Source organism: Panicum virgatum, chromosome 1N (genome assembly GCF_016808335.1).
Source record: "Panicum virgatum strain AP13 chromosome 1N, P.virgatum_v5, whole genome shotgun sequence".
Taxonomy (NCBI): Eukaryota; Viridiplantae; Streptophyta; class Magnoliopsida; order Poales; family Poaceae; genus Panicum; species Panicum virgatum.
The window spans coordinates 60,064,403-60,132,615 of record NC_053145.1 but is presented as its reverse complement, the minus strand read 5'-3'; the positions used below and the strand labels follow the sequence as shown (position 1 = coordinate 60,132,615).

At 46.9% G+C, this 68,213-nt stretch overlaps 6 protein-coding genes and 2 long non-coding RNA genes across 14 annotated transcripts in view; 5 read left to right on the top strand and 3 right to left on the bottom strand.

The window, feature by feature from the left end:
• The window catches only part of LOC120657177, a 6,562-nt gene extending 94 nt beyond the window's left edge, over positions 1–6,468 (top strand). Inside the window, exons 1-6 of one of the 2 annotated variants that reach the window (XR_005668097.1) lie at positions 1–70; positions 172–293; positions 967–1,175; positions 5,287–5,388; positions 5,655–5,712; positions 6,005–6,468. The exon at positions 1–70 is cut by the window's left edge and continues 94 nt beyond it. This is a non-coding gene — a long non-coding RNA (uncharacterized LOC120657177). The other variant, XR_005668096.1, reaches the window with a different exon arrangement.
• Positions 6,469–16,241: 9,773 nt separating this feature from the next.
• On the top strand, positions 16,242–17,507 carry LOC120657175. Its single transcript, XM_039935442.1, has one exon. The coding sequence runs from the start codon at positions 16,363–16,365 to the stop codon at positions 16,696–16,698; it is 336 nt and encodes a 111-aa protein (XP_039791376.1). The 5' UTR covers positions 16,242–16,362; the 3' UTR covers positions 16,699–17,507.
• Positions 17,508–17,526: 19 nt separating this feature from the next.
• On the bottom strand, positions 17,527–23,778 carry LOC120657174 (ATP-dependent RNA helicase DEAH13-like). Its single transcript, XM_039935441.1, has 12 exons — positions 23,451–23,778; positions 22,979–23,119; positions 22,826–22,898; positions 22,646–22,717; positions 22,509–22,558; positions 22,349–22,409; positions 21,899–22,267; positions 21,557–21,775; positions 21,232–21,462; positions 20,746–20,859; positions 19,445–20,653; positions 17,527–19,364 (listed from the first exon to the last, which is right to left on the bottom strand). Exons 3-12 carry the CDS (start codon positions 22,889–22,891, stop codon positions 17,883–17,885), a joined length of 3,873 nt encoding a protein of 1,290 aa, XP_039791375.1. The 5' UTR covers positions 22,892–22,898; positions 22,979–23,119; positions 23,451–23,778; the 3' UTR covers positions 17,527–17,882.
• Positions 23,779–33,173: 9,395 nt separating this feature from the next.
• On the bottom strand, positions 33,174–34,415 carry LOC120657173. The gene is made up of 2 exons (XR_005668095.1): positions 34,285–34,415; positions 33,174–33,550 (listed from the first exon to the last, which is right to left on the bottom strand). It is a non-coding gene; the product is annotated as an uncharacterized LOC120657173 (long non-coding RNA).
• Positions 34,416–37,730: 3,315 nt separating this feature from the next.
• LOC120657172 (nicastrin-like) lies at positions 37,731–43,619 on the top strand. 3 transcript variants are annotated; one of them, XM_039935439.1, is made up of 16 exons: positions 37,731–37,975; positions 38,553–38,666; positions 38,806–38,923; positions 39,179–39,258; positions 39,344–39,420; positions 39,537–39,614; positions 39,726–39,797; positions 39,926–39,999; positions 40,152–40,284; positions 40,363–40,434; positions 40,707–40,826; positions 41,106–41,177; positions 41,782–41,922; positions 42,051–42,135; positions 42,256–42,697; positions 42,929–43,619. In XM_039935439.1, exons 1-16 carry the CDS (start codon positions 37,897–37,899, stop codon positions 43,191–43,193), a joined length of 2,022 nt encoding a protein of 673 aa, XP_039791373.1. In that variant the 5' UTR covers positions 37,731–37,896; the 3' UTR covers positions 43,194–43,619. The 3 variants fall into 3 exon arrangements, with proteins under 3 accessions (XP_039791373.1, XP_039791372.1, XP_039791374.1); XM_039935438.1 differs by having other exon boundaries at positions 37,734–37,975; positions 39,723–39,797; XM_039935440.1 differs by lacking the exon at positions 39,726–39,797 and having other exon boundaries at positions 37,757–37,975.
• A 1,217-nt stretch (positions 43,620–44,836) lies between these two features.
• Positions 44,837–49,036, top strand: LOC120657171 (dihydropyrimidine dehydrogenase (NADP(+)), chloroplastic-like). Its single transcript, XM_039935437.1, has 7 exons — positions 44,837–45,164; positions 46,019–46,282; positions 46,364–46,534; positions 47,238–47,350; positions 47,431–47,614; positions 47,816–47,925; positions 48,664–49,036. The coding sequence occupies exons 1-7, from the start codon at positions 44,916–44,918 to the stop codon at positions 48,818–48,820; spliced, it is 1,248 nt and encodes a 415-aa protein (XP_039791371.1). The 5' UTR covers positions 44,837–44,915; the 3' UTR covers positions 48,821–49,036.
• A 615-nt stretch (positions 49,037–49,651) lies between these two features.
• Positions 49,652–54,806, top strand: LOC120657170 (MACPF domain-containing protein At1g14780-like). Its single transcript, XM_039935436.1, has 8 exons — positions 49,652–50,248; positions 51,265–51,506; positions 52,623–52,821; positions 52,935–53,021; positions 53,099–53,282; positions 53,428–53,597; positions 53,719–53,783; positions 53,926–54,806. The coding sequence occupies exons 1-8, from the start codon at positions 50,009–50,011 to the stop codon at positions 54,593–54,595; spliced, it is 1,857 nt and encodes a 618-aa protein (XP_039791370.1). The 5' UTR covers positions 49,652–50,008; the 3' UTR covers positions 54,596–54,806.
• A 1,129-nt stretch (positions 54,807–55,935) lies between these two features.
• On the bottom strand, positions 55,936–67,750 carry LOC120657169 (probable RNA-dependent RNA polymerase 1). 4 transcript variants are annotated; one of them, XM_039935433.1, is made up of 5 exons: positions 67,600–67,718; positions 66,138–66,688; positions 63,697–65,543; positions 63,237–63,387; positions 55,936–57,124 (listed from the first exon to the last, which is right to left on the bottom strand). In XM_039935433.1, the coding sequence occupies exons 2-5, from the start codon at positions 66,666–66,668 to the stop codon at positions 56,291–56,293; spliced, it is 3,363 nt and encodes a 1,120-aa protein (XP_039791367.1). In that variant the 5' UTR covers positions 66,669–66,688; positions 67,600–67,718; the 3' UTR covers positions 55,936–56,290. The 4 variants fall into 4 exon arrangements, with proteins under 4 accessions (XP_039791367.1, XP_039791366.1, XP_039791368.1 ...); XM_039935432.1 differs by having other exon boundaries at positions 66,138–66,682; positions 67,501–67,703; XM_039935434.1 differs by lacking the exon at positions 67,600–67,718 and adding an exon at positions 66,785–66,888 and having other exon boundaries at positions 66,138–66,682.
• Between the last annotated feature and the right edge of the window lie 463 nt (positions 67,751–68,213).

Sequence of the window (68,213 nt, the reverse complement as noted above, 5' to 3'; positions counted from 1 at the left end):
CCGCAAGAGTCGAGATCGATCCGTCCTCCCGTCGTCGTCGATCCTCCTCCGGCCTGCCTTCCGATATCAGGTGAATCCCCCGCCGGCTTAAGATCCCCTTCCATTTTGTCATCTTTTGCTGGTCGCCGCCGTCATCACGCTCGTATTCATGATCCTCTCCTTGACACCCAGGAGGCACTGCATCGCCATCTACCCGTGCTGCAGAAGGAGCGAAGGGAAGGCAACGCAAAGCAACCTCTCTGTGTGGCTTGGAGGAAGAGCTCCCGAGGCCTCAAGGGGCACGCAGGGAGAAGGTTCGTGCGCGGGGCAGAGCTGGCCAGGCATCGATCGGTTCCTGATTTTCTTTTCAACTTCTCGAATAATTTCTTCTACCTAATTGTGATGCTAGCTCCTTCATCCTACCATAGCTCTGTAGCCTGAATTGATGTTATAGCTTTGGGAGAAATGGTAGACACTGTCTGAAACTATCATTTGCACTATTGTTGATATGCTATCATGCCCTCTTCTACCCCTCTTCGTTGTTTCTTGAGGTTTAGAACAGTTAGAATGCAATTAGGAAGTAGAGAGCTTCAGAGATCTTCTCTACTTGTTAGGTGGTTCTTCAGTGAATCTGGATGAACTAGTGGCCTCCACGAGGAAACCAGTAAAGAACACAAGTTTAGAAAATACTCAAAGATTTTGCCAAAGATCTTTCAGGCAGATATATGAAAAGTTGATCAACACTCGTAAAAAGACCGTTAGCTAGTTGATTTCGTGCTCATCACCCAGACCAGATATTGTCATTGTCAATGTTAGAGGAAGGATCCTGATGCTTTTATGTGATTCATGATTCTCTTTATTTCCTCCTTTTTAATGGTTGAAATTTGTAGTGACATCTCTATGTCGCAGGAGGATTTTGTTTATCTTCATTGGATCGATTTGATCTCCCTTCAATTGCACTTGTGAAAATTTTCTCCTTTTTTCCAGCTCAAGACCTTCTTGTAGTTACTGATGAGCTGGACAGTTGGGTCGCCGGCGACGAGCGCCTACTAGATGTCCTTGTGCACTGCTGCAGTTATGTTGCGGGTGTGTGCTTCGCCAACACATGGAGCCCTGGACTCGCTGCTAGCTACATGATTTCTTTGCGTCCTCACCACTTCAGCCGGATTTGTGCTCTGCTGCTTCATCGTTCCATTGTACTTCTCTGTGCTTTTTGTTTGTTGCTCTGCTAGCATTGTCTGAATGTGCTTGTGTGCTGCAGGATTGATACTGCTTATTTATTTATAGCGGATGCACTCAGTAGTCAGTATGCACACGTACATGGTTGAGCTAAATTAGGTGTTATGTGACTTTGTTTTATTGTTGCTTAGCTCAGTGTTATATTCTCGATCAATTCCATGGCGCTGCTGGGAGATGGGGCACCAGCATAAGATAAAAGCAAGCTGTGATGGATTCTAACATGAAAATGCGTTATTTTTTTTGTTGATGTGTGCCATAGTTGATCTGTCTGATACCTTGTTTTTCATGTCGTGGTGATGGAAACAAATGTTTGATCCTTGCTGCATTATGGATTGAGATTGTGTCCTTTTAGTTCTTTATCATAAACAGCTTTCGCACTAGCTGAAACTTCGATGTTAGGGGCGTTTATTTTCGCAAAATATTATTTCAATTTTAGATATAGTAAATAATGTGTAGGATTAATTGATAATTGCTTTCATGTTTGGTAATCATAGATCATTTTTTAGTTAACAAAAATACTGCAACTTGGCGCCTGAAATCTGATTTTTCTGTGAATATGTATGTCAGGGTTGATCTCTCGCCGGAGGAAGTAGCCGTGCGATGTAGGTGGTCGGGGCTTCGGCTCCCGGCGGCGACGAGGCTGGAGCGCCGTCCTGACGGCCGGCGTCCTGCGGAGACGGACGAACACGGAAGCGAGGGTTGCGAGAGGCACAAGGGCGCCGAGAGATCAGAATGATCTCTAGCGTAACTCCTCATTAGATCTAGTACAATACATATAGGTCCATTACATTAACTGACTACGATTACAAATTTGAAATAAAAGGATAACTGACTGGAGCGTCGCTTGCTCCACGTCTTGATCACTGATGTTGGCTTGGGCTTCAGTCACGGTCACGGCTTCTTCTCCGAGATACTTGGTCGACCATAACATTTCTCCCTCCCTCGGGACACAGCTCGTCCTCGAGCTGGTATGTTGGATGAGCTGTGCGGAATGGATCCGGCGCCCATGCCGTTTCCGCTTCCGGAAGTCCTGTCAGTTGATTGGAACATACCAAACGCCATATTGAAGTTGGGAGCGGAGCACGCGTTCAGGAGCTTGGAGGAGACGACCATGCTGCAGAGGAGGTAAAGGAGGGGTGCTCGGTTTTGTTGCACTGGCGGGTGGTGCAAACTGTAGAACTATCTGAAGTGTGGACGAGGTGGCCGGGATGTAAACACGATTGCCGCACTTGATGAGGCCCTCAGGAAGGTTGAGTTGATTATCACTCTGAAGTTCCTGTTGAAGGTCAGCAAACAACTGAAAGGAAGGTGCTCGGAGGGTACGAGCAGAGACTGGTTGAGGCCACTTGGATACTGCTGAAACCTGTTCTGCATCCATGGCTACTCCATTGGCTGTAGGGTCGGACAGCAACAGGTGCAGGTCATCAAGAAGCGGCTGATCTTCCTTTTGGATGGTGTGGAGACGAAGACGACTGGTCAATGGAATATCCCAGCCTGAAGAACCAATGCCTTTCCAGAGAACACGTTTGCCGTGGTGCCCGAATGCCATGCAAAGATCATCAAAGTCCCATAAAATTGGTCCTAAAGTGCGAAGGAAGGATACCCCAAGCACCATATCATAGCAGTCCAAAGGGAAAGTATAACAATCCACTGAGAAAAATTCGTCGCCAATACGGATTGCAACGTCCTGTGCGAGACCAGTGCAAGCAACATGTTCACCATTGGCCACAATGACATTGACACCTCGATTGGCTGTGCAACTGAGACCAACATGTCGAGCAGCAGCACTACTGATGAAATTATGGGTAGACCCAGAATCTAGCAGAGCAGTAAACTGATGGTTGCCAATACCTACTTTCACTTGCATGCAATCAGCAGAACCAATGCCTTTGACGGCATGGAGAGAAATGAGTGGTGGCCGCTCATCTGATGTGGCGTCACCTGTATGAACTTGCTGGTCTGGTTCCTCAAAATCAGATACTTCCAAGAAAAAGAGCCGTTGGCATTTGTGACCATGGATGTATGGTTCATCACAATTATAACACAGACCTTGGCGCTGGCGTTCAGCCATCTCTGTGGGAGTAAGGTGACGAAGCTGGCGCGGCGGTACTGCAAGAGCCGCTGTGGAGGATGCAGGCGAGGTCGCAGCGGCCGAAGTAGTTGCAGAGACCAGCGGCGTTGTTGGTGATGAACGAGGTGGACGACCTTGTGGCGCTGGAGCAGTCGTCGCACGACGTTCATACGCCCGTGCCAGGGCCATGGCGCGTTGGAGATCAGGAGGCGCTTGGAGTTCGACATCAGTGCGGAGTGGATCAGGGAGTCCACCAGTGAATAACTGAACTTGTTGAGCGGGAGCAAGATACCCGGCATGCGCCATGCGGGCCTGGAACGCTTCCTGATAGTCAGCAACTGAGTCCCGGAATGGAAGACGAGCTAGCTCAGCCAAATGATTAGTGCCGAGTGGAGGTCCAAAGCGTTGGTGACAAAGAGATCTGAACATGGGCCAATTGATGGCGGCGATATCGCCGGCGTCACGTTCAAGCATATAGAACCAATGTTGTGCCACACTGATTAGATGGAAGGAAGCAAGCCAAACTTTATCACATTCACGAGTATGTTGAGCACGAAAGAAATGCTCACATCGGTTCAACCAGCCAAGGGGATCTTCCTTTCCATCAAACGTAGGAAAAGAAAGTTTGTGATATCTGGGAACTGCCATGGCATTATCAGGATCATCATCATTGTGGAATAGCGAAGCAGGGTTAGGCATTTGTGGAATGGGCGATGGTGAATGTGGGAAAGGAATTTGTGTAATGGGAATTGGTTGGGTGGAACGGGCAGAATGGACGACAACGGAAGTCGCAGGCGGGGACGGAATCCCGCCGAAACTGGGCATGCCATATGGTGTGCTGAATGGCGGCGGCGTGGGCAAGGAGAAACTGAGACCAGAGGACCAAGATGGCGATGGATCCCGGGGAATCGATGAGCGGCCTTCAATTTCAGAGAGACGAGATGCAAACTGACCCATTTGTCTCTGCAGCCCGTAGATCGCCGATGTTAATGTGTCGATTGACCCAGGGGCGGCGGTTGGAGCGGCGTTGCTGGGTCCAATCGAAGGCAGAATCGAGGCGGGGGGGGGGGGGGGGTTGACGGCATGTGGCGGCGCGGTTATTGCAGCGGCGATTTGTGGCGGAGCAGTGGACGCGGTTGTGGTTGACGGCGGCGCGTTGGACGCGGGCGGAGGGACGGAGGCGGAGGCGGACTGGTTCCCAGCCATCGGAAAGGACGCTGATACCAGATTGTCAGGGTTGATCTCTCGCCGGAGGAAGTAGCCGTGCGATGTAGGTGGTCGGGGCTTCGGCTCCCGGCGGCGACGAGGCTGGAGCGCCGTCCTGACGGCCGGCGTCCTGCGGAGACGGACGAACACGGAAGCGAGGGTTGCGAGAGGCACAAGGGCGCCGAGAGATCAGAATGATCTCTAGCGTAACTCCTCATTAGATCTAGTACAATACATATAGGTCCATTTCATTAACTGACTACGATTACAAATTTGAAATAAAAGGATAACTGACTGGAGCGTCGCTTGCTCCACGTCTTGATCACTGATGTTGGCTTGGGCTTCAGTCACGGTCACGGCTTCTTCTCCGAGATACTTGGTCGACCATAACAATGTATTATGTACATCTATGCTGATTAGCATTTCCACAATTTTCAATATATGTTGCCACCATGTACCATTGCATAATGTATCATGTGAATTTTTTCAATATATGTTGCCACCATGTACCATATCCACAATTTTCAATATATGTTCACATCTCTTTTTGTTCACAGACTACCTTTGTTGGCCGTGGGTACCATTGCATAATGTATCATGTGAATTTTTTGGTGTCTATGGTTGGGTTGAGTATTATTTACCACCTGAATTAAAGAATGCTTTTTAGTAGTTGCAATTTCACCATATAGACTCTTAAAGGAATTCTGGTCGAAGTAACTTTGTATTTCACTCTTAGCACCATTGAACTATCTTTGCATTGACAGTATTGCCATTTTCTTTTCATGTCACAGACACTCGAATGTACCACCAGCCGGTATGCCAATGATCAGCTCACACTGGGCATCATCTTCCATAACCTGAATGAATGCCTCACTGATGCCTCCGGTGCTGAGGTGCTACCTGTCATCTCCCTTGCTTTTATATATCCTCATGAATGTAATAGAAGTAGGCACCATAAGCAATATTTAACAGTCTTCGATGCTACCAAATGATGTTTCAGCTTAATTCACTTTTACAGTATAATCAGTGCTCATTTTCAGAAATATGATTGCTCAAAACTGACTCAATCTTAGCCAATTATTGACAGGATACATAGCATGGGATTAGTTTAAGTGAATTATCTCTGCTGTCATGCTGATATCTGGGATGCTCATTTCAGATGCCATAGGCTGTTTCCCCTCTCCCTCGATCCTGCAACCTGGACTCCTACATGAAAGGTAAGCCTTGGAATTTGATTTGTGCATCGAGTTGTCGATTGAGGGAGGAAGGTAGTAAATTCCTGATCCTTTTGAGTGAGGGAGGGAGCTACCTTGTCATCGACTTGTTGGCGGAGGGATATGTGATGTTTTTTTTATCCAAGATATGCACATGTTCAGATATGTGCAAAAATAGTGTACTCTGTTTTGTATCATTCATCTCATGGACTAGATAACTATCTGGCAATGGCAACCATGAGCGTGGAATTGTAAGCTCTATGGCTCAAAATTAATGTTGACGGTTCAATTTCAGTGGCATCTGGGGAAGCAGAAATCGGAATTGTCATCCGTGACCTTCTGGTCAGTGTCAAGCTAACAGCATGGCAGACAATGTTCGACGCTTCGAATGCCGAGGAGATGGAAGCTTTGGTATGTAAAGAGGGCATTGGCCTGGCTGCTGAATGGTTCCAGGAGCCAGTTATGGAACCAGACTGCACGATTGCCATCCAATATTTGAAGGAGGTGAAGGTCTTGAAGCCTGTGTGTCTCTCCATCATTCAGGAGGCTTCTCATGTGGCTAGTAGATTGCCAGGTTTTGAGTTGAATCATGTAAAGAGATAGGAATTCAGTAGCCGATGATCTTGCACAAATGGCGAAGTGTCTGAACCACAGTGCTATGTGGTGAGGCTGTTATCATGCCTGTACTAAGCAGCTGATTGCTCTTGTTTGTAACACTTCCATGAGTAATCAATAAAATCTCGAGTATGTTTTATGGTTCCCCATGTTTTATCATTCTGCTACTATAAATTAATAATTCCATGTCCTGATGTATGCTTAACCATACCGGTCAAGGTGACATCGTGGTTGTCAGGTTCAGCTCTATGTGATGCTCCACCAAATTCAGCAACCAATTCAGATTGTTGCACTGCATCACAATGATGGCCTGGAAATGCACTCACTATCATAGCAGTGAAGTACCTTGTGGCACTTTACACCAATGTTAGTTGCATAGGTGGCGTGGGGCGTGCCTTCTCCCATTCAAATACCTGATTTTTTGTTCTTAATCCTGGAATAGTGATTAAACCATATTTTGTAATGAGCAGCATGCTCCTAGTTTCTCATCACAATTTACTCGATACTGGCACTCAGGTCACTTGGTAATTACTATTCTCGAATGACAACCAATTCAAACAGTGGAGTTTTTCATCAATTTTCCAAACACAAACTACAAATTTAATTCAGTTAAGAGGTCAAGCCAATTCATAGCATCCAACAACAACCCTCCACCATCGACATACACAGCTAATTCTGGCTGATTCATCGTTTATTCCAATCCCATGCTACTAGTTGGCATACAGAATATAATTCATAGCACTTTACTACTGCCACCGGCCTCGTTCATAGTGCGGCTTCCCTGTCTCCGGGGGAGGGCATTGCAGGTCTCCGGCGAGTGACAGCAGACTCCGGCGAGGGACATGAAGACAGAAGACCAAACCTTGATGGTACTCGACCGGGCTGGATGTCTCTTTCAATTTTCCACCAGCGATTATATTAGAAACAATGAAGCAATGAGAAGGATACGTGCACATTAATTGTAGCTCCATGCATCAGGCAACCTGATGTTTTACCGCTAGCACGTCGTCGGGTTGTTCGGCAACGGAATCCAGGGACGGCCTCGAGATCGCGAGGTCTCGAGCGGCCCAGCTTCGACAAGATCGCAGGCTCCGGGCAAGTTCTCGCTAGCGGCCTTGACGGGGATCAGGGATGGCCTCGCGAATCGTCGTGCGGTGCGGCGGCAGACTCCGGCGAACAATTTCCACCAGCGATACGTGCGTGCAGACTCCAGGGACGGCCTCGCCAGCGGCCTCGATGGGGATCACCGGATCGGGGATTTTAATCATGTTTAACCATTTTTTTAACTATGTTCAACATTTGTCGTTCAAAATGTTGAAACTAAATAGACAAAATGTTGAAATTGTGAACATCAAATGTTGAAACTATAAATTTAAAATGTTGAACCATGTATCTGGGACCTTCTTCTCCGCCTCCGGCGACTTTGCGTCGTGCGGCGGCGCCAGGGGCAGCGGCAGCCGGGGGCGGGGCGGGGCGCAGCGGCGCCAGGGGCAGCAGCAGCTGGGGGCGCGGCGGCCCGGCCTCGACGGACGACGGCAGCCGGGGGCGCGGCAGCGCTCGAGGGCAGCGGCGCAGGGGGGCCGGCCATGGGCGGCGGCAGCGCGCAGGGGGCCCGGCCACGGGCGGCGGCGCGGGGCAAGGGGCGCGCGGTGGCCCGGCCACGAGCGGCGGCGCCGGGTGGCGGAGCAGCGGGGCTGCCGCGCGGCGGGGCAGCCGTGGCGGGCGCGCCAAGGGAGGGCCGCACGGTGGCGGCGCAGCCCCACGTAGGTGTGGCGGCGGGCGCACGGGAGTGAGAGAGGGTGTGAGGATTAGGGTTCTAGTGTGTTGATCCAACGGTGGTAGATGATTGCACGAATCTCAAACACTGGAAGGTGGATAAGAAAAAAAAACTTCCGGAAGATATATAGGATCCACGCGCGCGGAGGGGCTCTCGGCTCGCGCTCAAGTGCGGCTCGGGTATGAAATAACTATTCCATATCCAGGATAGAGATTAGCCTTGTCTATTTTTATAATAAATATATTTGAAAATATAAATGTTAGTAATTTTTTAATAAATTGATCAAATTTGAAATTGTTTGACTTTTTGAGAAGCGAGAGTTGCATTATTTTTTTAAATGGAAGGTGTACTAGATTAGTTTAGGCCATAGATGAGCAGAATGAATGGTGCGTGGACCGGGTTGATGCTGAAACTCTGATTTGGCGTGTGATGTCGTGACGCATTCCATGCTCTCGTCATTAGTCAAAGAGAGATGCGGTCATGCTAGTACGCGACCAGCAATCAAGAAGCATTACCGGTAGCAGCTCAAATTAGCACCTACAATTTTTTTCTTCCCAAGACGTTATCACAGGAAATGAAATCACGAGCTGTTCTGTGAAAAGTTCATCATCTCCGTGGCAGACAATTCGGTTCTGTTCACAGAGGGCAGAGGCCACGCCCGGATCGGCAGCGCGCCGAGCTGCCCCTGCCCTGCACGCCACCGACGAGGCATCGAGGCCGCGGTTACCGAGTCGCCGCGCTGGGGGCGAGTGGGGCGAGCGTTGATCAACTGAAACCTCTGCAGAATTCCCCCCTAGTACCTTCTTCTTCTTCCAAACGCGGCCTCGTTTAACGACTTGGGCAATCGAAATCAAATCCGCCCTCGCCCTCGCCCTCGCTCTCGCCTCGCCTCCACCACCACGCCCGCCACGGGCCCGGATGCGTCTCCCTCCTCGCCACGGGCGGGCGGGTCGCGGCCAACACAGCCCGGTCCGCCGATGCCGAGGCGCCCGCGACCAACCAACCAACCGGGCCGCGGCTAGCGGAGTACGGCGCGGACCGAGTCGCCCCTCCGCGCCCGGCTTAAATACAGCTCAATGCCCTTCCGCCGAGCACGCAGATCGCAACCAGCTCAGCAAGCAAGCAAACCATCCATCCCAAGATCACACTAGCGCACGCGCACGCAGGCAGCCGAGCACGCTCGGAACACTGAGCTCTTCGCGGCGTCGGGCGAGACCGCGAGAGGCCGGCGGGCAGCGGCGGCGCAGCTCTTCGCGGTTCAGCCGGTGAATCTGCCCGTGTCCGGTCGGTCTCCAAGGAGAGGAGAGGAGGCTCGGGAGCTGGCGGGAATGCCGGGCTGCGCCGGCGGGGAGGCGGGCGGCGCGGCGGCGCGCGGCGTGCACCCGCGGTACGTGCCGGAGCGGGGGCAGGTGCTCAGGGGCGTGCTGGGAGCGCTGTTCGGCTGCTTCCGCCCCGCCAAGACCCGCCCTCTGCCGCAGTGAGGGTGGCGCGCGGCGCGGCGGTGCTTCGACCGAATCGACCGCGCGACGCGCGGAGGCCATGAACACCTCGTCCCGGAGGACCGCGAGGGGCAAGAAACTGAAGCCATGACGCTGACATTTTTCCTGTCTCCATCCATTAGGATCAATGTACTGAACTGCCTATACTAATGTAGCTTGACTAGAACATGTCTGTCTGATCGAGATCTTCTTCTTTCGTGCTTGAGCCCAAATCTGCGATTGTCTATAAATAAACCAGGATTGTTACTTTGCCCCATCTGTTCTGGCTTCTGAATTGTACCGTGACCCTCTTTCTTTCAGTACCTGTTTTCTTGCACTCCTGCTGAATGCTTTGACGCATTTCTGGAGTCTGTTTGAGGCGTTCAATTCGACTGATAACAAACGAAATGGTCCGTGTTACCAGTTGCGTGCCTGCAGAACCTGGTAACAAAAAACAAACCGCTAAAAAGAAGAACAGAGAGGGGAGAAACGGTCAGCGGGGGTTATCGTCTGAGACTTGCTGACAGCGAAAGAACTGCAGAGGAGAGGACAGGACAAAGCAAAAAATGATGAGAAAAGTCCTGAAGTCAAAGTCAGCTTTTAGACCTGGCCTTTTGGACTTGTTTTTAGCCCTTTTTCGCTGCTGCAATGGTGGGGTTTGGTGGCGGGATCGATCTGCAGAGATCATACCTGCAGTGGGTGGTCACTGGTCAGATAGGTTCGATGAATTAAGGATTTTCGTACACCTATTAGCTTGCGCTGGGCATTGCTTAAGAAGCCAGCACGATTGCATCTGAAGTCTGAACCCGACAGCTGCGTTGACCACTTGACCCAAAAGTCCAAGCAAGGCTTGTTGTCAGTTGTCACCTAGTAACCTGGTCAGCAGTGAGCTCATCTGGCACCCTGTCGTTACACTGGAGTCCAGTACTATTGGAAGAGAGAAAGTCCTCGCGACCTAATATTCCGTTTACACATCAGCTGGGCATCTGGCCGGCGGGAGAGTGACGGCACACCGATCCTCCTTGTCCACTGTGTTTTTCTGAACCAGCACGCACCTGCCAGTGCCCGGTGTGAAGCGAGAAGCCCACGATGACCGGACCATCCATCCATCCATGCACGACCCGTGATCCCGTGCGAGAGGCAGTCGACGCGACGCGCTGGACATGCGGCACAGTGGCACGGACGGCAAGTAAAGTTTCAGTCCGCGTAACCCCTAACGCATTGCCTGCTCCGATCGGGGTTCAGCGCACGAACCTGTCGTGTTCTGATCTTACGGCGACGCGGGCTGCAAGAATTCCCTGCGCCTTTGCTGCTGCTGACAGCGGCACGCGATCACAACGCGGCCTCGGCTGGCCAGGTGGCACGCACCGAAAAGCTTCGCAAAAACTACGGTTTGGGAGTTCAGTAGCAGAGATGCGATGGTGACACAAACGAATCCTTGGCGCTTTTGCTCACATCAGGCTGAAAAGGACGGTGAGCGGAAGGGGAAAGCCGCGCTCGGGTGGAGGACAGATGGGCGCGCGGCAGGCACGCACCTTTCGCCGCAATCCGGAGGGCCCCCGTGCGGTGCAGGGCGGCGAGCTTTTCCACGGCGCTCGGGGCCAGGTCACCTGCCCGGCAGCCCGCCGCTCGTTTGCCCCTCCTCGGCCCGTCCCACAACTCCCGAGAACTGACGAGGCATCGCCGCATCGGCACACCTACGACACGAAGCTTCCACTCCCCCTCCGGCGCTCCCTTCCGTTCCACTAGCCTCAGGTGATCCCGTAGCCGCGGGTCCGTCGCCATCGCGTCGCGCGCCACTTCCGCTGCAGTTCCTATTATATTATATTGTGATCCAAATTCTGATGGGAGAGTGTTGGAATTTGGGCTTGGCCCATTAAAGCCCATGTGGTGCAAACTTTTAATCCCACATTGCTAGTAGAAGTTGAGGAGACCACGTGACTCTCCTATATATCTAACCCATAGACTTCACCGGAGAATATCAATCCTATTATTCCTCTTGTAAGCCGCCGCTAGGCGTTGTACACAAACACCCGATATAGTGAAGTTCTTGCTGGCTGGCGCCCGTGGTTTTTACCCTTCGCATTGGAGGGGTTTTCCACGTTAAATCTTCGTGTCTTTCTGCGGTTTGATCTTTCTATTTTTCATCGTTTTGTTCGCCGTCGCTTCTAACAAGTGGTACCAGAGCCGTGGTTTCAAGTTTGAGTTTCGTGATGGCGTCGATGAAGTATGATCTACCGATGTTGGACTACAAGACAAGGTTCTCGCTGTGGCAAGTCAAGATGAGAGCTATTCTGGCGCAAACCAATGATCTTGATGAGGCGCTGGAAAAATTCGGGAAGAAAAAGAAGGATGAGTGGACCGATGAGGAGAAGCGCAAGGACCGTAAGGCTCTTTCTCTTATTCAGCTTCATCTATCTAATGATATTCTACAAGAAGTGCTGCAGGAAAAGACTGCTGCAGAATTGTGGCTAAAACTGGAATCGATCTGCATGTCGAAGGATCTTACCAGTAAATTGCATATGAAGTTGAAGCTGTACACGCTTAAGATGCAGGAGGGTGATTCGGTGATGGGTCACCTATCTGTCTTCAAGGAGATCGTTGCTGACCTAGGGTCGATGGAGGTTAAGTATGAAGATGAGGACTTAGGTCTTCTTTTATTATGCTCTTTGCCAAGTTCTTATGCAAGTTTCCGTGACACCATACTATTAAGCTGTGATGAACTAACCCTTGCGGAAGTTTGTGAGACACTCCAGTCTAAGGAGAAGATGAAAGGCATGGTGCAGACAGATGGCTCGTCCTCTAGGGGCGACGCTTTGCATGTCAGAGGCAGATCAGAGCAAAGATCCTCAAGTGATAACAACGATCGTGGCAAGAGCAATGACGGTAGAGGCCGCTCCCAGTCCAAAGGTCCCAAGAAGAAATTCTGTAAGTATTGCAAGAAGAAATCTCATATGATTGAGGATTGCTGGAAATTGCATAATAAGGAGAAGAAGAAAAATAAATCTGATGGTAAGGCTAGTGTTGCTTCTGCTGGTGAAAACTCTGAGTTAGATTGTTTGGTTGTCTTTGCTGGTTGTGTTGCTGGTCATGATGAGTGGATTCTTGATTCTGCATGTTCTTTTCATATCTGCACTAATAGAGATTGGTTCAGTTCCTATGAGTCTTTGCAGAACGGTGATTTTGTGCGCATGGGAGATGATAACCCGTGTGAGATTATTGGCATTGGCTCTGTTCAGATCAAGACCCATGATGGCATGATTCGCATACTGAAGAATGTAAGGCACATACCAGAGATGAAAAGAAATCTGATCTCGTTGAGCACACTTGATAAAGAAAGGACTCAAATACACCGGTTCAGGTGGAGTTGTGAAGGTATCTAAAGGTTCTCTTGTATGTTTGCTGGGTGATCTCAATCCTTCAAATTTATATGTTCTCAGAGGTTGTACTTTGCATGGTTCTGTTTCTGCTGCTAATGTTGCTAATGCTGAACCTAGTAAGACTGACCTTTGGCATATGCGTCTTGGACACATGAGTGAACTCGGTATGGCAGAATTGATGAAGAGAAACCTGCTGGATGGCTGCATTCTGAGTGGCAAGAAGTTCTGTGAGCATTGTGTATTTGGTAAGCATAAGAGGGTCAAATTCAATACCTCTGTTCATACCACAAAAGGTACACTTGATTATGTTCATGCTGATTTGTGGGGTCCTTCACGTAAGCCTTCATATGGTGGTGCTCGTTATATGTTTACCATTATTGATGATTACTCTAGAAGAGTCTGGCCTTATTTTCTGAAAAGCAAAGATGATACTTTTGCTGCTTTTATAGAATGGAAAGTTATGATAGAAAGGCAAACTGAGAAGAAGGTCAAGGTGCTTCGAACTGATAATGGTGGAGAGTTCTGTTCGGATGCTTTTGATGATTATTGCAGAAAAGAAGGCATTGTTAGGCATCACACCATACCATACACTCCTCAGCAGAATGGTGTGGCCGAGCGTATGAACAGGACTATCATCTCGAAGGCTCGTTGCATGCTGTCCAATGCCCATATGAACAAGCGTTTTTGGGCTGAGGCTGCTAATACAGCATGTTATTTGATCAACAGATCGCCTTCTATTCCACTCAACAAGAAGACTCCTATTGAGGTATGGTCTGGTACACCTGCAGATTATTCACACTTGAGAGTTTTTGGCTGCACTGCTTATGCTCATGTTGATAATGGAAAATTAGAGCCTAGAGCTATTAAATGTCTGTTTCTTGGTTATGGTTCGGGAGTCAAAGGATATAAATTGTGGAATCCTGAAACTAGAAAGATTTTTATGAGCAGAAGTGTTGTTTTCAATGAATCTGTGATGTTTACTGACAGTTTGTCCACAGATGATGCTTTAGTTGAGAAATTGCAGTCACAAGTTAGTGTGCAGGTGGAGCTTATGGATGACCAGGAAAATGAAGTTGTTGGTAATGATGTTTCAGATAGTGTTCCTGATACTGTTCAGCACTCACCTCCAGTTTCACAGTCTGATTTGCAGCATGAGGAGGATGTAGATTTACCTATTGCTCTTCGCAGATCAAAGAGGAGTTGTGGACCTCCAAACCGTTTAATTGAGGAGTGTAATCTGACTTATTATGCTTTGAGTTGTGCTGAACAGGTGGAGGATGCTAGTGAGCCAGCAACATATTCTGAAGCCATTGATTCAGTTGATAAGGAGAAGTGGATCTCAGCTATGCATGAGGAGATGTAGTCTCTTGGCACATGGGAGATTGTAAGCTTGCCTGAGAAAAAGAAGACTGTTCGCTGCAAATGGGTCTTCAAGAGAAAGGAGGGTTTGTCTTCTAGTGAGCCTCCAAGATTTAAGGCAAGGTTAGTTGCAAAAGGTTTCAGTCAGATTCCTGGTGTTGACTATAATGATGTGTTCTCTCCAGTTGTGAAGCATAGCTCAATTTGGACTTTCTTTAGTATTGTTGCTATGCATGATCTTGAGCTTGAGCAGTTAGATGTGAAGACTGCATTTTTACATGGAGAGCTTGAGGAGGAAATTTACATGGATCAGCCAGAAGGATTCATAGTGCCAAGCAAAGAGAATTATGTTTGCAAATTAAAGAAATCATTGTATGGTTTGAAACAGTCTCCTCGTCAGTGGTATAAGAGGTTTGATTCATTTATGTTGTTACATGGTTTTAAAAGATCTGAATATGATAGCTGTGTTTACATTAAGATTGTTGAGGAATCACCTATATACTTGCTGTTATATGTTGATGACATGCTTATTGCTGCCAAGAGCAGAAAAGAAATCACTACAGTAAAGAAATTGTTGAGTAGTGAATTTGATATGAAGGATCTTGGTGTTGCTAAGAAAATTCTAGGTATGGAGATTACTAGAGACAGAAAATCTGGTTTATTATTTCTTAGTCAGCATAATTACATTAACAAGGTTCTTCAGCGTTTCAATATGCATGATTCAAAGCCAGTTAGTACTCCTATTGCACCTCACTTTAAATTGTCAGCTGCTCAGTGCCCTAGTTCTGAGGAGGATGTTGAATACATGTCAAAAGTCACATATTCTAGTGCTGTTGGTTCTTTGATGTATGCCATGGTTTGCTCTCGCCCAGATTTATCATATGCTATGAGTTTGGTTAGCAGATACATGTCTAATCCTGGTAAAGAACACTGGAAGGCAGTTCAGTGGATTTTCAGGTACCTCAGAGGAACAGCAGATTCTTATTTGAAGTTTGGGAGAACTGATCAGAGACTCATTGGTTATGTGGATTCAGATTATGCTGCTGATTTGGATAGGCGCAGGTCACTCACAGGTTATGTGTTCACTGTTAGCAGTTGTGCTGTGAGTTGGAAGGCTACTTTGCAGCCTGTTGTTGCTATGTCTACCACAGAAGCAGAATATATGGCTATTGCTGAAGCGTGCAAGGAGACAGTTTGGCTGAAAGGTTTGTTTACTGAGCTGTGTGGAGTTGGTTCTTGTATTGATCTATTCTGTGACAGTCAAAGTGCTATTTGCCTCACTAAAGATCAGATGTTTCATGAAAGGACAAAGCATATTGATGTCAAGTACCATTATGTTCGTGATGTTATTTCACAAGGTAAATTGAAGGTAATGCAAGATCAGTACTCATGATAATCCAGCTGATATGATGACTAAACCAGTTCCTGTAGCTAAGTTTGCTCAAACTTAGTTGGTTTGACAGTTTAGCCCAAGAGGCTATTTGGCGCCAGAAGTTCTGTTCTTTGTTGTGTTCAGGTGATGATTTTGATATGCTATAAGAAGGAATTTGTCTCAAGGTGGAGTATGTTATATTGTGATCCAAATTCTGATGGGAGAGTGTTGGAATTTGGGCTTGGCCCATTAAGGCCCATGTGGTGCAAACTTTTAATCCCACATTGCTAGTAGAAGTTGAGGAGACCACATGACTCTCCTATATATCTAACCCATAGGCTTCACCGGAGAATATCAATCCTATTATTCCTCTTGTAAGCCGCCGCTAGGCGTTGTACACAAACACCCGATATAGTGAAGTTCTTGCTGGTTGGCGCCCGTGGTTTTTACTCTTCGCATTGGAGGAGTTTTCCACGTTAAATCTTCGTGTCTTTCTACGGTTTGATCTTTCTATTTTTCATCGTTTTGTTCGCCGTCGCTTCTAACAGTTCCCACCCTTTTCCCCCCTGCTTTCGTTGCCGGCCCGGCTCGACGCGCATCCTCGGCACGCACGCCACCACCCGCGGGCGGGAGAGTGAGGAGCAGCAGGCCAGGAGCAGCGCAGTGCTATAAATGGGCAGGCATGGCTCCAGCAGCGGCGACGCTTTCCCAGTTTGCTCGCGCTCCCCACCTGAGCTCAGCGATAGCCCGCCGCTCTCCAAGCCAGGCACCGCCATGAGTCCGGGAGGAGGGCGTCGCGTGGGCGGCAATAGCAACCCGCCGTCGCAGGGAGTGCACCCGCGCTACTACGTCCCCAAGAGAGGGGCGGTGCTCAAGGGGATCGTCCGCGGCGTGCTCCGCTGCTTCCTCCTCGCTTTCAGCGCGTCGGCGGACTCCGGCGGCCGCCGCGTGCGCCCGGCGCCGGCCGAGGCAGGAGCAGGAGATGGTGGCGCGGAGCAGGGGAAGTAGGCGTGGGTAACATGTGCATCCGCGGTGCCGATCGGCTTTGCCACGGCCTGACCTTTTATCTGGGCCGTCCGTTCATGTTCGTTTAGTACGCCGTGCTGCTTTGTGTTGTGCTGCTGTCGTGTCGTTGCAATCTGTGCTCTCGTATCTCTATGCTATGCAGTCCCCAACTACGGTTTGTTTGTTTGTGCTGCTCTCTTGTGTTTCTGCAGATGATCTTAAGCGATCCATCATGAGGTGAGGGTTCAAAAGCTCTTGATCGAAAAGCTATTTCTCTCATCGGGGTATGCCAGTAATAATCTCTCGTTTTAAGTTCTTGATTCAAAAGCTACTTACCTTCGTTTAATTAATTAGTCATTTAGTCCTCTCTGCTTCTCAAATCTGCTCTCGACTCCGCTTGATTCAGAGGGTTACTCCGTTTGTACATTGTACTAACATTACAAGAAAGAGGGCGAACTCTGCAGGGAGAATATGCAGACAGAGACGAGCAGCAAGTGCAAGCTTTCTACTAAACGAGCAACGACAGATGCACGGGAGAGGATCTTCACTTCTTCAGGTGGATGACATGGGAAATGATCAGGGTTCTAAATGTTTTGTTTTGTCAATAATCTCATAGGAACAGGTCGTGGGTTCACTGGAATATTTTTTATTCTCAAAGTTTCTTCAAGATCGCGTAATTTCTAAATTTTACATGACGAGAAGTCATTTATGTATATGGAACGACTGATTGCAACAATTGGCAGTCATGCAGTAGCATGTAAAAGTTAGATCAGTCACATATCATATTGCGCTGGAATGCAATTTTAAATGCAGACAGATGACTATCTCTTGTTGACATGCTGAGGGGTAAAAATTCACTCTCCCGCTGTTCTGTAATTCAATGTTACAACTGATATTTCAAAAGAGATGCTGCATATGGTAAAACCTAAAATAAACTTGTATTTCTATTGCAAACTGATCACTGTCGAATATTTAGAAAAGAAAATCCAGTATGTAACTGGCCAGCCGACAATTATCCTTACATTGTGTGATGAGCGATCTCAACCATGTTACCATGACGCATGTTTCTTTGTATCTATTCCGCTACAAGTACAGGGATATGTTAGATGAGACTGCAAAGGGCATCTCCAGAAAAAAAAATGTCACCACGACAAAAAGGTTTCTGTCAGTCAACAAACTACACCTGACTAGCCTTTAACTTTCTTGGACCTCTTTGGGAAAAGCTCATGACCCTCAAGAAGAACCTCTTGGTGCATCTGCTCCCATTTTACATCAAAGTGGCTATGGAACCTATCCTGGTACCACGCCTTTATCTCAGGATAGAGAAAATTTGGATCAACCTTCCATGCATCTCTTAGTGCTGCTGGACTGTCAATTAATTTTCGACTAATATATTGACCAATCTTCAATTTTTTATCAGTACGCATCCTGGCAAGAAGATCTCCAACTCTTCTTTGGCTAGCAGGCCCGAAGACAAAAGATGGTGATAGTGCCAGAAAATCCTTAACATTTCTTAGACATGGCAAGACATCCCCTTTAAGCAAAGCACACGCAAATACCTTCAGGCGACTGGTGCTGTCTTGGATAGGTAAACTATGCAAGGGAAGCTGCCAATTATGTCGAGAAAAAATCGGACTAACATAACAATAGACTTGGTCATTCAGGGGGTCATAGTAGGGTTTCGAATCTTCCAATGGAGCAGAGAAAGTGCAAAGAGAGCTCGCATACTTTAAAAGCCACCCTGGCTTTATACTGGTTACACCATGCATGTATAGCCTCTTTGTATTAAGTAGCTCTGAGTAAACTACAAGCTCTGGGGCAACCTGGGCAACAGACGATGACCGGTGCAGATATATGGTATCGTTAAGCGCGCAAGATTGATAACGAACAGCTCGAACCTTTTGATCATCTCGTGATGACCTGGAATAGATGTGATTCCTCCTTGCAACTCTATCAACCCATCCCGCACAGATTCCTTGCCCCAGAATTTCTTCTTCATTAATTTGCAATGGTCTTTTACTAGACTCACTCCTCCACGCCTGCTCAACATCATCAGAGTCTCCAGAATTCCAAGCAAATTCCTTGCAAAATTTGCTGTGGTGAAATGTTAAACGGAGAAGTTGCTTTCTCAATTTTGACATCTCTTCCATTGTTTTGAAATGAAGTGAATTAATTCTACAGAATTCCACCGGGCTTTCTGATAACTCAAAAAACTGTAGGGCACGAGCAATGGTTAAAGCATCACTGCTAGGGTTACAAAAATTTTCCTGAGCCTCTCTAACCATGGCCTTGTGCTTCTTCTGTCTCTTCCGTTCACATGGATCATTAGCTTCTGGATTAGCGTTATTTTCTTCAGATTCGCCATTAATATCACACTCATCTGACTGCTTGAGAAATAGATTAGTAAAACTCAAAGCTGCTGCTGCAGCAGCAGCATATCCCAGTATGAAGTTAGATCTAGCAAGACCTTGCTGGCTCTTCAAGATCTTAATCACTGTCAGAAGAAGCCGAGAATGTCGTGGGCTCATGGGGTATTGCGCCATAGCCTTTCCCATTGGTGTAAGTTTTCCATCAGCACTGTTTTCAAGTGCTTCCAATGTCTTTAAGCAATGCTCAGCTTCAACCAAACTTTCCTTGTTTGGAGGCGTAGGGAAAGGAAAGTTCACAACCTGAAATTTATCACATATTAGCACAAAAAAGTCTAAGAATAGATGATCATATGGTGGAAATGAGGCATTTATGTCAGTACCTTACAGATACCCATAAACTTGAGCATAAGGACAACGCCTTCAACTGGAATTTTCTTAATCTCCGGTTCAGCGAATTCAGGAAATAAATCGTCTTTACCATATGCTGCAGCTGAGTAGAGACGGTAACAGTGCCCAGGCCCTGTTCTTCCAGCTCTTCCAGCACGCTGGGATGCCGATGCCTTGCTTATCCATTGGACTTCATAACTTGACATTCCAGTAGCATGGTCGTAATTTTTAACCTTTTCTTTCCCAGTATCAACTACATATTTTATGCCGGGAATTGTTAAAGAGGTTTCTGCAACATTAGTTGCCACCACAACTAATCTTTCCCCCTCAGGGATATCTTGAAACACTTGAAGCTGCTGAGAAGCTGGCAACATTGCATATAGTGGCAAGACACGGAGTCTACCATGCGATAGAGGAATACGTTCTGTACATTTACTGAAATAATGAGCAGAGGGACTGGTCTTTTCTTCACTTGTAGCATCACTTGATTTCTCAACACTTTCTGGCACTCCTGATATTCCTGATAGAGCTCCAAATGACGCCTTCAACATAGATGAGTTCTCAGTGTTTTTCAAAAATGCTAATACTGGAGCATCCTCTTCTGTGGTTTCATATGTAACAGACTCTTCATCATCAGTGTCAGTATTCATTTCACTCTCTGTTTCATTGTCAGAAGAACCAGAATCTGGCCCAGGATACATATCATCGTCATCATACAAGCAAAATATATCATCACGGTGCTCAGATTTGTTCCTATCAATATCATATGCTTCCAAAATTTCCTTATCACCTACGTCTGGGCATGGACCATTATCATTGCCATCAATTTTTTCAGGCTTCTTAGCAGTTTGCGCCTTGGATGCTCTTCGCAATTTCTTACACAAGTAATCCACTTCTCGTTGTCCAGTGACAAATACAAGGATTCCACCTGGTGGAAGCCTCTTGTGGATTGACATAACCTTTTTATAAGCTTGCCCTAAATAATCATCATGTGTCCTCTTTGAGAAGTGAACTGTTACTGGAAACTGCCGCACAGGTACTTTAACAGCTGGTGGGATCACATCAAACAATCTTCTATTAGAAATGAAGTCCTTCAACTGTAGAGTAGCACTCATGAGCACCACTTTCAGATGACTTATCATATCCTCTGGCCTGATTTTCTGTCCAGACCGTATTTTATACTGCTGATCGGCATATAAACTCTGCCATGTGCCAAAGGTTAGCAATGTACTTTTACTTGATTTATGCGAAATATTTTTTTCTCAGATAATGAAATACAGTTTTGAGTTTCAACCTTGCGACCCTTTATTATTCTAGAAAGCATCCCAATAAGTATATCTGTGTTCAAGCTCCTTTCATGTGCCTCGTCCAATATGATCACCGAATAGCGCTTCAATAGAAAATCATCCTGCAGAAGTATTCAAGTGATTATGTACAGGATTTAGATTATGCCTTACGCGCATCAATTACAACATCACAATATTTCCATGTCATTTCAGGATCCCGATCATCATCACTTGCATGCATAAATTATGGAAGACAATTAGACAACTGATCACACCATCATGGAACAACTAACTGATTGACAGAGTAAACCACTGGCACCATGAATAAACATTACTATGATAGTTTATATGGGCCAGCATATATGTGATAATTTTGCAGTAAAATAAAGATATGGTCTCAAAGACTGCAACATAGGTTACCAGGATAAGCAATATCTTGAGTGAAGAAGATATCTCTACTAAATAAATAGATCCACAAAAGACAGATAAACAACCTGGAGCTCTCGCAGCAAAATACCATCTGTCATGAACTTGATTGAGCAATTACTTCCCACCAATTTGTCATGCCGAACTTGAAAACCAACTTCTCTCCCCAGCTTAAGCCCTAGCTCATAGGACACCCTCCTAGCTGTGGCAAGAACAGCAACACGTCGTGGTTGGGTGATCCCAATCATCCCTCTTCTATCATCTCGATCACTTGTGCCAAAGCCAGCTTCATACAGGAACTGTAGAACACAAATATAATGAGCAATGGAAAATTTTGGCGACTATTTATCAGTTAACACAAGCAGATAATGCCATGTGTGTGCCCACACTCACCTGAGGGACCTGAGTAGTTTTACCGCAGCCTGTTTCACCGCAAAGAATTACTATAGAATTTTCATAGATAGCTTCCATTATTTCCTGCTCCATCATTATTATTGGGAGATCTCTCCTTGCCTTCTCAACCTCATGTGGTCTTGACACAGGCACAACAATTGGAGGACCGAAGCACTCCTGCACAGCAGCTTCCCGTTGCCCTTGCCCTGGCCCTTTACCCTGCCAATTCAAAGGAATCATTGTGATTAAAGAACTGCTAAAATATCCCCCAACACAGGTTACCATTAGTATCACTGATGATCATAAAGGTAAGCTAAACATAGCACAATGTATATTGATCACCTGTAAATCTAGCTCTGATCCAGAGCAACTTGGAATTGAAGGTTGAATTTTCTGATTTGCCAACAAGTGAGCATTATCACTAGGCCCCTCAGTTTTTGGATCTGGAATGCTTACTTCAACATCCATCTTTGGTTGGCATTCCATAGCTTTCATTGAATCATTCTTCATGTTATGCTTAAGTTCTCTACAAGGATCCTCACTTTTAGCAGGCTCAACAAACTCGGCTGGCAAAATTTGCTCCACAATGTCACTGTTTTCAGAAATTTTCTTATCACTGCTTCTCTTGAATAGCGAGAGTTCTTCAGGAACATCCAAACCAGCCTTGGACAGCTGCACGGCACGCCTACGTTTTTCTTTCAAAGTCTCAGCCTGCAATATAATAGAGTTCTTTGAAATGCACTTGTATATTGGTAAAATAACTAAATCCTGAGGGTCATAGGTCCACCATACTTGACCAATAGTCCCTGAAGCATGCAGCAGTGAATATGCATCTTCTGAGATCTTGTGCTTCCTATCGCATGGGATCGGTGATGTACACAGGCATCAGAAAAGGTATCATAGCAAGTAACTAAACATGTGTGGTTCTGTACAGAATAGGTCAGGTGTATACTGCAAAATCTCGATGCTTTTAGCTTGCAGCAACTTTTTTTGCTTCTCCTCCTGGGCGTAACAAAACCAGCAATAGATGTAAATGTCAAACAATAACAGCGAAAAAAGGGGAACCAATTGGTAAGGCAGTAGGCGCACCTCCAATTTCTGCAGCTTTTTTAGCTTAGTCTTGCTCATCTTTGGGTCCTCCTTCTTAGCTTTCTTACCATCCTGGCAATTAAGAGGTTACAAAGCTCAAACAGGCACATGATAACATTGGGTTGTTCTGGAGTTTTAAAGGAAAGCTAATAAACGGGCTCCAAGCCAAGATGACATTACCTTGGCTTTGCCCTGCCCCTTGTTCTTCCTCTTGCAGGGCAAAATCAGGGCGTTGCTATCCTCCATTCTTGCACTGCAAAGGCCTCAATCTCGACAAAGCTCACACAGAAAAAGGGAGGATCAGAGCATAGGCGGCCTGAAGATTGAACTCACCTTGTTACAGCGCTCACAGGAAAGCAGCGTGATGGCGGCCACTGCGAAGCGAGCCGATGATGCCCTATAGGTATACCGGGCAGCTTCCGCGTTCTTGGTTCAGTTCGCCGGTAGGCACCGAGGCAGGGGCGGGCCCAGGATCTGGGAGGTGAGTATTCAAAATTTCATATGGTGAAAAATTTTGACAGCCTAAAGTACATATTTATAGCACATAACTGAGTACCGACAACATAAATTGTTCATAACTTGAAATTTTTCAACATATAGATGATAGATGTACTAAACGACCAACATATCAAAGTGGTAACATCTGAAATAAATAGAGGATAACATCTGAAATAAATAGAGCATAAAATTCTAACAAGTATTCAAGTTTCAGAAGAAAAAAATCCTCACTGCATTGCTGCAAATTTTTCACAAATTCATAAGTAATCTGTAATCACAAATTGCAATGACATTTTCACCCAATCACCTTGGTTCACTTCTCAGGCTGGCTTCTTGCTCTGCCCTGTGCACGAGTGCACGTGCGAGTCGGCCCTGTGCAGCACGGCACCCCTGCCGCCTGCGCGGCGGCGCCCCAGCCCCCTGCGGCCCTGCGCGGCGGCGCCTGCTCGGCGCACGCGGCAGGCGGCCGAAGCCTGGTCCTTGCGCGTGCTCGAGCCGCGAGCGCGGCGCGGCCTGCGCGCGGGGGCGCGGGCGACAAGCGCCGAGAGGCCGGGCGCTGGGCGCTGGCAGCTGGAGGCGACGGATGCTGGCAGCTGGGGCGGCGAGGCGGCGGACGGCGGCCTACGGCAAGCTAGGGCGGACGGCGGCTCGGCGAGGCACGGTGTGTAATCGGGAAACGGGAGGCAAGGAGGGTGACGGCGTTCTGGAAGATGGATTTTGGGCCGTGTGTGGCTATGTGGGCCGCCAGTTTGGGATGGGAGGTGGGCTGCAGAGAGTTTTTAGATAAAGATAAATTACGAGCCCGTTTGGTTGTATCATTTTATTTTTTAATTATATAAACATACTCCTTTCATCCTAGAATGTATATATGTACTGGAGGGTTCACAATTTGTACCCAAATATAAAGTATTAACATGTTAATCTTCTTGATTTTGGTGCTATTTTGTAAAAAAATCAATTGTGGTGGGTCGGTTGAGTAAAAAAGGCATGATAATCTCCTTGATTTTGGTGGGAGCACTGAAAATTAAGCATTGATTAACTAAACAGTGCAATAATGAGGTGAGGGGTACATGCGTCTTTTCTCTATCAGCATAATTTGTTTGCAAAAACATAGGATACCCTGCATTTCAAGACGAATGGAGTAGAGTATACTCCGAATACCCTTGATGGTATCCGCCCCTGCACTGAGGTGATGTGGGACCAGAGGCAACGCCGACCCTATTAGACGATGGCGATTGAGGGCCGAGATGGAAGCTGCAGCTGCAATGAGTCGATAACCAACACAAATGCTAGGGTTCACACGCATAGGTGGCAGTCGGCGGGTCGCAGAAGGCCCGTTAATGACCCGCTGCTGCCACCCACCCTTGTCATGAGTCATGACGCCGAGGCAATGGAGGGGGTGTGGAGCGGCTACTAGAGGTGGGAGGTTGGGGAAGCAGCCGCCAGCGAGATCGTCGGTGGTCGGGTGGTGGTTGAGCTGGTAGGGTTAGAGTTTCGGGTTGCTGAGCTTCTAATGGCCGGGTGCTATAAAAGAGAAGTTGGTGGGTGGGAGGGGGGAGGGCGGTGGCCCAACTGTGGTGCCGGTTTGGCCGGGGTAGAAGCGAGGTGAGTAGGAACCCGATGGGCGGTGGCTGGCGACGGGGTAAGAAGAAGGTGACCGTGCGGCGGTAGGCGGATGGGTGGCATGCTAACGGAAACCGCTAGTCGGGACTGTAGATGAAGAGGCGGAGGTCGGATGAAGAAGAAGAGAAGAGACGGGAGCTTTTGTGACGGCTCAACTCCCAGTCGACCAAGGGAGGTGACGGAAGGTTAAGATGACTAGAACACTCGGCGCGCGTTTTCCACTATCATAATAACATTGGAGACAGTTATCATGTAACGACCCATCTCTGATAATGCGAGATTGAAACGTCAAGTGACCATAATGTGTAATTTTGTTACCTAAGTTGATATTGGGTTATTATGGAAAAGTTAATGCGAAGTGTGAACCTTGCCATGGAACTGAATACGAAGGTTTAAATGGTGTTTTGATCATGTTTGAAAGCTCCGCGGAGAAGCACCACAATTCTGCACCAACAACGAAATTGTCAAGTCCAAAAATTTTGGTGAGTAGCCAAGTTTAGAGGTGAATAAAACAATATCGTATACAACAATTGTTGTACAACATGTACCCAAGTAGAAACTTGGATGTCCAGGCTTCACAATGATACTATTTTCATAACGAAGGATGGCAAGAAGCTATTTAACTTTGAAAGCAAAAACTGCTAAATGAAATGTTTCTGCTGAAATTCTGAAACTGGTTTGAAACAGCCATTTTCAGTGCAATTTTTGACTACCTTAGAGGCAAAATTAGAGGAGGTGATTGAAAGGAAAAAATGTAGCCTAATGTTAGGGCTAAAACTTTTGTTTTGGGAGATTTCAATGTACAGTGGGAAAATCTTGGAGGCAAGTGCACTACAAGAATAAGGTTCAGCAAAGTTCAGACTGAATTCAATGTATACAGTGATGTTCAGGGCCGATTTTGAGTATGATTAAGGCCTAATCAGGAGAAGTGTATATGGAAAGAAATGTTAAGGAATGTCCCCTCTACAATTTTTGTATTGGGAGGTTTCAAAGCTTACTAAAGGAATTTGGAGAATTAGTGGCCTGAACATGGGGTTTTTCACTCGGTTCAAGAGAACAGGAGACAGAGACATAATAGAGCTCGAGTTCCTCAGGTCCAGCGAACCTGGCGGCAGTAAATTTAGCCAAGACACGCGTCGATTCAAACTTGAGCCAGCAGCAAGCAGGCAGGCATGAGGTGGAGAACTGGAGGATTCGGAGGCAGTAAGAGTTGGAATAAATACTGCTCAGACAGCGGTTCATCGTCATCCTCCCATTCATTTTTTTCCCCAACCCGAGCTCTCTGTTCCTCGCCGATTTCGGCGCCCTCAAGCGTTCTTGATTCGATTCCTCGCACACGCCGCATCATCAGCTTCCCCTTGATAGATTTTGAGTGCTCCTAGCCTTCGCCATCGACCACAGCCGCTGCAGCGCCGCCGCCATCCCCGTTCTGTTCGCCGTCGCGCAGAATTCCTAGGTCACCGGTGAGCTCTAAGTTCCCGTGGTTTTGGGTCGTGCTTGGGTTGCCTAGGAGGTGTTCTAGAGGTCGTAGAAGGTGTAGAAATCGCGTGCTGGCCTGATTGTGGTTGTGGGTGGCCGGAACGCGCGCGCTGCCGTGGGCGGGCACGGCCGCCGGGGGTCGCCGCGGAGCCCCTTGGTCCGGCGCCTCCAGGGCCCAATAGTTGGCTGGGGTAGCTTCACCGCGTATAGGGGGTGCTCCTCGGCTTGGGTTATTTGGCCGGGGAGGGCCGTGGGTGGCCGGCCACCGCCGCCCGAGCTTGAGCTCGGTGCCGGCCATGGCAGGCGGCTGTAGGCAAGGGAAGTGAGGGAGTTTCTTGGGGATTTTGGTCGCGGGAGTAGGAGGTTCCGGGGCGCGCCTGGGGTCCAGCCGCCGGCCGCCGGAGCGGCCGCTGCCGGCGAGCTGCCGAGGGCTCTGCCCTGCGCGCGTGCCCAGCCCCAAAAACAGGGGATGACCGGATTGAAGAAGAAAAGTATGAGTGGAGGAGGTTAAGTGCAAAAGGAACGGCCTGGTTGAGAAGGAAAGAAAGAGAAGGGGATTTTGTGTTAATTATTGTTTTAATTTTGTTTTTTAGTGTCAAAAATTGTATTCTTCTCCAAAAATTATGAAATAAATTTTGTTAGATTTCTTAAATTATTCTCTATTTAATAAATAAGCAATTTAGGTTTTGTTTTCTTAAGTAAAATGAATCAAGTAATCTCAATTAAAATTTAAAGACTTGTTTAGACATATTTAATTAGAAGTAAATTGAGAAAGAAGTTTTCAAGTGTGTTTATTGTTGAATTACAACATTATAGGGGTTTAAAATTTCAATTCAATTCTTTCAAATGTTTGTATTCATTCACTAACATTGCATTTCATTACGACTAGAATCCGAAGTCGCGGACATCAGCTTCGAGTATATCGAGTTACCGCCCGAGGGACCCACCGGAGAGGAGGAGGTGATCGTGATCGAGCACGAGCCTGATTCCCAAGTTGAAGCTCCCCCTACCGAAGCAAATCAAGGCAAGCACCGTGTGGCGGAACCACCCAAAACTACTGGGCCCGGGTGCACTGATCTCTGTTACTAAGCAACTCTGATCCAAATTTGGCACTCACCGGTAGTTCCTCGAGTGAAGCCTCGATAAAAGCCACGCTATTCCAGGATCAGCAGACAACACTCACACGAAGGTGAGCCCAGAGATTACAACACAGAACATTTCATACATCTCAGAGTGATTGCAGCGGAAAGTAAATTTATTAAAAAACATGTTCAGAGTAGCGAAGTACTACAGAGTTCCAAACTACACAAATTATTCAAGTGTCATAGTCTCAGCGGAAGCAATAAAACATCTAACGAAAGGAAATGACGTATCGATAAAGCCCATACGAAAGCGTCACTCAGCAGGAGGGCGATCAGCACCCGCTGAAGGGCCATCCCACTCAACAGACAAAGTACACAGCCAAGTAAGACTTGCAACCAGATCTTCGAAGTGAGTACCTGAAAAACAGTGCCACAAGCAAGGCTGAGTATACTAATACTCAGCAAGACTGACCCGTCACCGGATATAACATAGTCCGATAACTAGACATGCAAGGCTTTTTGGTTTGTGGGGTTTGTTTGCCAAAAAATGCCACTAAGAGTTGATCCTTATTTTCATATTTTAATTAGCCATCTTCTAGTTAGATTAACCATTCTAATTTGCAACTATCTCTACTCAAGCATGGTAGAGCAGCCATTTAATCAACCAGCAGTATTATCATCATCATGTTCCACTTGTTACTCTATGTGACCGAAATCATTAAGCAGTCCCATGCCGTGAGAGGCGGACGATTCTGAATCGGATTTCAACCTGGCCAGGGGAACCTAGACCACACGTATGGGAACCAAGTCACCCACACAATATTTCCCCTTTCTTTCCAGTCCGTGGATCCGGAACACCCTCCCCGACTACAGAGCCCGACGTCTCTGCACCCGTACGTCCGGACAAAAAAATAAAACCTACTTCTACCAAGAGGGTGCGAGATCGTTCCACTCGCTGGTCCAATCAGGTACTTCAGCTTACCGATTACCATATTTCTCGGCATGTGGCTAGTACTTTCAAACGCTTAACGAAATGAGCCACACCCCGCGACCTTAGCCATTTTTGACTACACCAGCGGGGTATCACAACTACACAACCCCGCCCGTTGTCCTTATATTTCAGCAGGAATTAAAGTCAGTCAACTCCTATAATCTCGCGAAAGGCAGGAAACCTCTCGACTTTTACCGTACCTAGTTAGCGGGGCAACTAGTCGAGAAAAAGATCCGGATAACAACCATAGGTACCTAGGGATCATGCACCTAAGGTTTTCGATCAACTCCTAGAAAACGTAAATGCGCAATAAAATTATTACAACATATACAAATAGTAAGATGAATATAAAGCGTAAAATAATGGGATTATGCACCGGGGCTTGCCTTCTTGGGCACTGTTCAAAGGTAGCCTTGGGCTCTTCCGAACATTGGTTCGGGTCTTGATTCAAGTCAGTATAATTAAGAGAGACACTCTCCGGAGTGGTAGTATTCGCGGGCACCAATTCGTAATCACCGTCGAGTAGATTTACCGTTTCTATATGCATGCAGAAATGATATTGTTACAACATGTTATAAACATATTTCTTTCCTTCACTATAAAGTTGTAATCCAGTATAGCATGTGTTTGTTGTGGTGGTCTTAGTCAACTTTTTTTTTGGGCAATCGTTTATAGAGTAGTTCTTAAATTCACTTTACTTCATAAAAGAGCTGTGTGGTTTGGTTTTCATTTTTTTATCATTAAAACATAGTATGCTTTCACTATTTCATAGCAACCAATTTACTCATGAGCTAGTGATAAAAAACTAAAGTAACTCAGATCCCAAACTTTAACATGTATGGTATAAAATTCAGCATCTAACCATAAAGCAATTAACCATAGCAAAGCATGTAAGTAGATTACTCTAGCTGCTTCACCTTTTTGCACAGAAAGTTTGACATGGGTTATGGTGCTACAAATTTTATGGTAGCATCTACAAAGCATCTACTCAGTACTGAAATTTTTCCAGATTTTATATACTTATACATCAGAGGTGACAAAATGAACAAATTTAGCAAGCTATTAATTAAGATTAATTCTATAGAGAGTTATACTTAGGATATGGTTCTCAAGTTTTTACCAGAACCTAGTCATGGACCAAACATGTTCCATAAAAATTATTAAGCTTCATATCAACAAGATAAATTAGTTATGCATTTAACTTATCATGAGTTAGCATAAATTTTTCAAGGTCCATTTGATCAGTAATGCATTTGAACCTTTTATTATAGTGAGAATATACTCTAACTAAGAACATGTCCAAAGATCAAGATCAGTTATGGTGTAGATTACTCAGAACAAAAATAGTAAATCTAGCCCTAAGATGCTAAGCATGATTATTCACCAAAGCAAAACTCAGTAACTGCACCTCAAAATTTGTAGACAAAAACACAGAGCTAAAAATAGACTTCATAAATAAATATAGATTTTTCTGAGCATAAGAACTATATATGGAGACTTAAGTTGATTAAACAAGCATAAAACATGGTATATAGCAAATGAACTCTAATAAATCTTAAATTTAGGGATTAACAGGGATTCAGTTTCACATATATGCAGTAAAAATTCCAGAGCAAGTTCATGTGCATATTTTCCAGTATTAAATCGAGAAAGCTAGCAACAGATTATAGAATCTTGATTGTTCCAATATGATAACTATTTTGGTTGGGTGTCATCTTTTTACTGTGATCTTAATATTCCATTATTGATAACATATCCAAAAATCAAGGTCATTTGCTGAGTAGAACTTCATGAACATGCATAAGGTGATTTTCTTATTCTTTTTCTCAGATTAAAATAAAGCAAAATATGAACATGTGAATGTAACAAAAGTTGTAATTCTTGTTCTAAGGATTCCAGAACATTTTAGTTTGCATTTTTCTGATTTTTATACAATTTTCTAGGCATTTTTGAAGTTTGCTGTTTTGAAGTTTAAGCACATTTTGCAGATTAGTCCCTGGAAGTTTTGGTTCTTCTCAAACAAGGTCCCTGGCAGAACTTCAGAACAGAGCAGGGAACGGGAGCGGCGTTTCCCGGCGAGGGGATGGCCGGCGGCTAGGGGAAAGTGGGGGGAAAGGGAAAGGGGTTCACGTGCTACCTTCCGGTGGTCTTGGGTCGAGCGGAGGTGGTCCGCAGCGGCGGCTCCACGGAGAGGGGCGGACGTCGGCGGGTCTGGTCGCCGGTGGTGCCACTCCGGCGAGGGAAAGGCGGCGGGGCTTGGCCGGTGAGGTGCAGGGCGGTGAAAGGAACCCGTTCAGGGGCTCTATTGGAGCCGAGAAGGGGCGGAACAGTGGCTCTACGGAGCTCCGGCGGCGTCCGGCAATGGTGGCGATGGCCGGCGGTCTTGCTGGGCACGCGCGAGGGGCTGGGCTCTGCCCTTTATAGGCCCGGAAGGAGGGGGAGGGTGAGCTGAGGAGGGAGCAGCCGGGGCAGGGCGCGAAGCCAGGGGAGGACGCGGGCTCGGCGCGTGGCGCGGCGGCCATCCTCGTGGCACGCGCAGGAGAGGAAAGGGGGGCGTGGCGAGCTCAGGGGCGCCAGAGAAGGTGGGTTGGGGCAATACCAGGGGCGCGGGAGCGGTTTTGGGCGGAGGCGCGATGCGTGGGGGCGGCCAGGTGGCTTCGCCGGCGTACGGCGCCGCCGTGGGCGAGGTGCAGGGAGACGGAGGTGGAAGAATCGGCCAGTGGCAATTTCGTAATTAGACCAAAGTTCCAAAACCCAGTTATGTAATTTCAATTTTTCTCCATCTTCTTGGCCTCAAATGAAAAAGTGTTGAATACCAATTTTGCTCAGTTTTTCGACATCTACAACTTTCATGTTATGCACTTTTTCATTGGAGCAATGGTTTGAGAGTTATTTAATTATTTCAAAAACTACCATTTAAAGTACTTATCATATCATGTGAATTTTGGCACTTTTACTCCTAGGCTTCAACTAGGTTTTTGTTTAACATGACATGGTGAATATGTATATTCATTTTCCTATGCATAAGTGCATTGGTTTGAAAGTTATTTTTAACTTCCTTAACACTAGAAATTGAAGTCTTGTTGATTTAATTTGTTTGAATTAGTAGCTCTTCACAAATCAAAGAATGGTTCCAATAATCATTTCATGTGATGGTTTTCCAGTTTGAATTTGATTTGCATAGAAAGTTTATAGATCATTATGAAAGGTGTATTTTATTACCTTATTACCACACATGTCAAGTTAAGTTTAAAAGTATACCAAATATTATTTTTCAAGCATTGCACTCAAACACATGCACACATACATCTACACACAAGTTTGCAAAAACTATATATAGGATTCTTATTTAAGTTTTCTTAGTTCATTTGTGTGTGAAGTTATGTTAATTGGCTGGCTTTGGTTAGACTGACACCAGAGGTGTCACACACCGGAGCATCTACACCTACTAATTTTATAACTATTGTTGTTATTTTATGCTATTGCACATGAATGCTTAAGTCTAGGAGTTGCTTGAAACCCATTTCATGCATGTTCAACTTCCTTGATTTAAGGACATCTTTCCCACCTTCTCAACTAGTTAGTTCAAACCAAAGGGTCTAAAAGAAACCTACACTAAAAGTAACAAAAGTCTAGATATTACTCGGAGGTTCACTTGATGATACCAGACACTGGTTGATGATGGGTATGGTGGTCGTTGAGTACAGAGCAGAAGAGAAGTTCTAGCTCTGTCCTCACTTCCAAAGAAAGAATAAGGAACTATGGCATGTTTGACCATAGAGAGAGCGGAACCTACCGGTTACATGCTGACATATGGAACCAGTAAGCCCGGTAGCTTGGTGGACCTAAATTTTTGAACCAAGTTGTACCCCACTCGACGTGGAATTGGTGGCGGGGTCGTAGCCTGAAACCCGTGTTGAGATCAGGCCCGACGGGGGGTCCTTCACGGGGGCGCGAACCCGGGTGTTGGTAATCTTGGTTCAGGGTTTAGTATCTTCCTTGTGAAAGGTTGCCACGTGTGGTTTACGCGAGACTCGTACGTGACGTGTGATCTGTATCCCATGCAGGGTGTAAAATCGATTCGAATCGCCACAATTCTCGGACATGAATGCCGCTTGATCTCGCTTAAACATCGTAACTAATTACGATGCAACCAGTATAAAAATGTTGCTTGTGAACCTAGAGATATCTTTGTGCCTGTACATTAATGTTATTGTAGAGTTAATGTCTATATGTGAGTCTTTGGATAGGTACACGCTGTCTAGAGTCTACACCTTTGAAAAATGAACCAGCCCACCAAATATAGCCTTGCATACTCCTTGATCTTATGTTTATTTTCGGTTAGTCGGGTTAGTCTTGCTGAGTACCTTTTTGTACTCAGTGTTTGTGCTTAAATGTTTTTAGGCGTGCCACCGGAAGATCCACAGGAGTGAAGCCCCAAGACTCAGAGAGTATGCTGAGTCCATACTCCTCTGAGTGTTTTACAAACTCTTGTACTATAAGAACTTGTATGGCAATAATCCTTAAGACTGTAGGTGTTCTTTTGAAAACTCTATAGAGTCGGTTTGTACTAAGTTTGTTCTTATACTGTAATAACACTTTTCTAGTTTTATGTTCTGTAATAAATGCCTGTGTGTAATATCTGAAGCTTTATGCCAAGTGATCCCTTATGCATGATGACAGAACGATTGTATGGTGGAGAGTTCGGGTGAAGCCCGACGGACTACCGGATTTGTTCCGTTTTAGGGGCGTTGACTGAATTACCCCTTGGGGGAATTACCGAATGCCCTTATTACATGCCCTTATTACAGAATAGATTGGGCGGTTCCGCCACATATCACAATCACAGCCTGTGAAAACAAAAGGTAAAGTAGTTTTTTACATTTGGGGTCACACATTGCTTATTCTCAAAGGGTCCCATTCCATTCACACCACCACTGTCAGATAAAAGGCCAATAAGATTAAACTGATCTTGTTGAGAGCACTTTACTCTGATAGTCTCCAGCATGAATAAAGTGCTCTAATATATTTTTCTACAAAGAACAGAGTAACATAAGAGTAATTCTCTACATGATTATCTCAGAAGTGGTAATGTGAATGAATTGGTTGGCAATGAACATCTTGGACTCCAAGCTCACAATCTCCTTCCTCTCAAGAAATCAACACACCTTCACCTCTTGCTTCCTACAGGCTCATCTTCTAATCATGCTCCTGCTTATAATGCTCACAACTCTGCTTCCAGTTAAAGAAAAGGTTACAATCGTATCAAAAGGAGCTTCTATAAAGCTGCAGATCAAGCTATAATGATATGATTGCTTAACAGATATCAATATGATCCATGAAGTATAAAAAACCATATTTTAACATAACAAAGAAATTAGATTTTAACATAACAAAGAAATTAGACGACAAGAACATAAAATACATCAGAGCAAGTATTATGGATAGCAACATGGTTATCAACAAATAAAATACAGTTGATGTGGAATAAAATCTTCACATACTTTTACATTGTAAGTATAAAATAAAATATTGATGTGATCTACTGATCTTTCTACTGCAAAGAATAAAAAAACACGCCAAGTGCCATCTCTACATAAGTTCCTGATGGAGGAGAGAAATGACTACTGACAGTGCAAGCAGCACCCATGTGCCTTGTGCACTACACATCGGTTATATCCATTACTTTTCTTTAGACAAAAGCAATTGCACCCTACTGAATCCTTGTTACTATATCCATCCTCCATCAAAGGTCATGCACAACAGATCAAACTACAAGCAACAGAACAACAAGAAGTAACAGAGCAACAGGACCCCTCAAAAGAACCAGCTAGTCAGTCCTCTCAAGTACTTCAGACCTTGTCTACTTCAATATTCTACACATGGTTTCATCAACAAATATGATTCTTCGTTTTACTGTTTGATATTAATTTGGGAAATATAGTTAGATATGGTCAGGACCATACCTCATTTAATATCGCTCTTCTTTATTTTTCCACCAGTAGCTGTTGTGCAACCTATTTATCATAGAGCCATCAAAACAAGTAGATATTTGGATGGCAGGCATCCTGTTATGGCTGTTGTTGGGATTGAGATCGTGAGAGAGGGAGAGGGGGCGATTGCTACTGCGCTACAGTACCGCGGTGCTACAGTACCACGGGTACTGTTCACGAGATGGCGGCTGCGAGGCAAGAGAGCGGCGGCTACAGTACCTAAGTGAACGGTCAATGACCCCTTGGTGCATCCCATGATGGCTAGTCAGGCTGAGCTATGGTGAGTAATGGCTATGTTGGGATCTACACCGACACGACGGTGTTCGAGTTGTGGTATCCTAATTGTGGGTAAAGTTGCACACCTCTGCAGAGTTAAGAATCTATTCGAATAGTCCGTGCCCACGGTATTGGGCGAGTTACGGTGTGGTCACATAACTAGTGTTTCTTTGGGATGGGCTGATGTGAGTTGTTTTGGAATTGGTTCCGGCAGTTGTGCCGTGTGCTACGACGGACGGGGAGTCCGGTAGCAGTTTTAAAACCTGAACTCTGTGTTACTGCAAAAACTGATTTCTAAAAGATTTTCCGTAAAATAAACCCCTGCATAAAATGTCGTTTTTCTGCAAATTAAACCGTAACCTTATCCTTGATTTACCTATGCATATTATTCTGTTATAACCCCCTCCGTGGGTGTGGTTGGACTTGCTGAGTACGTTTGTACTCACCCCACTCTTACTTTTTACAGAAGAAGACCCAGACTTCGTACCAGACGACGCCGAGTAGGGTTATCGTTCTACACCCAACCTTACCTGTGGAACCGGCCCTGTCGAGATGCCTCCGCTGTCGCAGTACTCTGAGCCCATGGTAGACCCCATGTGGTTTGCGGTCTGGTGTTATGTCGTAGCCTGGTTAATTATTATTATCATCTGTATCGAGTGTCCTCCAAGGTTTGTACGGTTTTGAACCATCTGATGTAATAAATGTGGCATCAGCCTCCTGGGACTGGTGCTTTGTATCACATTTAAGTCTTCTCTTATGAGGGGACGCTTCATGTGGTATCAGAGCCGTAGGTTGGCCGTAGGACGTGACCCTAGGAGCGAAACCCGTATTCAGACCCTTTACCTTAGGACTTTTCTATCTTTAATCCTTTCCTCACGCAAACACTTACCTCTGGTTCTTGCCCTGTTCCAGATGGCTGATAACGGATGGATCGGCGGAATCTGTTTCGCAGAGCCCGGCCTTCCTAAGTTGTTGATACTCAGCCTGGAACGCATCGGAGTTGTGGACCCACCAGAGTTTCTCTATCGGGAGTACGACTCCAAGGGCACTCTCCGGTGTGACCTGATGATCTTCATAGCAAGGAGCACCCGCTACCCTGATGTGGACTCTTGGTTCATCTCCACCACTGGATTCCGTTTCCCGGATACTTATCGGAAAGCCGTCCGTAAGGCCCTGCGACAGCTTCGAGTGATCTACAAACATCTCCTTCAGCGGACTCCCATGGGGTTCTTCCCGCCAACTGAGGGAAGAGGACGCACCAGGATCGCCCGGATGAGAGGACTCGGAAGGGAAGAAGAAGATCTGGAAGACACAGTATCTCACCTATCCATCTATCTCACCGGCCTGGATGAGCTCTACCGCGAGCAAGCAGCGCAATTGAAGCAACAAGTCCGCAGAGCAGAAAAGGCAACCCAGGAGCTGGATGAACAACAGACAAGAACTGTACACGCCGAGTATTCCCTAGCCGCCCTCCAAGTCCAAATGGATGAAAAAGAGACAGAACTGGAAGAGCAAAAGGCAAGAGCCACACGTGCCGAGAATTCACTAGCCGCTCTCCAAGCTCGGATGCAGAGGTACGAGGCTCGCTGGGGAATAGGTGGATGGATAGAGGAAGATGAAGAAGAAGAACCCATGGAAACCCATTGGGACGTAGGTACTCAGACCGATGACACCACGGATCAGTATCTCCCACTGAAGAAGCGCTCCCTTAGGATTGAGGAAGAATCCCCATGATAGGAGTAGTCTCTAAGCTAGAACCTTTGCTCTAATAATCATGTACCCATGAAGTTTGTACCCCACCATGATGCAAAATCATCTACCCCTTTGTGTACCTCAAATAATTGTGCAAGTTTTTCACCATATCTTTGTTTTCAGATGGCTGAGGAAGGATGGACCCAGGGCGACTGCCAAGCTGCGCCTGGCTTCCCCAGCCTGTTGATCAACGCCCTGGAGAGCCTTGGCGTCACGGAACGCCCAAGGTACTACAGTAGAGAGTACGAACATCATGGCACTCTCCGCTGCAGGGTGATTCTAGTCATTGCCAGAAGTAATCGCTACCCCGACATCCAGTCATGGCGAGTGACCGCTACGGGATTTAGGCACCAAGATACCTATTCCTTGGCTATCAGAAAGACACTCTGCTACCTGTGTTACTGCAAAAACTGATTTCTAAAAGATTTTCCGTAAAATAAACCCCTGCATAAAATGTCGTTTTTCTGTAAATTAAACCGTAACCTTATCCTTGATTTACCTATGCATATTATTCTGTTATAACCCCCTCCGTGGGTGTGGTTGGACTTGCTGAGTACGTTTGTACTCACCCCACTCTTACTTTTTACAGAAGAAGACACAGACTTCGTACCAGACGACGCCGAGTAGGGTTATCGTTCTACACCCAACCTTGCCTGTGGAACCGGCCCTGTCGAGATGCCTCCGCTGTCGCAGTACTCTGAGCCCGTGGTAGACCCCATGTGGTTTGCGGTCTGGTGTTATGTCGTAGCCTGGTTAATTATTATTCATCTGTATCGAGTGTCCTCCAAGGTTTGTACGGTTTTGAACCATCTGATGTAATAAATGTGGCATCAGCCTCCTGGGACTGGTGCTTTGTATCACATTTAAGTCTTCTCTTATGAGGGGACGCTTCAGGTGGACGGCCGGCGGAGGCCGAATCCAACGGCGGGGGAGGGGCCCTCCTGGCGGGGGCCCTCCCGGCGGGGAGCAGGCCGACGGCGGGGGGGGGGGGAGGTGAGCAGCGCGTGGTGGAGAGGAGGAAGGAGGTTGAAGAAGAAGCTGACGTGTGGACCCCACACGTCAGTGAGTGGAAGGGAGAGAAGCAGCAGGGGTATTTTGGGCCATACGAAAATACGCAGGTCTGCGAGTGGGTCCAAGGGCATCTAAGACGTACAAAATGGCACGGTTCAAAAAAGTGAAGAATTGTAACGACAAGTTTCCAATAATATGAATAGTAATGGCATTCTTCCAAAGTTGAAAAATTGTAATGGCAGGAATCAAAATAACCCTTAAACCCGATTTGCCGTGGGCGTGCATTCAGTAACCAAAGGAGCCCACACCGGGTTTGTTTGGCCGGCCCACAGTTCTAGACCAAACAACACGATATATCCAGACTCGCATATGACTGGCCCATCACCCGCCCACGCAACAAGGCCCACACGACTGTGTCTCTCTTTCCTTTCCCGTCGTGGTCGTGAAACGAGAAACAAGGTCTCTGCGGCTCTGCCTCCGGTCCTCCACCTCCACTCCCCAAGCCTCCCACTCCTCTAGATCGCCGGCCCCTCGCTCGGCTCGGCCATGGGGGGCGGTTCCGCGCTGTCCCTCGTCGCGGCTGCCGTCTGCCTCTCCCTCGCCGTCCTCGCGCCTGCTGTCTCCGGTGAGTTAGCCCTTTCATACCATCGCCTACTCGAGTTGTTTATGCGGAAATTGTTCAGTCTAATCGAGACGTTTGCTTAATTTCGTTGCCTGGTACTCTACGCGATGCTCGGATTATAGGGTAAATATGTGGGGGCTTAGGTGTTAGGTCCAGTACGACTTCGAGGTGAATTGGCCAAATTGGGTAGTAGAGTAGTAGACCTAGTTAGCTCTAAGCTTTTTAGCAAACCCTCGCTGCTGTGCTGGAACCTTGAGATTGAGCTGCGTCGATGGCGCTTTGAGACTACCCCGCTGCTTTGTACTTCTCATTCTATGAATTGTTGCCACTGCTCTGATTACAGTTTAGTATTGAAATTGGTGTGAATTCGTATTGTTAGACTGTGACCATGCCCTCTTAGGGAAAACGATAATCTACCAGGGATTAGTTACAATTTTGTTGTGTGATGTATCTGTGCATTCGTCTTAGTATTTAGGAGATAAGGGTAACATGTTTGGGCTTAAATCTGCTCTATAACTATATTTCTCTACTTGCTTGTTCTACTGTAACTGGAGGATGCTATGGCCATTTCATTTTATAGGAGATGGTGCCACGTTAGAGTCAGTTCCAGACCTTGTGAAGGCAATGTACATAGACATTGAAAGTTTCCCTTGTGTGAGGCTGCTGAATCTTTCTGGTGAAATTGGCTGTTCAAGTGAGTCTCCATTCTACAATTTACACTTATGATGTATGCTTAAAACAGAGGTGTCTGGAATCTTCTGTTATCACTTAGAGATGACGTCTTCGTGTTGTTAAAGAGTAACTGATTATGGGAATGCCTTTTATACTGTCAGATCCTGGAAGTGAAAAGATCATTTCACCGATTGTAAGATTAACAAAAGGCAGTGATCAATTGGTTCAACCATCCACTGTTCTTCTTCCCATAGATCAGATGTCAAATTTCTTTCTGAGGTACATGCGATCACAATTTTAATTATTTGCATGTTTCTAATTTTGTATGAGCTACATGTTTCTAAATTTGTATGATCTACATGTTTGTGAGTTTTTATGTGCTTGTGAAACATGGGGTATTGAAGTTTGTCTCTGTTTTCCTTGGTAGAAAACCAAGGGAATCAAGCTTATTCACAATTTTTTTGTGATTGGCGTTTAAATTCATATTTCCTTTGAGGTGTTAAGAGATGATAATATTTGGGTGCTATTATCCAGGGTATCCAATGATCCAGAATTTCTCCAGAAGGTGTCTGGTGTACTGATCGAGTCAAATGGTGCAAACAATAACTTGCAAGGTCAGTAGTACCATCTCTCAATTTTCTTGTATGTAATTTCATATTTTGTCTCATCCCTAAGAATATGCTGTTTATGGCTATATAGAGTTGTCGCCGGATGGAAAATTTCCACAAGATGCTTTTGCACCCTACTCAAATCACAGCCACGATTGGAATCCTGCTGTAAGTAAGAGGGTTGATCACAATGGTATCACCCTACCATGAGTCAAAGATGCTGCTTCCCTGCAATGTAGTTACATCATGCGTTGAATGTGCCTCAGTTATTCTATATCTTGTAGGGATCAGGTATTATGTGGAACAGATATGACTTTCCTGTATTTCTACTCTCAGAGGAGAGCACACGGGTTCTGCAAAAGGTATTTTTTCTTGCTGCTTTCTGCTTTGTAATGCGCATTTTATGTTCAATTCCTTGCCAAACTCTAGTTTCGTGTTATATATTGATGAATGATGATGACTGTCAATAGAAGGTCTCTGAAAAGAATAAGAAGACTGACAATGGATATAAAGCAAATGTTGCAGAATTCGACCTTGTTATGCAGGTTTGAAATTTTGAATATTTTTTAATGGTCCTTCCTGTCTTTCATTATTATATCTTGTTGACTACAGAAGCATGACCTTTGATTAAATGGGGTTATGATTCTCTACTTCTAATTGACATGAGTTTCAGACAACTAAAGCTCAAACACATGATTCAACATCCTGCCTCAAAGAGCGCTCATGCTTGCCCTTAGGAGGACACAGGTGTGTGTGTTTTTTTCATATCATATGTATTTTGCCATGCTGCTCTTATGTTTGCATAATCATGTCCGAAGTTACTACCTGTACTTGTTGAGTGCGATATCTTATTTTTTAGTTTTTATATCATTGTTTAAATCCTCGTATTTGAAGGGCAGTGTATGGGCTTCATTACCGCCAATTAAAAATGGATCTACAGAACATCCGAAACCAATAATATTGGCTATCACATCGCAAGACTCTGCATCATTTTTTCGGGACCGTAGTATCGGTTCGGATTCTCCCATATCTGTAAGTTGATACTGGTTTTATATTGTTGAATTCATATTACTGGTTTGAATAAAAAAATATTTTTCCGGTTATTCACAGGGATTGATTGCCTTGCTCACTGCTGTTGATGCTCTTTCTCACATTCATGATCTAAGCAACCTTAAGAAACAGGTATGATATGACCACTGGAAATGTGTATGTAGTTGCTTCCATGTTATTGCACTGTATATTCGAGCAGGTAACCAGCATATCTTATCCACCTGTTTGTCTTTTTTTTGTATAGTCGTCATGAGCTTCTAGCTACTGTTACCTTTGTTGATGAACTTATACCTTAGCTTTTGCATGGAATGGTAGATCTAACATGGTTCGTCGTATCACTCATTGAGGTTTTGTTGTGACTGAAGCAACAGCTTCTTACTAACATTTTTCCATTTTTCATACAGCTTGTGTTTGCTGTTTTTAATGGTGAAGCCTGGGGTTATCTTGGTAGCCGGAAATTCTTACAGGAATTAGATAAAGGTGCTGATTCTGTGAATGGAATTAACAGCTTAATGATTGACCAGGTGAGTGCCAGCCAGACAAGTTAATATTTTCAATGGCGGTCTCAAACTATTAGTTATCCTTTTTCAAACATATACAGGCTTTGTTTGCAGCGCTTCTTTTTGGTTCACGTGTCATGATATTTGGCTTTCTGCAGAGTTTATGTGCTCTTATAATTTGTAATGATCATACATTTTGGAAATTTACTTGCAGTTTTGAATCTCAAGCGATATGCATCTGTTTTAATATCATTCCCAACCTCGCTTGTGTAATTATCTGAGCTCACTTTGGACGTGATTTAGGTACTGGAGATCGGTTCTGTTGGCAAGGCTGTAATTGAGGAATATCCATCATTTTATGCGCATGCTGCAGGGGTGCGGATTTCTAAACTGCCTGATTACCATTTACCACATGGTGCAATTACAATATTGGCTTCAGTATACCTTTTGTGATGTCTTAGTGCTGGTACATTGTTATATGCTAAACCATACCATTTTCTTCACACAAAAGCTGGCCAACCTTGACCATAGGGACATTCTATTCGTTATGTGCTAGTTATTGACATTACAGAGACTAATAAAGTAAAAATTTAGTATTTTACTGGTAGGTAGATTTTAGAGAATTTGCTAATAAATAATTGTATGAACATATACTGAACTTTTTTTGCGATGAGTGTCTATGGGACATGCCTATGTACGATTTGTTTAGTCTGCAATCCTTTTGATTGTTCAATTTAGAAGAAAACACTTTTTTTTTCCAAATTTATAGGCAAGTATGTTTCATTATATCATGTTATGAAGATACTTACATTGAGAGATCTACTGGAGTAAATGTTGTTCCTTTGTTGAGTAAAGGCATAAGCACACTGGGTGTCCAAATAATGGCCATCTGTGTGATTAATATTGCATATTTAGTGATTTAAAATTGTATTCGTAGACACAATTCCTTCCTGCTTATATTTGTTCTTGGCTTGTACAGAATTCATCAGCTTCAAAGAAAATATTAGATGCACTGCAAAGTGCCAGCGAGTCACTTGGTTCTGACAATGTTAAAGTAAAACAAGCAGCTTCATCAAATCCTGGTGTTCCACCATCGTCATTAATGTCGTTCATAAGAAAGGTAGCTGTTCCACCGTCCAAATATTTGTTTGAGGGACAATGTTGTTCTCTTAATTCATAACATTATTTTTTCCAATATTTTTTTTTGAAGAGCTCTGCTCATGATCTGATATCAATTAATCAATGCAGAATATGTCAACTTCTGGAGTTGTGTTGGAGGACTTTGATTCCCACTTTTCCAATAGATTTTATCATAGCTACTTGGATAACCCTGGTAAGCAGACAGTGCATAAATGTGACTACATTTCTCATGAAAACCCATCTGCTAACATGTGGCTGGATTTTCCTTAATCTAAAAAAAACTGCTAACCTGTGCCATTTCCTTTTTCTGCAGCAAACGTCAATTCTTCATCAATAGCAGCAGCTGCTGCTTTGGTTGCCAGGTCGCTCTATATTCTTGCTAGTGCTGACTCAGTTGTCGATCTCATGACACTGAACACTATAAAAGTGAATGTTTCGTTAGTTGAGGAACTTATTGGATGTCTACTTACTTGCAAGCCTGGTCTTTCTTGCGGCCTTGTGAAAAGCTTCATTTCCCCAAGCAGCAGTTCTTGCCCAAGTCATTATGTTGGTGTTTTTCTGGATGATCCTTCTGGCACACAGTTTCCTTCATATGCAGATGACACCTCTCGGTTTGTATGGAACTTCTTGGCAGACAGAACTTCTACTTTAGCGGGTAATAAAAGCTCTTGTACTGGAAAGTGTGGTGATGAAGGTGAAGTATGCGTAGGGGCAGAGGTGGAGGGTGGAGGTAGATGCGTTGTGTCTACAACCAGGTAATGTTTTGTGCTTACTAGTTATGCAGCTAATTTTTGTGTAATATTCAGCTGCTGTGGAAGAAACAATTTATAGATACCAGAAGAGCTCTGGCTTTAGTATTTTTCATGTTATTGGCTAACTTATAATTCTTGTAGTTTAGCAAAAGGTTTAATCCTTATTTTTCTCCTTTCCACCCTTTTAGCCAACTTATATTAATTCACTGATTATTGCAAAACATCGCTTCCTAGGTATGTTCCAGCATATTCAACACGGGTGAAGTTTGAGGACAATGCATGGCATGTACTTCCAGCAAACTCGTCAGATCCAATGGGCGTGGTGGATCCTGTGTGGACTGAAAGCTACTGGAACACAATTGGCCTCCGGGTCTATGCAGTGCAAGATTCAACTTACGATTGGCTTATCCTTCTTGCGGGGCTCAGTATCACTGCCGCATCGTATTGTGCCGTGCACGTCGGCAGAGCATACATTTCCAAGGTCGTCAAGTGCGATTGAAGCATTATTGACCTGCTCCACGGACTCTGGGAACCCCCGGTCTATATGTTCTGGGATTTTGAGCTGGACAACCGAGCTAATTCAGTTGGCGATTTGTAGAACATTACAACACATCAGCACATGTGATGGGGTGATTGAACTGCCGAGAAAACCACAAGGAATTATGGAGCCGTCCAGCTGAGTAGCCGCCTATGGACGTTAGCTCCTCATCATTGTGCCGAGGTGCCCTTGTCTTGGGCCGGCACCTGTAATATGGAAAGGTGCCCCTGGCACGCTTGGCACTGAACTGGTTGGTGGGTTATCAGACGCCTCTAGCTCTAGGTGGATGTTTCCAGGAACGTGCGTCTTTCTGGGTTTGTCGACCATTGGGTGAATGCTACATATCTATCCAGTTTTGGTTGCGTATGCCTGTTCCTCACGACTCCATTGATTTGCACACTCCAATTATCACACTGGTACTCGCATCGTGATTGGATCATGAACCGCGTTTGGCTTACCATTCCATTCCAGTTGTCATGGTACGGTCAAGTTGGTCATTCGTCTCTGATCTTATCCTCCACCGATGATTGCGTATCTGCCATGTGACTCACATCGATCCCGTCCTGTATGCTTTGTTGTTGGTTGCTCCCTCCCTCCCTCCCTCCCTCCCTCCCTCCCTCCCTCCCTCTCTCTCTCTCTCTCTCTCTCTCTCTCTCTCTCTCTCTCTCTCTCTCTCTCTCTCTCTCTCTCTCTCTCTCTCTCTCTCTTAAAAAAACATGTTAATCAAGGATTTTACTTTTTTTTTCTTAATCTGATCTGGAATTTCTAGAATAACCTGTATTTTGGGACAGGGGAGTAGTTTACTTGATGAGCCAACTTGTGAGGATGAGAACTTCTCACCTAATGCTTCTTCAGTTCTTCTGGATCTGCACATTCATCAAAGAGGAGGGAAAAGAGCTCGTTTTGCATGTAGGCTGGAACAGCTCAGATTAATCTGAGTTGGGGGGGGGGGGGGTCTCTACTACGGCATGGAACGCGTGGCACGTCCTGCCGCGGGCAAGCGACAGATGGGGTCGCGGCTCGTTGCTTGCTTGCAGCGGCGCCAGCGCAGGACAACGGAGAGCCACCGGCCCACCCGCCCGTCTGGACGTGATCCCAAGCCACGGCCGAAATATTCTAATCAGGCTCCCGCCGGTGTGGTTAACCACCACCGTCGTGAATCTTTGTTGCTGTTAACGTCGTCTCTCGTTCGCACGGCCGCAGAATTTCTTTCTTGTCAAATCAAGCTACCTTTTTTTCAATCACATTGTCGCAATCGCAAGCTCGCGACTTTCCTCCACAGGCTACAGAACCGAGAACTCTCGCAAGTCAGAGGCGTGTATCCACAAAAAAGGTCGTTGGCAAACGTAATATAACAGCTGCTAAGCTACCTTTTGTTTGCATGATGACAGGAGCAAGCACGAAATGCAAACTGGATCAACAGTAGAGTTTCTTAAAACTAAATCCGTGAGGAAAAAAGGTACGGTGCTCCAGCATCTGATCAGAACACGACACCGTGGCTGAGTCATGATCACAGCCAGTCTAAACTTTCTGGTTTTCCTTATCCCATGTAATCGCTTTAGGTAACTGAAATGGTAATTGTGGGCGTGCCTTTCGCCCTCATCCGTGATACTCCCACAGATTCTTATCGGAAGAAAGGAACCCACCCCACCGCGGAAGAGCCAAAACCACCGCACCATCACCATGGAGTCGCTGATGACGCTTAGCGCTCGCGCCTCGCCGTCGCCGCTGCAGCAGCAGCGCCGGCTGCCGGGGCGGCAGCGCGCGACGCCCGTCCGCGCCACGGCCACCGGCGAGCCCGACCTCTCGGTGCGCGTGAACGGGCTGCAGATGCCCAACCCGTTCGTGATCGGGTCGGGGCCGCCGGGCACCAACTACACCGTCATGAAGCGCGCCTTCGACGAGGGCTGGGGCGCCGTCATCGCCAAGACCGTGAGTCGCTCTCCCTCTCGCTCCTCCCCTTCCCGGTGTCCCACCTGCGCGTGGTTGCGTCACGAAGCTGGCACCCTGTTTTTTTGGTCTGAATCCGTCGTCGTCGCGGTGCACTTGAGTACCATCTGTGGGCCGTTGCTGGGAAATTCAGTGTTAAATTGCTTCGATCACGTAAGGAGCTGACGCCATTGCCGTCTGGCCTTATGATCCCGATTTGGGGTGGAGCGTGTACAGCGGGGACCAATTCTAGGTTGCTGAGAACTACTGAATTTGTGCTCGCTCTTAGGTTAATGTCGAACAAGTGGGGGGTAGTGCGCAGTGTGGTTGGTTGAGCGAAATCTAACCGTGGAACCGTGGATGTGCTGATCACGTTAGTTTCATTGTGGGGACAAACCCTATGAGAATTGACAGCAGTTGATAGAATGGGACAATGCAGAGAAACTGCTACTCTGCTAGTCGCGTATGATCAGAGAATTGGCTGTAGCATATACATTTTGTGCATTTTTTCCCACTGTACTACTGACGTATATCACTTGTCCTGGACTCCTAACGACTAAGATAAGCCATGTCTGTCAAACGTGACTAACACATTGTTCCCTGGTAATTTATTGACCTGTATTTGGTGTTGAGCCTAGTTTTTCAGATCAATCCTGTATCCTTCATAGCTAATATAAGAGCGAAGCTTTCACTCTGCTAGTCCAGTTCTGCATCGGATTGGACCTTCTCAATCATGACTTTTAACTTTGTTGGTCCCACTCTGCACTACACCTGTGTCGTCATCACTTCACCACCAATCTGTTCCTTTGATATCTTAACATTGTGGCTAAGCATTGCTGTTTTGGCATGATTTTTAGGTGTCTTTGGATGCTGAAAAAGTTATCAACGTAACTCCTCGTTATGCAAAGCTTCGGGCGGAACCAAATGGGGCTGCCATGGGGCGCATCATTGGATGGCAGAACATTGAACTCATCAGTGATAGGCCTCTGGAGACCATGCTGAATGAGTTCAAGAAGTTGAAGAAAGAGTATCCTGACAGGATACTCATTGGCTCAATTATGGAGGAGTACAACAAAGCTGCATGGCATGAGCTTATTGAACGTGTTGAAGGGTCTGGAGTGGTACCTTTCTTCACTTGTTTATTTTTGGTGCATCTGCATACTTGATCATAATGGAATGCAACTGATATTTGTTTTTGTTAGGATGCTCTTGAGATTAATTTCTCATGTCCACATGGCATGCCAGAGAGAAAAATGGGTGCTGCTGTGGGTCAAGACTGTGATTTGCTAGAGGAAGTTTGTGGTTGGATAAATGAGAAGGCCACTGTGCCTGTTTGGGCAAAGATGACCCCAAACATTACAGATATTACACAGGTCAGTCTAATTGATGCCCATATGCATCGGTGCAGTACTTAATAGTCGCATGCTATCTTTGTTGACCTGAGTCAACAAGACAACAACTAATGGAATTCCTTACTTATTATTTACCCCCTAAATTGTTTCACGCCATTGGCTTGTTTTCAATTATAAGTAGTTTGATGCTTTGATTTAACTTTTGCTGATCCTGCAGAAGACCAGAATAAATCTGATTAGAAATAAGTAATGTGCTTTATATGTACTGTTTTGTCCGTAACATCTTTTATGGTTTTTGGATTATATCAAGTTGTGAGTTCTGCCCCCATTTCTGTAAATGAAACAACATATGTAGCAGCTAACTTATCTCCCTGGACATAGTCTTATCATCCTTTTGGACCTCACACAAAGGTCTGAGCCTCTGAAATCATATTAATTAGTGAATACAAATTTCACATCAATATGTTTACCGATTCCCCAATGGTACCCTAGTACTTTACTGTTGGAATATAAGTGAATTGCCCACCTCTCCCCATCAGCTTAAGCTTTTGGGTTGAACACTGGTCGGTGCATGCAACTCAATATTTACTAAACCGTAGAACTGCTATTTTGTACATTAGATTACTAATTAAGATTTTCTTCTTCTTCTTCTTCTTCTTCTTCTTCTTCTATTTTTCTCAGTATTAGAATTAATTTCCCCCCATCTTGACTTGACATTTTGCAGCCTGCAAGAATAGCTCTTAAGTCTGGATGTGAAGGAGTTTCTGCCATTAACACAATTATGAGTGTCATGGGGATTAATCTCAAAACGTTGCGTCCGGAACCTTGCGTGGAAGGGTTAGATTCAATTCCCTGAGTTATTTTTGTAGCATGCTCATTTATTTGTTACAAAGTTGAAACATCATTTTGTTTCGCAGTTATTCTACACCTGGGGGTTATTCTGCAAGAGCTGTACACCCTATTGCACTTGCTAAAGTCATGCAGATAGCAAGGATGATGAAAGAAGAATTTGCTGATGGACAGTCTCTCTCTGCAATTGGTGGAGTTGAGACTGGCAATGACGTTGCTGAGTTTATTCTTCTCGGTGCAGATACAGTACAGGTGAACTTTAAAATGATAAACAGTGTATTTGCCTACTAATCTGGGAAGCAATATTCCTAGTTCTTTTACTGTGCATACTCATGGCTTCTTCTGGCACATGGTGCTGAGTTGTATTGTTTATTTAACAAACAGCACTTTCACAGTTATCACCTTGCATACCCTGGAAATTGTCTAACCATGACTGACAATCATAAATCCCAGGTATGCACCGGCGTTATGATACATGGTTATCCCCTTGTGAAGAAGCTTTGCGCAGAGTTGCAGGATTTCATGAGAGAGCACAACTTTTCATCGATTGAAGAGTTTCGAGGGTATGCAACCACTTCCCATATCATGATTATAGTGTTTGATATTGTGTTTAAAACCAACTGGAGGAATTGGTTTTTGTTGTACATCCTCTGTGACACTCGTACCTTTCAAATTTCAACTATTTGCCCCATCCTTCCAATCATCACTAAAGCATGCAATAAACTTTTATCAGTAAATCATCAACATGAGAGCGCAGGGCCCTCCATAGTAAAACATAATGCTCAGGGCTGTTGGCTATGCGTATTTTGCTTCCTTTGTATCTTTTGCGGCTACATGTTGTTACTAAGTGGAAGGTGAGTTCTTTAACGAAGACGCCCCTTAAGTCTTAGAAAAGACTGCCCCTTTCCAGAAAGAGAAAATGATGCGGTGTAAATGGGTTGAACATAATCATTAAACAAGGAATTGGTAACAATCAAGTCCTAACTTAAGTATGGGTTCTATAGAAACATTCCTTCTGCCCTGGTTTGCATCCCTGGGCCTACTCTGTGTGAATGATGTGGAAGTGGAACGAAGTCTTGTGTGCTGATGTGATGATTGATTCCTTGACAATTTGACCGCCATTTACTCTGTCACTAGGAAGCTTCTCAGAAGCATCATTAGTTCAGTGCTAGATACGCCCACCACTTATAGAAAATACCTGGGCTGCCCCTTTCCAAGTTGAAGACAACCATGCTGTTATTTTCTACTTTTCTGTTTTTGTTGAATAGCATAAACTAAAACCGGTCTTCGCATCATCTCAGGGCCTCGCTCCCGTACTTCACGACACACACAGATTTGGTTCACCGGCAACAGGAGGCTATCAAGCAGAGGAAGGCCATCAAGAAGGGTCTTCAATCAGACAAGGACTGGACAGGGGATGGGTTCGTCAAGGAGACCGAAAGCATGGTATCCAACTGATGCATCTCCGTGGTCCCTCATCTCTCCCACCATACTTCAACTTGTGACTAAACCGCGTTGATCGTGTTTGAAGAAACACTGTAAAACATTTGCTTCATCCTGTTAAATAATTTAGCATACCAGAATGCCATACCCAAGCATGTAATCCTCATCTGTACATGGATCAGAACCTTTGGCCTTCAATCTATAGAACAAGTCATGAGAAGTTCACATGTCGTTTTCTGCGTCTGGTGATTCATGAACGGTGACAACCGGTAACATTGTGCGATGTATTTTTCATGTGAACACGATATTGCAACACTGAGCTGAGGAATATCTGGACTTGACCTGGTAAGCTTCGAGACTTGAAGTCCAGTACGGGGTCTCTGGAGTGTGTACCCGAGTGATGTGTGAGGACATGCTGGCCTCAGCTTCAGGTCAGGTCCAACTTCAAGTCTTCGCCAATACTAGTACTCATCCGTTCAGTGAAGCACTCGTCGCGTAACTGACGAACATGCTGCAATTGCGAGCTACACGGCATTGATCTGTTGGGCAGGACGACAGGTACCCAGATTCAGTCCCCCGGAGAAGTCAAGTTCACATCACATGTTCAGGTTTCTGGTAACTTCGAGCTAGAACATGTGCCTTCATAAACGGAAATACGGCTAGTCTGATGTTTTCTATAATTTCCCGTTTCATACTCGGCCAACAATCCTATCTTGGTGCCTTCCTAGTGCCGTCTGACAAGGGTTAAAACTCAAAACTGAAGATTATCCCAAGGTAAACACCACGCCGTCAGTCAAACTCGACCCTTTTGGTAAGCACACCAAGGAAATTCATTAGTTCCCACTAGCATCGCCACTCATGTCTCCTCTCCATACCCCATTCCTCTGCCCATATATAACAACCACTCATGACTCATGATTCACACCACAAGAACAAGCAACCTCACTTCCAAAACAAAAAATAAGGCAAAAAAAAAAAACAGAAAGAGATCCCTGTTTGATTTGTCTGACACCAAGAACAAAGTCCTTGACATCCTCACAGCATGTAATAGCAACATGTCGCTAGAGTTCCCAAGGCATGCTACTTGCTGGCACAAGCAATGGCCTATATAGTCAACCAGTAGCAGCCTACCAACAGGACATGGCTGCGGCGCCGGCGTAGTATCGTAGACCAGTCCAGAGAGGCGAGCAGGCAGGTCGCGGGATGGCCGTCGCGGCGGCCGAGAAGGCGGTGAGGTGCCTCGGCCGGGGCTTTGACATGACGTGCGACATGAGGCTCAAGTACTGCAAGGACGCCGGCGGGTGCCTGGTCGAGCGGAGCGGCATGGAGACGGCGCCGCTCGCCGTGCCGGGCGTCGGGACGGTTGGCGGCGTGCCCGTCGACGTCAAGTGCGGCAAGGGCGACCGCGTCCGGCTCAAGTCCGGCGTGCTCGAGTTCAACAAGGTTAGCAATACCGTACCAAATGCTTGTCAATTTGTCATCATCGGATCAGATCATTTGTCGCATTTGAGTTTTCATTATCGGAAGATCGAGGTTTGCTTAAATTTGTCATGTGTATAAATTGTAGGAAAATGTTTTTTAAAGTAAATTTGAGATTTTTGTTTTTTTATAAGTTCATCGTTTGAATCTAATGAAGGAGCGCGCTGTTCAATTAGAAGTTAGCAGTTTCGAAACTTTGCTTGAGTTTCCATTGATTTTGTCTCTGGCTATCTTCAGTCCTCAGTCCTGAATCTCATTTCTTATTAGAGCTAATTGCAGACATATTACAGAATATAGAAACTAATTTCATAAGGGATGCAAGCGGCAGACCGCAAAACCCACATATAGCCTTAATTAAGTGGGTTGCCGCAATAACCCGTGAAAATTTAGCTTATATGTGGATTCGCGGGCTAGCCCACTTGCATCCTGCATTCAGGTGTCAGATAAATTCACTAAAATTGAGAAATAAAGTACGTAGATATATTTTTTGTCACCCTAAATGTGTTGAGTGGACTTTGAGCAAATCTACGTGATCACACGTCCAGAAGCAATCATCAACTTATCTTTAGCAATTTGGAGGGAGAAACACGTTTATTACCCTAATTGTGGTGCACTGTCCATGCCAACTGTCTGCAGTTGAGTGGAATATTACCAACCAGAAAGAGAGAAAAATAGTGAAATATTATTATGGGAGAGTCAAACATATTCTTCTTATTTCAGCATACATTTTGCCCAGGTGATCCTGATCGTGAACTAAGCGTTCCATGTCTTTTTGATCGAATCGAATTTCGTGTAAGTTAGGAGTCCTCCATATATAAACTATTGCACGTCTAGTTGGACGATGCCTCGTTTGACTTTGACCCAGGAAGAGAGCCGTAGAGACTAGAGATCATCCAATTCATCTTCCTCTGCATCATGCTATTTTTTTTTAAAAAAAAGGAATGTTCATGGAGTTCTCAGAGAATCATAGAATGCTGCAGATGTCGGAGCTGTTCAACCAGCGGAGCTCGGTGGAGGGGAAGATCCCGTCGGGGCTCTTCAACGCGTGCTTCGACCTGGACAGCGGCGCCTGGGCGCAGGACGCCGCCGCCACCAAATGCCTCGCCATGGACGGCTACTTCATCTCCCTCTTCGACCTCCGCCTCGACCGCCGCCCGCTCGCGCTCGCCGACCACGTCCTCCGGGACGTCCCGGCCGCCTGGGACCCCGCAGCCATCGCAAGGTTGGTACGCAAATTTAACAGCACAGCGGCACAGTAAAAAAAACTTCGAAATTACTCCGTAAAAAAACTTTTACTGTCAGAGTCTTGTCTCCAATTTATCAGTGCCAGCAAGTCTACGAGAATGGTTCCGGGTGTGTTGAACTCGTAGCAGTTTCGAGCGGCAATTACTAAGCTGCCGACTGATGGTTCAGTCCTGACGCGTCGGCAAAGTTCTTGTGGCCGTGATCCCGACAGCCGATCAAGAACGCAGCATCGCTACAAAGCAGTCAGTTCACACCACGAACAGGTTAAAACTTAAAACTGATGAGCCCCAAGACTCCTTCTTGTGGAGATTCCCGACCAAGAATCCTGTTCACAACACACGTCGGCGGGCGGCGGCTCTCTCGCGGGTAAGGTAACGGCTGTCCTGAAACGTTGGCGTCGCCATGCAAGTACGCCCGAGGACGAAAGAGCTGTGACATGGACAGAGCTTGAAAGGGCTAGACGCCTGCGGAACGACGACGTAGACTTTGCTTGGCTATGGCTTTTCAACAGCAAGTGTTTTTCGATCACCTTTCCGAAACCTCCACGTCACACGCTAGGAACCGCAAAGCGAAGGAGAGCATTTGCAGTTGCAGGACTTGGACTCGTTCAAGGTCTGGGTTCTGGAGGGAAGTTGAGTGAGTCAGTAACTGAAAACACCAAGCAGTTCAGATGTCCAACGTCCAGGATCAGCTGCAACAAACTGGGACAGGGTATTTTATTGCTCTATACACTAAACAACACGGTTCATTACCTATACGATTGCTTTTAGAATGGAGACAGCTAGCTATTCAGCTGATTGAATACGCATCATGTTCTGATCTGTACATACACACCCATAGGTCTTCTCTTTTTTTCCTCGTTAAATTTTTTTGTCCGTCATTGTTGAATCTGAACAAGTCTGAACTCCCATCGAACTTGCCGACAGGTTCGGCATTGACTAGAGGAAGCAGCTCGACACATAAACATACTGCCTGATTTGAAGTATCAGGCAGACGCGTAGCTTTCAGACTCTGAACTGACGCTGACACTGACACTTATCTTGTGGGCGTTACGGACTTGATCCGATCTGGTGGGTGTATGTGCTGTGTGCAGGTTCATCGAGAAGTACGGGACGCATGTGGTCGTGGGGCTGAGCATGGGCGGACAGGACGTGGTGTACGTGAAGCAGCACGAGTCGTCGGCGCTGTCGCCGTCGGAGATCAAGGAGCATCTGGACAGGCTCGGCGACCAGCTCTTCACCGGGGCCTGCGCCATGCCTCCCCTGCGCGGCAAGTCCAAAGACAAGTACAAGGTTCAGATTAAGTAGCAGTTCCTGCAGCAGAAAATTTTCCCCAAAATTACTGCAGTGGAATTCTGAAACTGAATATGCTGAAAATAATCGGTGAAACACTGATACGTTGCCAGATGCCAGAGGCCTTCAACGTGTTCGACGCTCAGGTAGCACAGCAGAGGCTTCAGGCAGGGATCACCACTCTGGTATCCTCCAAAGAGGTACTAACAACTGTTGCAATCTTTTGATAAAAAAAAGCAGGCAGAGAGGAGTTTGCCGAATTGTTCTTCTTTTTCAGGGCGTGACCGTGATATACTCCAAGAGGGGAGGCAACACGACGGTGAGCAGCCACTCGGAGTGGCTCCACACGGTGCCGGCGATGCCCGACCTGATCAACGTCAAGGCCGTGCCCATCACCTCCCTCATCAAGGGCATCGCCGGCGCCGGCTACCTCTCGCACGCCATCAACCTCTACCTCCGATGTAAGAACACCATTGCCATAAGCACATTCGGATCGGACGAATGGCCATCAGACATCAGTCAAGAGTGCTACTAGTAGTTTATCATAAGCGACGCATGGTAACAACTAACAAGAGAAATGACAGTCGAAATGATTGTTACTTACAGATAAGCCTCCTGTCGCTGACCTCAAGTACTTCCTGGATTTCCAGCATCACAAGATGTGGGCGCCGGTGCTCGGCGAGCTGCCCCTCGGCCCGTGCTCCCACCGGCAGGGCTCCAGCCCGGCGCTGCATTTCAGCCCGCTGGGTTCCAAGCTCTATGTCAGCTCAAGCCAGGTGAGGAACACCTACCCAATGCAATGCTAGCAGATTCTAGTCTGGAATTTGCAGGCTTCTTAACCGGTGGGATGAACACTCGTTTCTTCGAAAGATGACATGATCACTGACAAAATTGCAGGTGATCGTTCCTAAATTGCCTGTCACTGGGATGCGGCTGCACCTGGAAGGCAAGAAACACAACCGGTAAGACAGTCTGCTTACTTACCACGGGAGTTCGATCTCGGTGATGGCGGCGAAAACTGCGCGGTTGAGATTACCTTGCGCGTTGTTCAAGGACACGGTTTCGCACTTGCTTACAATGTGGTGGTCCTTCCTCATGCATCAGGTTAGCCGTCCACCTGCAGCACCTGTCGACCTCGCCGACGTTCATCACCGCCGCGCGCCACGACAAGCCGCTGGCGTGGCGAGGGTCGGAGGCGGCCGCCGACGACCGCTTCTACGAGCCTGTCCAGTGGCGGATGTTCGCACGCGTGTCCACCGCGCCGGTCAAGTACGACCCCGGGTGGCTGGGCGCCGGCGACCGCGACGGGCGCGCGGCCTGGGTCGTGACGGGCGCGCGGCTCCACGTCGCGGCGCACGACGGCACCGACGTCCTGCACCTCAGCCTCCTCTACGCCGAGCTCCCCGGCTGCGCCGTCGTGCAGTCCAGGTGGGCGCGTGGCGCGGCGAGGCTGTCCGGGACGAAGTCGAGCTTCCTGTCGGCGAGCGTGTCCTCCGCGGGGTCTTCCGGTGGTGGCGGCAGCAGCGGTTCGCAGAAGGACAGGCAGCCGCAGGGTAAACCGGAGGGCGTCAACATCGACTCCGGCGTGCTCGCCAGCGGGCCGCCGGTGCCGGTGGCCGCCCAGAGGATGCTGAGGCTCGTAGACACCTCCCAGGTGACCATGGGGCCGCAGGACAGCCCCGGGTACTGGCTCGTCACCGGCGCAAGGCTCGACGTCGACAACGGGAGGATCTCGCTGCACGTCAAGTTTTCCTTGCTTGCCCCGGCTTCCTGACAAGCATCCAGAGATTGTACAGTTTTCTGATGCCCAAAACTAACCACCGTAAGAACACGCATCTTGTTTTGCCTTTTTTTTTGGTTTTGCAACCATTCTTTCATGTTTTGGTTCTGGTAAAAGCATTGTGAATGTTGCTGCAAGGTAGCAAATTAACATTGCAAACGACATGAATCATTTTATTTTTGTTAAGGGAAAAGTCTGGTTTACACCCTCCAACTATCGCAAAAGTCTGATTTTCAACCTTCAACTAGAAACCGGACAACATAGGCCATCCAACTGTCAAAATCGGACAATTTTGGCCCTGGGGTGATTTTGAAGGTGGTTTTCCATTTTGTGAGAATTAAAAAATATTCAATTTTACACTAAAAAATTTATAAGTAATTCATTTTAAGTCAAAAAATTATGAAATGGGTATCAAAAGTTTTCTAAAAATATAACCTATCTATTGTCACATGATGACTTGTGAGTTATTCAAATCTAATTTTTTTATATTCATAATATTTGGCTACTTAAAGTTATGCCTATTATTTTTAATAACTAAGATTCAAATGGAGCAATAATAGATAGGTTACATTTTTAGAAAAATCTTGGTATTAGTTTCATATTTTTCTGATTTAAAGTGAATTAATTTTGATTTTTAAAATCTAATTAGATTTATTTAATTTTTTAGAAAATGCAAAACCACCTTAAGAACCACCCAGGGCCAAATTTGCCCGGTTTTGACAGTTGTATGGCCTATGTTGTCCAGTTTCGTAGTTGAAGATTGAAAATCAGACTTCTATAATAGTTCGAGGGTGAAAATTGAATGTTTCCCTTTTGTTAATTTTAGTTTCATACAGTTCGGTGCAACCCTTGTAAGTTGTAGGGAAAATCACAAAGTTAAAAAAAATAAGGACAAAATTACAATTTTATAACAAAACAGGGGTAGAAACGCTTTTACCACTTTTTTTCTTCTTTTGACGGGTCCTTCATAAATGACCCAATTGTGTGATATTTAATTCTATATATATGGATTGTCAGTTCAAATGCTGTCAAAATTTTCTGCAATTCATGTATATAAAATATCAACTTACTGATTTAATACAGGGGTAAAAGCACAATTATCACAATAAATAGGGGTAAAAACGCATGAGCAAAGATGTCCATTTATCTAAAAACTAACACTGTTAGAGGGACTTAACAGACTAAGGGTAAAGTCTTCATTCGTTTTGAATTCATGGGGGTATAATCACAAAGTTAAAAAACAAGGGCAAAATCACCATTTTATACCAAAACAGGGGTAGAAAAGCTTTTACCCCGTTGTAAGATACTAAAATCTATGAACAGAATGTATGGCATGACCGGCAACCAAACATTGCTGAGGAACAAGGGCACAGATACACCATTGTTACTAGACTGGGAACACTATTTGACCCGATCACAGAATCATGAACGTTAAAAATATTCATAAGCAACATATCTGCAGTTAATCATACTAAGAAAAGGTATAAACTTTACAAACTTCAGCAAAAGGCGAGAAAAGAATCAAGGTTCCAATGCAAATCAATCTGCAAGCATGAAGTGAAACGATAGCACACAAAAGTTCCAGGCTGCATATACAAAAGTTTGCTTTCCTTGATCCATCAGACCATTCACGCACCACAATTAGCATGCTGATTGCAATATGTACATAGAAAACCTGCTGGCAAATGCTCAATGGAATCTCAAGTTCTGATTCATATTATTCAGGAGGAATGCCAAATCGGGCTCCATCTTCCTGAGGAAATTTCTCCTCTGCTTGATGCATAAAAGCCTGTCGTATACGCACCATGGAAAGCTGATAAGATGTGGTCGATCGTATCCTTCATTGTAGCTGCCCCAGTACTGTGGGTGATAAGTAACATGATACCAAGCTGAGGCCTTGGCCTCTATGGCATCTTGACTAATTCCATCCTCACCTGTGCTCATCTCGCTGAACCATGACCTAGCTTCTTTCCTCAAAGATCTCACTGCCAGTCTTATTGCATCAGCATCACTGCTCTTGGTGAAATTCTTTGCCATCTTAAGAATACATCCACTGATTATCTCAGCTTCACTTTTTATGCCATAGTGGTCCATAAGATTACCCAACTTGAAATCGTATTCTTCCTTAAACTCTATAGCCTCGGAAATGTAATCCTCATAGCCATCAACAATCAAATCAGTGTCATAAGACCGTCTTGCCACATCCCTTGTAAAGTGCTTTATGTGAGGTGTGTGCTTCTTTATTTCCCTGTAGAGCCTCCCGATCACACCACTCGATTCATAGGTGACTTTGTCGAGCTTCTCCATAAAATCAGGATACTCCTTGACATGTAGCTCAGGTGGAATCAGAGCCGGGACTCCAGTCTTTGGGAAATCAACAGCTACAGAAAAGAGCTTGGCCAGTTCTTTACATGGCTCACTTTCAGCCTTCAGAGGTTCTTTATCTGCAAAGACCACATGCGCATTGGCAATAATCCCCAGACTCTCATTAACTATGTAGTTTGTGAAATACTCCTCTATTTCCTGCACAATATAACAAGATCGATCATTTCGAAGCATGGTATGAGATATGTTCACGAGTTGCAGAAGATTCTGTCTATTGGAATATAACTGCACCTCGAGCACAGAAAGTTAAACTCTGAGAAATACGACTAAATATTTTATTGTTCAGAAGAATGAGAACCAGGCCAGTGCGAAAGCAACTCATAGACCAACACACAACCTAATGATAGCATTGATGAAAACAGATTCTGTTGGTGTATATGTGAGCCCATGTATAGAGGCTCATCTAGAGGCACATGTACAGAAACTATATATCCCACCCTTCTAGGGTTTGAAGGAATAGACAATTATTCTCTCCAACATGGTATCATTAGCCAAGGGTTTCCTCTTCTCTCTCCCTCCCATCCCAGCCGCCCGCAGCAGCCGCCGCCGCCGGCCTCCTCCTCCCCCCTTCCCCTCTCCTTCCCTCCCCTCCCTTCTTCTGCTCCGCGCGCCGCATGGGCCGCCGCCCCGTCCTCTGCCCCTGCAGCCGCCGCCGCCGCCCTTGTCGCGCTGGCGCCCCTGCCTGCGGGCGCAGGAGGCGCGGACGGCGCGGGGGGCCCAATCCGCCGCCGCCGAGGCTCGATCCGGCCCCTCCCGGCCCGCTGCCCCCTGCCTGCCGCTGCCGGGCCCCAGCAGCTCGAGGCTGCGGGCTCGGGGGGCGCGGGGGCCTCCGCCGCCCAGGCTGCCGCCGCCGCCCACCGCACCCAGACGCCGCCTGTGCAGCCCGACGCCGCCGCCGCCGCCGCGCAGGCCGTCGCTGCCGGCAAGCAGCCTGCCGCCGACGCCGCACCCGATCCCGCGGCCCTCTGTGGGCAGCAAGCCGACGCCGCTCTCGCCGCGGCCCTCCTTGCCGCCAAGACGGAGGCCGCGTCGGCCCAGGAGCGGGTCCGCGTGGCCGCCCTCGCTTGGGAGCGCGAGCGCGCCACGGCCGACACTCTCGCTCGCCGGGTCGCTGAGGCGGAGCACTACATCCTCCTCCCCGACCCGCGGCCCGCCGTCCCCTTCGTCAAGCACGCCGCCTCCTCTTCCCACCAGGCCTCGCCCTCTGGATCTGGACCCCGGCACGACCCGACCGACTTCATGGTTGCCCAGCTCCACCTTCAGGCTGCCGGCGTCCAGAACATCAGGGCCCTGGTCACCGTCCTCCTCCTACGGACGCTGGCGGGACCAGGTCCTCCTCGCCCTCCGCAGCTACGCCCTCGACGGCCACGTCCTCCTCGACATGCCGATCGAGGCGCGGGATGTGGTGTGGCTGCGCCTCGACGACGTCGCCATGTCCTAGATCTTTGGGACCATCTCCCTAGATCTTCAGGACCTCGTCAGGACCCACGGCGGCACCGCGCGACAGGCCTGGGTGGCACTCGAGGGGCAGTTCCTCAGCAACGCCGAGTTCCGCGCTCTCCAGCTTGACGCCATCTTCCGCACCTTCGAGCAGGGAGACCTCTCCGTCGATGAGTTCTGCCGGCGGATGAAGGGTATGGCTTATGCTCTTCACGACCTCGGGTGTCCGGTGTCTGATCGGGTCTTGGTGCTCAATGTCGTGCGCGACCTGAGCAGCACCTATGACCACCTGAAGACATGGATCACCCGCCAGCGGCCCTTCCCCTCCTTCCTGCAGGTCCGGGACGACCTCACCCTTGAGGAGATCACCAAGGGTCTCGCGCCTGGATCGTCCTCGTCCACCCCCACCGCGCTAGTTGCTGCTCCACCGACTTCCTCCGCCGCTCCTGCCACCTCCCTCCTTGGTGCTGCTCCCGCCGGGCAGGCCGGAGGTTGGGGGGGCATGGACGTCGTTGGCGGGGGGACGGGGTGGTGGTGCTGCTGGTGGCCTTGCTTCTGGGGGTACCGGTACCGGTGAGGGCCGTCAGGGCGCGCCGCCTCCGACTCCGGCTCCCGCTCCCGCTCCTGCCCCTGCCCCTGCCCCTGCCCCTGCCCCTGGAGGTACGCCCTGGCCATCCTTCAGCAACCCATGGTCAGGGCGCATCTCGATGTGGCCCTTCCAGGGTTGGAGGGGAGGGGGGCTCGTCCTCAACTCCAGCCGGCGGCCATGTTCACCGGTATTGCTCCCCTCTTCGCGCCGTCCTGGACCCCGCCCGCTCAGCCCAGCCAGCAGCCGACCTGGCCTGAGGGGTGGGACCAGGCCGCTCTGGCGCAGTCCTTCAGCACCATGGGGCTGACGCCGCCGGTCAGCACCGAGTGAATCGCCGACTCGGGTGCCTCCTTCCACACCACCCCAGATGCCGGTATCCTCTCTTCTGTCCGACCCCCACACCCCTCTTGTCCTTCGTCCATCATGGTTGGTGATTGGTCTTGCCTTCCTGTCACCGCCGTGGGTTCTGCTCCTGATTCTTTTCGTCTTCCCAATGTCCTTGTTGCTCCTCAGATGATTCACAATCTTCTTTCCATTTGCCAGTTTACTACTGACAATTCTTGTTCCATTGAATTTGACTCTTCTGGTCTTACTGTGAAGGATTCGGCTTCCCGGCGTCCGCTCCTCCGATGTGACAGCTCGGGGCCCCTTTATACTCTTCGTCTTCCTGCTTCCGCTGCTCCGCCTTCGACTTCTTCTTCGTCTGCTGCTTTTGCCGTGACGCCGTTTTCCACCACCTGGCACTAGGGGTGGAATCGAGCCGAGCCTCGACTTTTTTCGAGCTTTCTTCGAAATCAATATATTCGTATTTATTATAGTCTCCCGCGTTGTTTGATATGCAACTTCAAATCGAGCATAACGAGCCGAGCCGAGCCTGCCAAAATTGACTTTTGTTCCAAATCGACTAATCTTTATTTTAAAAAAAGAACGAACGTAATCGAAGCAATTTTGAAACGAGCCACCGAGCCAGGTTAACGAGCTTTTTTTCCAGCCCTACCTGGCACCGCCGGCTTGGTCACCCCGGGCGCGACGTTTTGGCTCAGCTGAGTCGTAGTACCGATGTTCCATGTACTAGGACTCCTGCTGAGCACCTCTGTCATGCGTGCCAGTTAGGTCGTCATGTTAGACTTCCTTTTTCTTCTTCTTCGCATGCTGCGCATGCCTTTGATCTTGTTCATTGTGACCTGTGGACATCTCCTGTACTCAGCATGTCTGGCTATAAATACTATCTGGTGGTGGTTCATGATTTTTCTCACTACTCTTGGACTTTTCCTTTGCGCGCCAAGTCTGAGACCTTCTCCACCCTTCTCCACTTCTTTGCCTAGGTGTCCACTCAGTTCGGCCTCACCATTAAGGCCGTTCAGTGCGACAACGGGCGTGAGTTCGATAACTCCACCTCCCGTTCCTTCTTCCTCTCTCGGGGTGTTCAGCTGCGTATGTCTTGTCCGTATACCTCTCCTCAAAACGGCAAGGCTGAGCGGATGATTCGCACGACGAATGACGTCGTGCGCACCTTTCTGATCCAGGCCTCTTTGCCCCCCGCGCTTCTGGGCTGAGAGTCTCCACACCGCCACCTACTTGATTAACCGTCTTCCGTCCACTACTTCTCCTGCTCCCACTCCACACCACGCTATTTTCGGTACCCCTCCTCGCTACGACCACCTTCGGGTCTTCGGGTGTGCGTGTTACCCTAACACCTCCGCCACCGCTTCTCACAAGCTGGCGCCCCGCTCGACTCGTGTGTTCCTCGGGTACTCCCCTGACCACAAGGGGTACTGATGCTTTGACCTCACCTATCGTCGAGTCCTTATCTCCCGACACGTCGTGTTTGACGAGTCAGATTTCCCTTACTCCACCTCCTCCACACCTTCTCCTGACCCCGAGCTAGATTCACTGTTTTCGACTGACCCGGTGGTTCAGCCACCGTTACCTGTCTGCCCTTTTCCTGCAGGTTTTCCCGATGCACCGGCACCGCTTCTGGTGACCCCTGCTGCGCCGGGCGCGGCCCCGGTGCCCGCGGTCGTGCCACGCGCGGCCCCCAGACCTGTCGTGCCGTGCGCGGCCCCGGGGTATCCTGCTATGCCACGCGCGGCCCCGGTGCCTCACCCTGCACCTGCGCGGTACGCTCAGCCGGTGCAGGTGTACCAGCGTCGTTCGGCGCCGCCTCCGACTCCGGAGGCTCCTGCGATGCCTTCACCGGAGCTGTCGCCGCCGCCGCCTCCGCCGCCTCGCTCTCGAGTCGAGCCGGCGGTGTACCACCCGCCAGCCGTCCATCGGGATCCTCGGCATATCCATCCCATGGTGACTCGGCAGATGGCGTCTCAGGCCGTGGCTCTCTCCGCCACCGAGGTAGAACCGCGGGTCTCTCTGGTACCCTCCTCTGTCTGCGACGCCTTGGCGGATCCTCACTGGCGTCGCGCGATAGAAGAGTACGCGGCTCTTCTTGCTAACCAGACGTGGGACCTCGTACCGCGTCCGTCTGGTGGCAATGTGGTCACAGGCAAGTGGATCTGGACGCATAAGCGTCGGGCTGACGGCACCCTAGAGCGCTACAAGGCTCGCTGGGTTCTCCGGGGTTTCACCCAGGGCCTGGTGTGGACTATGATGAGACCTTCAATCCAGTGGTGAAGTCTGCTACTGTGCGCACGGTCCTCTCGCTTGCGCTCTCTCGCTCTTGGCATGTGCACCAGTTGGATGTGAAGAATGCATTTCTTCATGGCACTCTGTCAGAAACAGTATACTGCTCTCAGCCAGCGGAATTTGTGGACTCCAGTCGTCCGGACATGGTCTGCCGGCTCAACAAGTCTCTCTATGGTCTGAAACAGGCTCCTCGGGCTTGGTATTCTCGGTTCGCCACGTTCTTGCTGACATTGGGGTTCACCGAGGCCAAGTCTGACGTCTCTCTTCATCTACCGCCGTGGGGATGAGACTGACTATCTGCTGCTCTATGTCGATGACATTGTGCTCACAGCCTCCAGTCAGCAGTTGCTTCGGCGCGTCATCTCCTCTCTGCAGCAGGAGTTTGCTATGAAGGATCTTGGTCAACTCTACCACTTCTTGGGCGTCACTGTTGAGCCTCGCCCGTCTGGTCTTCTCCTTCACCAGCAGCAGTACGCACTTGACATTCTGGAGCGGGCTGGGATGACTGATTGCAAGCCCTGCTCCACTCCTGTCGACACTCAGGCGAAGCTGTCTGATGACCTGGGGGATCCAGTGGCTGATCCTACTGCCTACCGGAGTCTGGCCGGTGCCTTGCAGTACCTCACCTTCACCAGGCCGGACCTCACCTACGCTGTTCAGCAGGTCTGCCTCCATATGCATGATCCCCGGGAGTCACACCTTGCTGCGCTGAAGCGTCTCCTCCGCTACGTCCATGGCAATGTGGACCTCAGCCTGGTTCTTCACCGCTCGTCCTCTGCTGAGCTGGTTGTCTACACCGATGCTGACTGGGCTGGCTGTCCGGATACTCGCCGCTCCACTTCCGGCTACGCCGTCTTCCTGGGCGGCAACCTGGTCTCCTGGTCGTCCAAGCGGCAGCCGGTTGTCTCCCGCTCCAGTGCCGAGCCGGAGTACCGGGCTGTCGCTAACGGCGTGACAGAGGCGTTCTGGCTATGCCAGCTCTCGGCGGAGCTCCACAGCCCGCTCGCCAAGAGCACGCTCGTCTACTGCGACAACGTCAGCGCCGTGTATCTCTCCACTAACCCCGTCCAGCATCAGCGGACGAAGCATGTGGAGATCAACTTGCACTTCGTGCGCGACAGGGTCGCCGTCGGCGATGTTCGGGTTCTCCATGTCCCGACCACCTCCCAGTTTGCCGACATCTTCACCAAGGGTCTTCCCTCCTCGACGTTCTTGGAGTTTCGCTCCAGCCTCAACGTCGCCGGTGGCTAGTTATGGCTGCGGGGAGGTATTTGCCCTTTGTACTTTCTTCCTGTCCAGTCTTGAACACCGCTGCGCCGGTTGTTCAGACTGCGAGAGGTTGTTGGCTTTCTTGTTGTCCAGTCTTGAACACCGCTGCGCCGGTAGTTCAGACTGCGGGGGGGTGTTGGTGTATATGTGAGCCCATGTATAGAGGCTCATCTAGAGGCTTATGTACAGAAACTATATATCCCACCCTTCTAGGATTTGGAGGAATAGACACAATTATTCTCTCCAACAGATTCAACTGTTACTATTAGTAACAATGCCATGGAAGATGAATGGCTTTAAATTAAAAACTACCTCAATTGTAACATCATGATCTAAGGTTTCTGCAGGCGCTGGAGTATAGTCCATAGGATCCACCATACGACGTGGAATCAGAGATTGATCCCAAGAAACAAAATATATGTCCCCATCAAGATCACTTCCTGAACACTCATTGGGGTGCGGCCTGCATCCATGAATACCAGAATTTGAAAAGGGTTTAGAGTTATTTTAAAAAACAAGATTTAGAGAAGAAAGGTCATAGTGCAAGGATTAGCATCCACATGAGTCATAAATAGACAGCATCATATCCATAAGTAATACCAAACTAACTAATGAAAAGGTTAAGCAATCTGAAACTATTAACTTGGCATGCAGTTACATTCAAAAGATTTCTATTGGTGAAAACATATGAAACCAAGAATTAACACGTTCCAAGAAAAAAGCTTGTTGAAAATTACTAGAAAACATGACAGTATATTGTTAAAATACTTGCCTTGGTCCCTGTTGTGGAAAGACAACACAGTCAAACATGTGGTGCAGATCAGGAACATCGACAGCATGGAGAACCCGTACATCACCGGGGTGGAGGCAGGGATTTTTGGCTACGACTACTTTTCCTGTTACAACAAATTTGTCATGGTCATCTGCACGGTTAGAAGCTTGAATGAATACCTGGCCATAATTCAGTGTGCGGGTTTCATCCAAGCATCCCATCATTGCCCGCCCATGCTTGATAAATATTCTTGACTTTGTTTTCAGTTCTAGCAGCTTGGATGCTCTAAAAGTTTGTAGCAGCGTGGAAAGATATGGTTCATGATCGGGCTGGTAGCCACACGACAACAATTCCTTAACTACATTAGTCACTTCTCCCATGGGCATAAGTTCAATTGCTTCACTAGCAGCTTGTGGTTCGGTTACCATTCTGTTCAACTGCCTGACAGCTTCCTCCTGCTTTAGTTCAAAGACATTACCACTAACTCCGAGTGTTGATAGAAGAGTAATCAACTGTCGATTCAGGAAACAGGGCTGGTACTTGCTGTATGCAAGGACATCGAGAGTGATATTTTCAGACTGGAACTTTGACATGCTTTTTCTCAAAGAAAGCTTACGATTCGATCTTGGATCAACAGCGACGACACCTTTGTAACCACCATACCTTATCTGAAAAACTGAAGGAGCAAAGCGTTTCAATTTGCACTTCATAGCCACCTCCAGTGCAAAATTAGCTGAGATCTTTCCAACTCCATCAGAGAATATGTATTTCGTGCCATTTGTTATATCTGGAATTTCTTCCACCTCATACTTGTGTACCTTTAAAGTTTCCGTTGAGGAACTAAAAGATTGACCAAGCCTTGCAGCATATTTTGCCACATTTCTGATATTGCAAAAGTCCCCCATCCACTTCCTGATGTCACTCGCAGTCAATCCTGGCCGAGAAGCAAACATCCATGCAGAGTTATCTCGGAGCTGGCTTGAGGAAAAGGCAAGAAACTCAAAGTGCTTGTCACCAATACTGATGCCATTTGAAAGGACTGACAGAACTCTATTATACAGAGCAGTTCTCCTTGCATCATTTCCAGAAGCAGAACGAGGTGATAAATCAACCGAACGGAGCTTCTCGCAGTCCTCATCAACAAATGAAATCCGAAGGAAGTTATCTAAATCAGCAGAGAAATGCCGTACAACACGATTGGAGACATTTATCTCAGGTCCATAAAAATACACTTTAGCAGGGGTAACTTGCACCCTGTGGACATAAACCAATCCATCACCCAGAGAAATATTAGATGATCTTTGCAGTGCATAGCGCAATTTCCGAATTCTTGAGTATTGCACAGATAACCAATTTGTTGGATTCAAACAGGTGCTTTTCAGATATGACATCTTTAAAAGTGCGCGCTTTATATGGTCAATAGGTATAAATTTTGGGCTAACATAATGGAAGAAATGGTCATCAACTGTTGGCCCACTGAGTGTCCCATTTTGAACCAAATTATTGACTTTGAAGAGTATCTCATAAGGGACCTCTATGTAATCAGGAGATTTCACAATTGGAACAAAGTAGTTACCACATGAATATGAATACCCTTTCTGACATTCAAAGTCAAGATTGTGCTCTTTATAGTAAACAAAGTAGTCAGCAATGTTTGGGAGCTCACACTGTTGTGGCACCTCCAGACAGAGAATAGATGATTGGCCGATGCTAGCTGATGGAGTAAAATCAATTGTCCTGGTCCATTGTTCATCTGTGTCATCCCTAAACCAGTTGAAGAAAGGATCCTCATACATAAGACCTGAACGGCGTGGTAGCAATTCATAAATTTTAGGGGCTGCCTGAACCTGAAACATGACAAAAGTTTTGAATACATTTGAACTCTAAAGCTCAAAACATTCACCAAATAGCAGCATTTCTAAGTAGCTGAAAAATTGATAACTGACTAGTGACTACCATGGTGGATCACTGATTGGATGGGTGTAATGTTAGGAATTAGAAATATGCTAAACATAATCTTTGTTGACTGGATTTCCCAGTATACTAGAAAGGATAGAGCCATAAGAAGAAAAGGTTGCCTGAATGAAAAAGGTGTGCAGTTCATAGACAAAAATACAAAAAATAAAAGGAAAATGCGAAGACAAGCACATTAGTAAGAAATAACTCATCAATTAGTCGGTAATGCAGTTCATTCTTGTAGTCGGAAAAGATATAGCCATAAAAAGGAAAAGATTGCTTAAACTAAAAGGTGTACAATATATAGACTTGTACAAAGAAAGCAGGAAGATGTATAAGATAAGACAGACATAAGAAATAGCCCATTCTTGTACTCAGTAATGCTTACATCACTTAGTTCTGTATCTTTCAGAGGATTAAGAAGGTAGAACCTAAAAAAAATGCAGTTAAATGTCCAATAAAGGTGCATTGTACAAGAAACCAACCTGAAACAAAAGGAACTTTGTCCGTGACCTATAAGCAGGTGGACGATGAAGCTGCATCTCCCATATACTCTCATAAGAAAGTTCAAGTTTATATTTAATAAGGTTGTAGGAGATGTAAAAGTAAATCTTTTTCATATCAAATCCAAATTGAACCGAAACATTCCTTGCACTGAAAAGGCCAGATAGAATGTTTTCCTTAACCAAGCAACCCAAATGCAGCACTGCATCATCTAGAGAAAACATTGCAATTCTTGGTCTTGGAACAATGTCACGATCAGCAGGTCTGACTTTCAGATAAAAGCGTCCACTCCGGAGAACATTTCTTTGGGCCACATTTTCAACCAATGAAGCACTTTCCTGTGTCTGGAACTGAACTATAGCAAAAGCCTTTGAGGTTGCAGTGATTTTCTTTGGATGCCTGAGTTTGAGAGCATAGATGGTTCCAGCACCGGCAATTCGCTCCAAAAAATCCTTGACATACTCGGCACTGTCAGTTAATGCAAATCCTGACACTTGAATAGTCCTGCCCATGGTGCATATCACAACTACAACAACAGAATTTGTGATAAGATCAATTAGTCATTAGAAAGGACACATAGATATGGATATATAAGGCAGAGCTAGTCTTCAGGAACCACATATTTTACTTGTCCCTTACTCCTTGTAGATTCTACATTAAGGAAGCAAACAAGGAGATATGAAAAGAAGAAACATAAGCGTGCAAAACCCTCGCTGGTTTACTGGAATTTGGTGATCCTAGGAATCTGCGTATTTGGATAATTAGGTATCTGATTCTATATTGGACATAATTATATCTTACATAATTAAAGCGTCTCATGTTCTCCTGAGGAACCTAAATCATGGCAATGCTGTTGCATAAACATGGCGAGGGAACCAAACACGGAAAGGCCCCTCTTCAGTAAACAAAAACAAACAGACACCACTCTTGTAACTGGTCGGCAGATCATATTTCGTTCACAGCAGTAAAGTTTTCACCAAATAAAATGATCGTTGATCATCATCAGGGATCTGGGATCATACACGCGCGTAACCCCCAACTTCTCCACTGTTGCCTTCTCCACATTCAATCCTCCTCAAAAATAAATTGTTAAATTTCTAAAAAGGAAAAAATACGAAGGGTCATCACATTCACATCTATTATTAGCAGCTCCCGTAGCTGACCCCCTAAAAGCCTTCCTCCCCCGACTAAACCTCCACGGAAAAACCAGGCATTACCACCAGATCACCCTCCTGGCGCCACCTGGAAGGTCGGAAAGGGCACGCAGCTCCGCAACAAATCCGCGGATACTAACAGGGGCGCCCTAAAACTTAGCAGCACCCAGTGCAGACTGAAGACACGCACCCGCAAAGAGGGAGAGGCGAGATTCCGCACCCCGCGCGCTCTCCGGCGAGCCGGAGGCGACCGGGACAGGAAGTGGGGAGGTAGCGCAAGAGATCGCACCTTCCTCCCGTTGCGCTGCCCGCCGATCAGAGCGCGATGATCTTTTTTTTTTCCGCCAACAACAATGGGGTGAGTGCGGACTGCGGAGGGAGACTTGTGGACTCGCGGTGGAGGCGGTCAATGTGCACGTAACATTTAAACGCTGACGGGATGGTGGGCCCGGTGGTTCAGGGATGAATTGGATAGGGCCGCGGCGCGGAGGTCGTAGCGCCGTCGATCTGCCTGTTCGGCTGGGATGGTTGTTTTCCTGTAGCGGCTGGTAGAATAGTGTTTTGTGAGGGAATTTGGCACTGCAGCAGCTGGTACTGTAGCGACTGGTACTGTAGCAGCTGGTAGCTGTATGTACTCGAATACTCGAGATTCATCCGTATTTAGTGGTACTGTAGCTACAGTGTCACTATGGCTACAGTGAACAATCCGGAGCTTTTTAGCTCAACCGAACAGGTTCTGAGGGTCGTGCTGAGGGGTCACATATACAAGAACCACCCTGGATAAAAATTATTGAGTGACATGCGTACTTTAAAAGATCGTGGAAAGATTATTGCCAAAAATGATGTATAGTCATGTGATATGCTTGAAAAGAGAGGTGATTGGATATAGGGCTGAAAGCCTGA

Excerpts from the sequence above, each read along its gene's own strand:
- LOC120657169 (XM_039935431.1), bottom strand. The coding sequence starts at position 66,668 with ATGGGCAGGACTATTCAAGTGTCAGGATTTGCATTAACTGACAGTGCC. Across the intron at positions 65,544-66,137 it reads CAAAGTTCCTTTTGTTTCAG|GTTCAGGCAGCCCCTAAAAT; the intron begins GTTGGTTTCTTG and ends GTCATGTTTCAG. Across the intron at positions 57,125-63,236 it reads ATCATGATGTTACAATTGAG|GAAATAGAGGAGTATTTCAC; the intron begins GTAGTTTTTAAT and ends TATATTGTGCAG.
- LOC120657172 (XM_039935438.1), top strand. The coding sequence starts at position 37,897 with ATGGGGGGCGGTTCCGCGCTGTCCCTCGTCGCGGCTGCCGTCTGCCTC. Across the intron at positions 38,924-39,178 it reads ATGTCAAATTTCTTTCTGAG|GGTATCCAATGATCCAGAAT; the intron begins GTACATGCGATC and ends GCTATTATCCAG. Across the intron at positions 39,259-39,343 it reads TGCAAACAATAACTTGCAAG|AGTTGTCGCCGGATGGAAAA; the intron begins GTCAGTAGTACC and ends ATGGCTATATAG.
- LOC120657171 (XM_039935437.1), top strand. The coding sequence starts at position 44,916 with ATGGAGTCGCTGATGACGCTTAGCGCTCGCGCCTCGCCGTCGCCGCTG. Across the intron at positions 46,535-47,237 it reads ACATTACAGATATTACACAG|CCTGCAAGAATAGCTCTTAA; the intron begins GTCAGTCTAATT and ends GACATTTTGCAG. Across the intron at positions 47,351-47,430 it reads CCGGAACCTTGCGTGGAAGG|TTATTCTACACCTGGGGGTT; the intron begins GTTAGATTCAAT and ends TTTGTTTCGCAG.
- LOC120657175 (XM_039935442.1), top strand. The coding sequence starts at position 16,363 with ATGGGCAGGCATGGCTCCAGCAGCGGCGACGCTTTCCCAGTTTGCTCG.
- LOC120657174 (XM_039935441.1), bottom strand. The coding sequence starts at position 22,891 with ATGGAGGATAGCAACGCCCTGATTTTGCCCTGCAAGAGGAAGAACAAG. Across the intron at positions 21,463-21,556 it reads AAACTACTCAGGTCCCTCAG|TTCCTGTATGAAGCTGGCTT; the intron begins GTGAGTGTGGGC and ends TGTGTTCTACAG. Across the intron at positions 20,654-20,745 it reads GAATAATAAAGGGTCGCAAG|AGTTTATATGCCGATCAGCA; the intron begins GTTGAAACTCAA and ends GGCACATGGCAG.
- LOC120657170 (XM_039935436.1), top strand. The coding sequence starts at position 50,009 with ATGGCCGTCGCGGCGGCCGAGAAGGCGGTGAGGTGCCTCGGCCGGGGC. Across the intron at positions 51,507-52,622 it reads GACCCCGCAGCCATCGCAAG|GTTCATCGAGAAGTACGGGA; the intron begins GTTGGTACGCAA and ends TGCTGTGTGCAG. Across the intron at positions 53,784-53,925 it reads GAAGGCAAGAAACACAACCG|GTTAGCCGTCCACCTGCAGC; the intron begins GTAAGACAGTCT and ends CTCATGCATCAG.